We start from the raw sequence: 72089 nt of genomic DNA, 5'->3' as shown, positions 1-72089 counted from the left end.
TTTCTGATCTATATACAAAAAAAATCAAGTTGCTCAGAAAGTTTAAAGTAGTCTTTGAAATTCCTAATCATTTGAAAACCAAAACTTCACGCGTTGTAGAGCTGAGTTATCTGTCTCGTTTTGATTGAGGAATCAAAACCGAGATTCAGAAAAAAAAATAAAGTACCCCTGATTCTCAGTTGTTTTTTCGGAACTATCCCTGTTTGTGTCCCGAACACAGTTTTGGTTTTGCTCTTTGTCTTCTCTCTCATTCTGTTTGGGTCTTTGCCTTGTCTTTGTCTTTTGTTTTCCTGTTTGGCGTTCCGTCTGCCATGATTGGAGGCAAAGATCTTGTTCCTAATGGCGTGGACACCAAGGGAGAGAACTCAAGGAGCAAGGTGCAGTGCCCTCAGCATCGTGATTTTTCTTAGGGTAAGGAACGCCCACAAGAGAAAAAGCAAAAGGAAGGAGAAGAATCTTTGCGCAAGATAGAAGACCAAAACGAAGGAGAAGAAGAGAACGATCGCCATGTCATAATTTCTTAAATAAAAAAAAATCCACGTAATAAAATATTTTGACATCAGCGTATTAATTATACAATACGTGAACATCAACTAACGTCGTTTGTGAAATTTAACGGTTAAGGCAAAATTGACTCAATTTTACAAATATTTGGACCGAATTGAGATATTTTGCAAATATATGAATCCAATTGAGACAGTTGGAAATAAGAGGACCCACTTGAGATTCTCATACAAATAAGAGGATCATCCGAGGGTTTAAACCTAAAGATAAAGAAAAGATTAAAAAATGAAGTAACAAAAGATATAAAGAAAGAAATTTATAAAGAGATTTAAAAAGATAAAAAAAAAACAATGATAAAGAAAATAGGTTGATTTCATTGCTTTTTTAAAGTAGGATTCATCATTGGTTATCTAAAGATTATTGTTCAATGAAAAGCAATAACTTTGAAGATTAATAAATTTAACCAAATTACATTCTCAATTAAATATTATTATGCCTAATCATGTTTATTCTTTTACCTCTTATATAAGTAAAAATCTAATTAAAAAAAAGTACATTCTTGATTAATTCTTGATAAAAAATTTACCACTAATCAAAGTACATTCTCAATTATTGGCAAAAACTCATTCAATCATATGAAAGTTTCTAACTTTAATCAAAGTAAATTCTCAATTAAAATTAAAAACCCTTGGACTCATGATTTATATGTTATGTAGATTTGACACCATGCTAAATTGTTATAATGTAAAAATCATTACTTTTACTTAATTAAGAAACAAAAGACAAAAATAAAAATAAATCACAACGCGGATGAAAAAGAACAAACAAATTTATTCATCTAACCTCAGAATCCAATTAAGAAATTACAGCAGAATCAACCCTAGAGGCTTAATGCTCCATGGAATGTTCTAATAACATGAAAATATAAGAAGAGAAGATGGACAAAATTTGAAACCCCCCCCCCCCCCCCCCCCCCCCCGCAAGGGTTCCTAAGCTCCCCTAATGTGTTTCTCTAAATCTCTTTATATAGAAATTGGATTGGGTTTTGTTTCAAGCTTTTCTATTGTTGTAATATTATTTATTATAATGTAATCTCCTCCAACTATCTTCTAAATAATCTGATATCTTTAAAATATATTTCATTGTTGTGGAGATATAAATATATTTGAGAAGATATATGTTAAATTAAAAAAGATTTAATAAATATTATCTTTTGATATTTATTGATATAATTAAATAAGGTAATTATTTAACAATATCAAATAAAATATCTTAAGACTTATTTTCCCAATATATCTTTAATCATAAACATTTAAGATTATCAAAGCCCTTTTAGTAGAAAAAATAGGGAAAACTACAAGATTCAATTTTTTTTGCCTCTTCCCTCTTCTTGGCTTAGCCAAATTTCCTCACTTTTTTATGCTATGTTTCGATTGACTTCTTATGGTCTTGATTATTTTTCATTCTTGGATTTATCTTTAATGTGTGATGAAACTTTAATCAATTTATTTTCACACCTCAATGAGCTCAACTTAGCTGCAACTGCACTAACACACATCAAAATATCCAAAGAACATTTGTGCAACTAGAAAGCTATTTTTAACATGTGTTTGTATCTCATTCTAAATAAACTCAATTATAACAAATCTTAATTAAAATATTTTATTAGGAGTTATTTGGAGATGTTGGAAAAAATTCATGTCCCTATCGTCATTGCATCTTGGGATGACGTCCCAAAGATGGACAAAAACCTACTATGGCAGGACATTCAGGTCTGTTTACTTAAAAAGAAATTTGATATACTGTTTAATATGAATTTATTATCTCATTAATATGCTTTTTGTTTTGAACAGAAAAATCTTGATATTCCAAATACTGGGCAAATTAGAAAGAAAGTGTTATCCCACATAACGATTAGATTAAGGGACTTCAAGACAAGGATGACACATCTATATGTGTTTGAAGACAGACAACATGAATCTCCTTGCATAAAGTACAAAATAATTGAGGAGGAGTGGATGCAATTTTTTGCATCTATAGAGTTTGAGGAGTGGTAGGTTTATTTCTTAAAATTTTGCTATAGTCAGATAAGGCATTCAATTGTGATTTACACTTATGAAGGTACATGGTTTGACAGGACAAAATGTTAGCACCCCAAGAAAGACAAAGGCTTAATGATGCAACACATGTACTGTCATAAGGTGGTTATGCATTACTCAAGAGAAAGATGAGAAAGAGTAGAGTAGAGGCTTTCGGCCTTCAGTCCCTTGACCTATCACCTGCACCTGCTAAGTACGAGATGTGCAAAGCTACTCGAACTAAGTCTGATGGGAACATAACATCACAATCAACTATTTTGATATCACAAGAATTGTAAGTACAAATTCTAAACAGATAAACAGTCTATTGAATATTATGTGTTGTTAAAAAAGAAGTATTTTGTTTCTCACACCAAGAGGGGGGTGAATTGGTGATGTGTAAAAATGATTGCTTTTAAAAACTTTTTCGCAAAGTAGGAAGTCCTTAAACTTTTCTTGAATCGCAAGTAAATTTATATGCAATGAAACAATAAGCGTATTCGAATGCAATGACAGTATAATCGACTTAATGTAGAGAGAAGGGATAAGAAAAATCAAACACTGCAGTTTATACTAGTTCGGCCAAGCCTACATCCAGTGTCCTTCCACTCAACCCGAGATAGAAGCCAATGCACTATAAAGATTTAAGCTTTTACACCAAGGGATTTACAGCGACCTCAAATCAAAATGAAAATCACCTCTCTAACTCACAAAATGAAAATCACCTCTCTAACTCACTAATCTAAGTATAGGTAGTACACAAAACAAACAAGCAGCAAGAACAATCATGTTCCGTTGTCAACCCCTTTGAGATACCCCTCAAAGTCAAGAATCACGTTCTTCTTCCAGTATACACCACAGGGAACACCAGCAACACTCAGCGTTTGCCAAAGCTTTTCCTGATCACGTAGAAAGCATCTTCCTGTGCATAACGATCAGTCTTTTCTTATCAGTCACTTGCTTCACAAGAAATCCTCAAGACTTTATCACCATGGTAATTCTTGATTCTTGGAGCTTTTTTTTCTTCTGTAAGATCTCAAAGTACACACTGAAAAAGATATGAAAGTGTCAAGATCAATTCTTCTTACAAAAATCAAATCATGCGTCTATATATAGTATAAGACAAATCAGACGCGTTTTAATTGATTACGCTATTAATCTAGTCGAATACAATTCGCAGTTAGAACAGATTAACAGTAGTCAAATGCATTAATTGAAAGCGCAATTAATGTAATTGATTTGTAATAAATGCTTGATCAACATATTTAAAAATATGATCGTTGTGACAGTTATGTCAAGCATTTAAAGAGTTTTAAAAACTTTAACAGACTTAGTCGAATACAAGATGCATGCAATCGATTAAGTAGAAACACTTAGCATATATTTGAAAACTTTTCTTCTTAACATTCATCACAGCACACTTGAAAATATTTGTGCAAACATACGAGTTTTAATTGATTTAACCAATAATGTAATCGACTTAAAACTTATTGTTTTGCCACACTTTAAAGTTCAAATTGCTGAAGCTAGGTGCTTGTGATTTTTCATTTCCGAAAACTCATATTATGCATAACAGAAAAAACACATTTCTAACACAGTAAGCATATAAGCATGTAACATGTAACATAGTACATACACATGTGTTTTCATTAACTATGTGTTGTCATCATCAAAAACACAGATATCACTGAGATTGTGAGTTTAGCTAATTTTGTGCTCCCCTTGTCAACAATCTCAACATGTGTTTTATGTAACAAACTTCATTATCATATGTAGGATGAGTTGGTTGAACAACAAACTCAGGGTTCCTTTGTTGGGCAAGGTAGGGACGACATGAAGAAAAGGTGCACTCCATGACCCAGGCGACCACGGGGTTGCCGACAGGACGTTGTGTGGTTCTTTCTCTGTTGCCGATCCTACTTACTACAATGGTTAATATGAGTTGTTGATTGATGGGGATCCCCACACGTAGTAGCTGTCGGACGAGTACTTATGAGAGGGAATACAATTCATGGTGCTCCCTTATTACCCTACCATACGCGTGTGACGATTGATGAAGTTCGTGATCCCCACGCTCAAGTGCCTGTACCAAGTTCAGAAATTCAATTTGTGGGGGAGGCCATAGGCACATTTATATCATGGCCTAGAATTGATCATGCCACACATTGCCATATCACATGTATTATATTTCTATTATTAGTATTTTTTTGTTAAATTTATAAATATTGATTAAGTACTTTTAAAATATTTATTTCAGTTCTTACGTCTTGAGAAGCAATCCATGTGTCAGCCTATGTCCATGAAGATGATGACATGGCAGAAGCAGAGGATGATCCTCGAACAAAGCTTATATCAAAAGGACCAATAGAATTATACTAGGATTTAAGAGTATTTGGTCTCGAATGTCATGTGCCAGTATATATCAATCTAAATTATGCACTAGAGGTCATTGGGGGAGACAAGATGTTGAATATTTCAATCCTTCAACTATGGTGCATTTAAGATATTTCATTCTCTTCCATACTAGTTATAGTATAGGATGTTGAATATATCAATCCTTCAACTATTGTGCATTTAAGATATTTCATTGTCTTCCATACTAATTATATTTAGATTGTTAGTTTTTAACAACTTAACTTTCTTATTATAGGTACATGGACACAGTCATTTTGGACCAAGGTTGGTCTTCCATGTATGGATTTATTGAACCTCAGACTAGGGATGGCAATGGATCGGGTCAGGTACGGATGGTGTCTACCCGCAACCTGACCCACAAAATGAAACATCTATCCGCAACCCGCCTACTATCCGCGCGGGTACCTGTTTTAAAAAAATTCGCAGATATTTCAAAATTTGTAGATACCCACAAATATTAAAAAAAGAATATGTTATATATTTTTAAAATAAAAATACAAAAAAATATGTAAAATTTAATATAAATAAAATAAAATATAAACTAAAATTTAATAATATATAGACTTAATACTTGTTTTGGTCCCTCGAATGAGGACTTTTGTTCAAAGTGGTCCTACGGTTTAAAAAAGGTTTACTAATGTCCCAATTTTTATAAAAAACGATTCAAGTTAGTCCTTTTTACTTACGGCGTTAAAAATCTAACGGTGCAGCTACCCCCTGGCCAAAACTTAATGAGTTGTCCACTTCTTCTCATTGTGTGGCACTCTGAGGTAAAATGTGTGTCACTTTGAATTTTTTAAGAATGACTTGTGCAACTTCTTTTGTGAGGTGAGGAAAGTGGTTGTGGTGAGATAAAAATGGCTTCTTCCCAGAGGTGAGATAGCATGAACCAAATTTGGGGTAACGAATTGTATATCTATAATCAATTTCTATGGATTGATTATAGTTTAATTAAAAAAAGGAAATTAAAACCCAATAAAGTATTTCCATTTATAATATCTAAAAATCCTGATTACATTTGTTAAAAACCCTAATTTGGGAAAAGCCCCAATTTTGGAACCTTGAGGAAAATCCCCAATTTTTTAGTGTCCTTCTTCTTTTCTGGTGCCGCCGTGGAGGAACCTATATCAAAAACCCTTATTCTAAATTGGAAAAACACTAAATTGGGAAATTCTCAATTTTTTTTCGCATTTCGTTTTTGTTGGTTCTTCTCTCCCGTGGGTCTCGAAACCCCTAGCCATGGCCGTTTGCTTTGTGTGCCACCATTGAGGTGAGAAAAGTGGTTGTACGCGAGATAGGAATCAAAAAATTATACCAAGAAAAGCACTGACCTCAGCTACGCTCTTGAAATTTCACCTTCAACGAACCACCATGACCCCAATTTCAACCGCGACACCGTTAGATTTTTAACACCGTAAGCAAAAAGGACTAACTTAAACTGTTTTTACAAAAATTGGGACATTAGTAAACTTTTTTTTAAAACGTAAGACCACTTTGAACAAACGTCCTCATTCGAGGGACCAAAATAAATATTAAGCCTAAAATATAAATTAAATTATTATTTTTATTTTTTGCGAGTAACGAATATTCGTGGATCGGGTAATATGATACTCGCACCCGACCCGTTTATAAGCGGGTATTAAAATACCTGCTACCCGCAACCCGCGGATAGTAAATACTCGCGAATACTAACTACCTATCACGAATTTTATCCTCAGGTATCTATGGGCACAATTTTTTTTGTCATCCGTACCTTAGACCATTCAACCTTCTGGTAACACACTTGATAGCAAACAAAAGTATTTATAAACATGGATGACTAAGTCAAAAAGAGACATATATCTTGTGTCATACATTGATGGTATGTGTACAATATGTAAAATTTTATTAAAGTTTACTTAACTAGCCCACTAACTATTTATGATTCATGATAGGTCTTATTGGCTACTAATGGTCATCATACCAAGACAATGCATGATTCTATGGTTTTGTTCCCTACATATAAGGATGTAAAATGACTTGAGATCATGCTACAAGCGTAAGCGTTTCCTTTTTTATGTTTCAAATGTTACAAATTCATGTTGTAATGGCTTTTTTACGATTAATATAGTTATATTAATATTACCCTATGTTTTCAATGTAAATAGAGTTATGGGTAAACTCAGAGGTCAACTATGTCAAATCCTGTATCCAAAGATTGTAACTCATTTACAGTTCTTATTCATTTTCTATGTTATTGTATGATTTATATATGTGACTATTTACTTTGTCATTTTAGTGTAACAAGCAGCTAGATTCATGGAAATGTGGCTACTCTGTCATTTCTTATATTAAAACCATCCTTCGAGCCTGAATTACAGATGACTAGATTGAGGTAATAATACTTACCTTCCATACATTACAAACCACATTCAAATTTGAACATTTATATGCAAACATAATGAATTTGAATTAATTTTGCAGTGCTTCAAAAATACATCACCTATATCAGAGGACAAAATTAAGAAGATACAACAAGAGTATGCAACATATCTTCTGCAGAGATGGACTTACGACTTATCGTTCTCCCTTTAGGAACAATATTATTTTTGTTGAATACATTAATTAGTTTACTTTTGATAGTTTAAGTTTTGGAATTCATTTTCCATTGCTTTAGTATTATAATAACTTGAAACACATAATATATATAATTTTTTGATGTATTGGGATGATTTTTTGTATTTCAGGTGTGGTAATGTTGTAAAAACAAATTAATTTATAAAAACTACTACATGGATGTTAGTTAGTGTCTAACCCGGTGTCAATTGTCATATGGTGATACGTTGTCTGACGTCTTATTGGTTCTAGTGGCTCACCCAGGATTTTCTCGCTTAACGAGGAAGAGGCGCACTCAGCGGAAGTCAACGTCGGTCTTGTGGCAGCCGACATCAATACTGATGTTTGTTCACGTGGTAGCCGACGTTAATTTAAGTCCTATATGGAATTTGACGTCAAATTAACGTCTTCCAATTCAAAGTCGAGGCTGGGTTGGACATTGAATGTCCAAAATAACAAACATCAAACGCCATTTTTTGCAATGGTAGAGAGTGTTAGACATATTATATCTTTATTTTATATTTATCTTTTATCTTTAGTTAGTTTATTATTATTTCTTATTTGTATTTTTTACTTAGTCCATTTATTATAAATAGAGATCCTACGAGTATATTCAACATAAAAAGAAATTAATCATATATAATTTTCACTATATTCAATATTTATCAATAAAATAAATATGTTAGTAATTGTTAAGGAATATTTATTGACAAATATTTATAATAATTTTTTTTCCATTGATAATCGAAAAATGATCAATAGACTTTTGACTTAGATTCTTGGTATTTTTATTTATTTACAATTTTTAAACATTACCTATAGATTTTGATTTCCAGTAATATTAGCTTTTCTTTGTAGTGGATGTACTTATCCTGCAAAACAATTATTTTTTATAATTAAATAAATTTCCTTTAAATAATATTACTACCGTTTAAATTTAAATATTTATGACTACGATTGAAAAGTAAGAAAGAAACTAGGTTAACCGAATAAATTTGTCATTTTCCGATCAGTTATAGACATTTGTTTAGGTATAACCTAACTATTTGAAATTTTTTATTTGACTGATGACTCATTTAAATATTTTTATTACATATTGAAGCATTTTAAATAGACTTTATCTATCTCTCATTAACTTCATTGACTAGTTGGAATTTTTTTTTATAAAAATAAAAAATTAAATCATTGCTATTCAAAACTGGAAACAGGAGTGAAAATAAAGGATAAGTTTTATAAAAACCGAGAGATCAACTTATTTACAAGATATAAGTTTATTTTCAACGTCCACTATAACATTCATTATAACTCATTTAAAATAGTAGTTTATATATATATATATATATATATATATATATATATATATATAATCAGTTTCTAAATCATAATTTACAATAACATATTTGAACAATATATACATTTATACTTCAATAAATTTACAAACTTGATTTTGTATATAATGATTAACATGTTTAATATTCAATAAAATATCTAAATATATAATCTTACAATATTATGAAATATTAATATGTCAAAATGTTATTGTTTTGATAGGATTAAAATCTCTCACCCAAAATATTCCAAGTTGTTTGCTCCATCATTTAGGTTGTGTTATTTTCTCTCTTCTCCTTATCCTAGCCGCGGGAGAGGGTGCATGCAGAAGAAACTTCGACGCTCAGTGACTTTGCGTAATCAGACAAATATTTATAAATTATTATAATGAGCTTACCACTTACCATTAAGTCTGACCCATTAATCACAAATAAATGACATTATTTCTATTAATTGTCAATAAATGACTATTATTCTTATTAATTGTCCATTAATGACTATTATTGTTTAAAATAATTTTAGGACCAATCAATCATTTTTTGCTGAGCGATAATCATGCGGTCCTTTGACTAACCGGGTGGTCCTAAAATACACTATTAATATTTACAACAAATGGATGAGATTATTAAGTAAAAAGCTTTTTAAGTAACTTTAACTTAGCTTTTTAATCAAGTTAATCTTTTTATAAAATTCTTAACCTAATTCACATCATACAAAAAAATGTCCGTCTTACTTAACCAGAACAGGCTTGATTGCAAGTCCTATCCAACGACCTGACCAATTAATTAGAGTTTCTAATAAGTGCTAGTAAAAACCAACTTTTATTTTAAAAGCTTTGTATTTTAATTTATTTCAAGAATTACATAGTCTTTATATCTTAAGGACCTGACCAATTATATATTTAGGTAGCTTTGGATGAAGTTAATTTATAATTTGTTCACAAAAAATAACTTTAAATCATAAAAAAAAAAGGAATTTCATTTAAAAATTCTTATATAATAAACACATATAGTTAATGTCACACCTACCAGTACCTTTTACTTAATTAGTGCTTTTCTTCCACAACAATGTAATTTTGGTTTTTAGTGTCATAACAAAATTACTTACAAACTAAGGAAGACAACCTAAATTTCTTAACTTTCACGAGTTGACTAGCTGCATTCTATTTTTATGTAATAATTCTTCGTTTTTTTTTTTCAAACCAACAACCTGCATCTTGTGGATTTCTTATTGTAATTTTTATTTTGAACACTATAATATTCATTTAGTTAACAAAAGATATGATCTGTTTAGCGTATAAATTGCTTGTTCTTGGATGAAAAAACTAATTTATGTGTCGCATAACAAATTATTAGTTTGTTAAAGTTGATCACGATTTTCTTATATAAGCAACAAATGATGATAACTTTCAGACAATATGGATCGGATTCGTGGAATAAATTAAGTCATTTGATAATTGCAATTATTCAGTGGCAGATATGATGTGATTTTGTGATATTAAAGAATGTAATTAACTTCACTAATGAACAATCATGTTACTTTTAATAGTATTTTTGGTACATAGTAAGTAGTCTTATTATTCTTGGTTAATATGTCCAATAATTTTATATTGTTTAAGAGTTTGAGATTTAACATAATTTAATTTTTTTTTATCTATTTTTTAATAAGTTTGTTAATGATAAAATTTGTTTCAAAACAGATAATATTAATAAATCATAAAGATATTACTTAATAAACTTGAGATATATGAATAATAATGAAATTATCAGTTTCTTAATTTCCCTTAAGCCTCGACTGAAAATTTATATTATTACCATACTTAATAGTACTATTTCACAAACATAATTTTTATATTTTATCACAATTTTGTCTTTAAAAAGTATTTAAAAAAATATCCCAAATGATTTTAGTTGAAAAAGATTTCCAGTCATTTAAGCTTATAATATTCGATTCAATATTTTTTTATATGTACAGGATAAAACTGTTTAGATGATTTTACTTGGTTTATCAAATATTATTTTATCTTATAAATTCCACAACAACTAAAAATAAAATATATTTAAAATATATAAATAGATGGAAATTTTACTTTTTAAATTAATTTTGTAACCAATAGTAAAAAATAGGAAATTAACTAAATGAAAAACGTGAGCATTTTAAAATTTAACATATTTAGAAATAGGAAGTAATGAAAGGGAATTCCAAGGCCCAAAGCCCATATTCAAAGTAGTCACGTGGATTGTGGAGTATCAACTTTTAGGAATTATAATTTTTCGTATTGTCTCTTTCTTACTTATAATGGCAAGGAAACATGTGATTTTCCTCTTACATTTCATGTGTTGAATAAACCATAATTCCAATCACATGAAGACACATATACAGCAAGAACTGTGGCCGTCGAAGACTCCACTCATTCCATCATATACTTCAATATACTTACTTTAATATATTGGGTAACACATGGTGTTTCTTAATTTCGTTAGCTTTGTTCACTGTGTAATATGTAGTTCGTAATTTATGTTTAATTTGGTCTTTTTGACTGACGACGTTTAAATTGTTAACGACACAGTGTCAAAATCATCAATCAGTAAATGATGTAACCTATTTTATTTGACGTGGCTGCATCTCGTTATCTTCATCCTGATCATTTCATCATCTTCCATCTTCAACCTCAAGCATAACAGTTCACCGTCGTGAAAACAAATTCATGGTTAGACTATCTTCGTCGCGTCTTCATCTTCCTCGAAACCCCTAAATCGTAGTAATCGTGAATCACAAAACCATCATCCCGAAATCTTCCATCACCACCAATAGACTACCATAAAACCTCTGCCATTATTCGAACCCTAAAATCCCAATACAAATAAAACAACAAATACACATGTAATCTATCTATTACCACTGAAGCTGCAAGGGTTCATCTATTACTCTTACAATACACAAAGAAAAGAATCAAAGAGGCTTTACACCACTATCATTCTCCTGTGCATTATTGACGAATTTGTAATGTGTCTCAAATGCCAAAAGTTCAGTGAAAAGGAACAAAAACCCATGAACAATACCACTTACTCCGTCACATTAGCAGACACACAAACCACCACGAACTGCAAAGTGATTAATTAGGGTTTATATTTGGGTCCTTCGAAATCTCTTGAGATTTAGGACGCACGAAAGGAGGAGAGCCGCAAAGGGCAGCGACACTTTCGGCGTCGGCAATGTCTCCAGCATCGGCAATATCTCCGGTGACACTCTTAGCGTGCCAGGGAAAGTTGTGATGATGTTGTTGGGACCCGAGACAGGGTTGTCGTCAATTTGATAAAAATCCTAATATTAGAAAATTACTTTCAAATGTAAAAAATCCACATCATTGTGTTTAAGTGATCACCTAGCCAATAATTGTCATGTCATTCACTAATTGGTCATCTGAATATTTAATCGTTAACGATTTAAATGTCGTCAGTCAAAAAGATCAAATTAAATCTAAATTACGATATAAAAGACTACATTGAACATTAAAAAAAATAATCACACCTCAAATGACGAAAATAAAAACAAAAAGTGATATTAAGACTAAAACTTAAAATGTCATCAACACCAAAAATAATTGCTAACATTACGTAACCTAACTGCCCAACATCCACAAACCTGCATCCATTTATTTATATATTTCAAACTCCAAATCGTAATTGCAAAAATTGTATACTATGGGGAAAGAATAATGACATAAGAGTAATATCCATCTGCAAAATAAATAACTACGATAATGAAATAATAATCAAGCAATTTACACAGCAAAAGCATTATTACTTATGCATTAAAGAATTGAAGAAAAAAAAATGAGATTATACTTCATATTTTCTACATTATGATTTGATATTTGTCTTTAATAGTCATTTGCCATTATTTATCGTATTTCAAAATATAAAACAGAAACCGTTTAATTTCCATACAAAGAAACACTCTTTTTTTACCTTCAAACACTCTTCACATTCAAATTTCTCGAAGCTTTTTTTTCATTGATTATTACATAACAATGTCCACCTAACTGTTTATTTCTTTCTCTTTTATATGATATCATTTACGTCATCCTATCTTTTCTAATAAAAGAGTTACCTATATCTATCAGCATGCAAATTATATATTAATTAAAATTAATTAAAAAAATTCATTATTTGTTATCTGAGTTATTCATAACCCTTCTATATATATATATATATATATATATATATATATATATATATATATATATATATATATATATATATATATATATATATATATATATATATATATATATATATATATATATATATATATATATATATATCATTATCTTCCTTCTTTTTCTTCACTTCCTTTTACTTCTCTTTCTTCTTTTTCTCCATTCTGTGTAACTTTTCTCTTCGTTTCGTTTAAAGATTTATGGCTAAATTGTTATTGTTTTTTTCGTTTATTCTGATATTTGTAATGAAGATGAAAATCGTGACAGAAGCTCTGAAAATACAAAATAACAACTCTTGCATCAATTTTAATTTCAAGTCCATTAGGGTGTGTATTCTTCTTTTAGGCAAAGTTATATCTGCTTTAAGTCACGATAAAAATATTTTTTTCATAATAAAAACTTTTGTTGCGAGTGTGATTCTAATCACTGAGTTCATCCATGTGTTATCCGGTGCTTTTGAAAATTTGACCTCACCTTGCTTGAAGGAACCTCATTGGGAGATCTACAAGATAAATTAGCATTGACACTAAAAAAAATATTTTTATTTTCCGATAATTTTTTTAAAATTTTATTTAAATAAGAGTCATCTTTTATTTAAATTTTGTATAAGTTCTAGGTTCAAGAAACCAAGAAAAGTGTCAACAAGAAAAATAACTAGTAAATTTAACATTGTTGAACCGTAAAAAGAAAGTTATAGATTGTGAGATCTTATAACATCTAATTATTTTTTTTTATTTTGGGAGTATACAATATTTTTGAATTATTCCATCTAAAGTCTTCATGACCAATGGTATGAAATAATATTTTTATACACGAAGAGTTACTCCCTTCACCACCACATGTTGATGCATGTATTTCTCCAACTTTTCTTATTTCCAAAATTGATTTTATTTAAATATTTATTTTTTACTTTTACCTATTTTAATCTAAAACCCTAATCTAATCTCACTCCCTTTCACTTTTAACTTTCGCAGCCTCACACCCCTACACCCTCACAGAAACTTTATTTTTCTCTTTCACTCTCTTCTTCCTCTCCTCCTATTACTTCCCTTATTTGTGATTTTCGTTTTCTCCTCCATTTTCGATGCTTTCATTGTCACTGAGTTGGCTTCATAGGTGGTTGGTTCGTGAAGAAGAGTTTTGTTTGTGGTTGATTTCGTCCCTAGAAATGTTGGTATTTACGCGCTGTTGTTTGAAAAATGTAAAAGAAGTCAAACACGAAGGTCTGAACGGATATGGGAGATCTGTTTGGCCTTCAATGGATCTTGATTTTCGTCGACGGATGTCAAGATCTGTTGAAGGCCCAACGAATCTCGCATATTCATTCAGGCCTTTGTGTTTGACTTCTTTTATTTTTTTTGGTTTTAGTTTATTAATTTTATTTTTTTGTATAAATTTTTATTTGTAATATATAATTTTATATTTTGGGTTATTTATTAATTTAATTATAATTATTTAATTTGTTCTGTATAAAAGAAAATCATTGAAAGATCAAACAAATATGAGAGATGCGTTAAGCCTTCAACGAATCTCGAATCTTGATTTTCGTCGACAAATGTCAAGATCCGTTGAAGGCCAAACAGATCCCTATATCTGTTGATCTGCAGGACAAAATGGGAATAGAAAGATGCATGGAACATGTGGTGGTGGTGGATGTGGTGGTGGTGGATGTGGTGGTGGTGGATGTGGTGGTGGATGTGGAAGTAACACTCAATCCATGGAAGTGTATAAAGCCAGACATGGACTACATACCATAATCAAATTATAATAACTTCGTTAGAAACTATTAAAAATGTATAACCTAAAAATAAATAAACTTGATGAATGTATACGTATAACCAAAAAGAAATAAATATGTTAATGAATATACTGATGAAATTATTAAACTTAAATATATTCATGCATCATCTAATTTCTTAGTCTCTTATTATTCTTAATAAGGATGAATAAAAGATTGAAATTTAAAAATTCAATATTTTAAAACCAAGAAAAAATGGTTTGGACTTATTAATCATATTAAAATTTAATGACGTTTGATTTTCAAACATCAATTATTTACAACAGGTAAGAGTCACTCAAAACCTCCAAAATGAAAGCATATTCTAACAGATCAAGCATTCTAGTAGTTGAAGAAATGAGAATATTTGATTTTCTACACTTTGGCTTGGAAATATTCATACATAAACACAACCTAAAACCGTCATTCGCATCTTATAGGAATTTAGAAATTTTCATATTAATTTTCATAATCTTGAATTTCTTTTGGTATAAGAAATGAGAATTCAAAATTGAGAGCTTGCTTAATTAGTATGACCAACAAGTTTATCAACAAACTCCTTAGCCCAACAACCCAAATCTGTGTGGAGCCATATCCTTGGGCTAATTTCAACACCACTCCAATTTGTTATCTCTATAGCCTAATCAACTTTTGGAGCTTTCTTTCTGCACCCTCAATTTTTCTTTCTGTATCCCAAAATTTTTCTAAATCCCTCAACTTATCTAAACCTTCTGACTCATCCACTTTTTCTCACAATTCTCCTAACCCTAACACCGCACAAACAAGTCTTTTTCTCTCCCACTCAGTTACGTTTACTACATTTATAAATTTTTAAATGTTTATTGGAATCTCTATTAAAATGTTCACTAGATTTCTAAATTCTATTAAAAAGTTTATTAGATTTCGAAATTTTGTTAGAAACTTTACTAGATTTCAAAAAATCTAGTTAAAAAATTTACTTAATTTTGAAATTCGGTACACTTCTTAATCCAATTTTAAAATTTGATAAATTTTTTAACTAAAACATGATAAACTTCTTTACTAAATTTCAAAATCTTATATTATGTCTAAGTAGTATGTAATTTTTAAATCGAATTTCGAAATCTATCTTATTACTATACCATATTTAGAAATTTGATATATATATATATATATATATATATATAATTATTATTTGAATTGTTATTTTAATTTTCTTTCAATTTATTTTTAATGGCTTTTATTTATTATGTTCTAGTTTAGGTTTTGTTTAATTCCTTTTTAGTAGTTATTTTAATTTATTTTTAATGGATTATGGTTTTGTTATTTTTTTAAAATTTATTTATTTTATATGGTTTTGGTTTGAATTTAGGATTCAGGATTTATATATATATATATATATATATATATATATATATATATATATATATATATATATATATATATATATATAATTTGTATAATTGAGATAATAATTTCTATTACTACCATTATTTTGGTAAAATTAATTATATTTCAAGTAGGCGTGCTCGTAAATTTTATTACATTTTTGTAATATAATAAATAAAAAATTTATAACTTATTGGATACGAAAAAAATCGACAAAATTAATTTAGATTCAAAAATTAAGGGTGCGTAATTATATTGTAAATATAAATATGTAAATGAAAGATATCAGTATGATTCTCATCATCAATTTTATAATAAAGTTTGAGATTGACTTAATTAAATAATTAAATTTACTTTTAAAGTTAAATTTGTTTATTTAATTAAATAAGTGAGTTTGATTGAGTATTCAATAATTCATGTTCGAATGATTTGTTTATTTACACTTGTAATTAGAAATTGCTGATAGTTTCAACATTACTAACTGCAATAATAAGTATTGAACCATTGTGACAATTTTTTTTACAAATACATGAACAACACCATTAAGTCAACTAAAAATCATATGCCTGATTAAAAAAATATAAAGCTTGTTGATTCTATTTTGATATCTAATTCTAGCAAGAAGCATATGGTAAAACATACTTGAGATTGTCGTCATTGTGTTACTGTTTCTGACGAAAATTTCATGAAAACAAATCTTGCAAATAAAAAAACTAATATTATGGATTGATTTTATTTAAGCTTTGAATTTGAATATTCTAAACTTTTAGACATTTACTAAAATCACATCAACACAATATATTAGGTCATCACATTAAATTTATAAAGAAAACTTAAAAGTAGCATGTCTAATTTTTTTTTGTCACTAACTATATAAATTCATTTATTACTTTATAATAAAGTAAAATTTTCAAATACTAAAGTTGTAGTTTTAGATTAAATTGATTTTTGGTTTTAAATACTAATTTAATCTCAATTTTTTTCTTGAGCTTTTTAAATTTGATCCTAATTTTTTTGTTGTTCAATTGAATTTCATTTTTTTTGTTAATTTAGTTCTTTTTTTAACGTCATTTAAATACTATAGTGAATAGGGTGGCTCAATTAATTATATATGGCCCATTTTATATATATGTGACATGTCTCGTTTATTTTATATGTGATATGGATTTTTGGTTTTAAATTAAAATAAAATGAAATAAAGTTTAATGAAACCATGGCAGAAAATATAAACTAAATTAGTATTTAAGTCTTTTTTGTTATTATTAATATTTTATAATAAATAAAATAAAAAAGTTCAAAGACTTTAAAGGATTGCAAAGAAAGAAAAACCACATCATTGTAACAATAAACAAGAGAAATATAAAATTGTAGAAGATAGAAAATAATAAAGCTTTTAAAGTAAATGAACAAAATAAATGCGAATGTAAGAAGAATGCAAACGATAACGAAAATTTAAGATACAAGATAAAGTAAAAGACTAAGACATTAAAGTGCAACATAAACTAAATAACGAATAAATGGTGCGAAAATTATACCGCAATTGAATATATTTAACTTCTTATACAATAACCAAAATCACATCAACTAAACATATTACGTCTATTATTGGACAGTAGCTGCTGATTTTTGGATTAAAAAAATGATTAGGTGAGGATTAGATAGTCCTCTTTATGTGGAATATACAGAAGATTGACTAAGTTTAATGGCGTGATCGATTAAACTTTAAGATTGACTTGGTGGAAGTGTTTTGTCAACTATGTTTAGCAATTAATATTTCAAAAAAATAATATTTTGATGATTTCTCTTCTCTGATAGCTGTTAATTACTCTATTGCAATTGATAATTGACATGTACACTTCTCTTTATCAGTTGCAACCTACTCTGATACCAAATCGAAACATGTTTCGTTTCATAACGAAAGAAGCATGAATGTATACGTAGTACGTAACCAAAAACTAACTGTGATTCATGTTATTATCCTTAAATCTATTACAAGACATTTATTTTTCACGTGAGAGTTAAATAAATTTATGAAAAATAAAAAAATATATATCACAAGCATTGATGCTGGAAACGAACTAAGTGTAGTGGAGCAACACAAGAAAATGAGAATATATAATGTTACCAACGTATTAGAAAATGAGAATATCCATTGCTTACGGGCCGAAGCTAGAATACTGTTACCAACGTATTAGATGCATATTCATCTTAGAAATACTAATAAAGCAAAAGTATATTATGTCATTTTTAAAAGAGAAAAAGAGAAAAAAGTAAAAAAAAAAATATTAGGGAAAATTGTTTACAGAATACAATGTACAATATTAATGACTAAATCAATAAATCGATTAATGAAACTACGTTTCACAAACAGAATTACTTGAAATGTAAATTTTAATGACTCTTTAGTAATTACATAAAAAAAAACTCAAACAAATCTTGAAATCAATATATAACTTCACGGTGAGATTACTCTAAGGACTCATTTCTTTTCGTAAACTAGAAAATATGATAAATAAAAGATTCCATATTCTAAACTCTTACTTTTACTATTTCTACTTTTCTTACGGATAATTTTTTTTAAAAGAAAAACTTCGTTTCACCTCAATAGATAAACATTAGTTAAAACATTTATTTATTTGTGTATCGTATCCTTAACCACTACTTACATATACCTCTCACATCATGCGTAAAACTTCCATTATTTTAATCAATAATAAATAAAAAAGTCACAAACCATTCCCAATTTGACGTTCACGCCAAACCACTTTTTTGTAGTATACACGATTATTTGTAGTATAGCAATTCCACCAATTCATGAATTGGGTTGACATAGTAAAATGCAAGTGATCACTATAAGTGTTAGTCATACATATATATAAGACGGGGCATAGTTAATGTAATTATACTGAACTTTAGTTTATCTATACTTTTTGATAGTATAAAAGCTAAACTATTTGTACTAAAAACTAAATTATACTATTTTCTAGTTCAATTTTAAAAATTTTAGTCTTTGCATTTGTAGTTCAGTTAATTGCTGACAATCCATTATTTATTATTTCATCTCACAAAAGTAACTATTCATTTACCTAAATTATCCATTATTTATTATTTAACCTCATAATTATTATTTTTATTTTATTAAAAAACAAAAATTGACATAGACCATAAATATTTTGAATATCTTGTATTATATGGTATCATAGTTAAAAATAAAAGTGTTATATTTATATACATATATATATATATATATATATATATATATATATATATTCTTTCAAATTATTTAAAAAATAAGTTTTATGATTAAACTAAATTATATATTTAATTTGTCTTTATAATCTGATATATAAAAAAATGAAAGGTTGTGAGACAAATATAATTTAAAGGTAAAAGGTTAAATATATTTTATATTTTGTAAGAATAATTTATGATTAAACTAAATATTTTTTTGGTCTGAAAGCTGAATTGGGCGCAAGTTTTGAAGAAAGAAAATTAGGAAAAAGAATTAAAACATAAAGGAAAAACAAAAATAAATAAAATTTATTAGAATTATATGTTAATTTTAATTATTTGTTTATTGAAAATATTATAAATTTATTTAATAAGATTTGAAATAAATCTAAAGTATTTTCTTGAAATAAGAGTAAACTTTTAAATAAAACAATCCAATAATTAGATTTATTTTTGAAATATATTAACTTCTGATAAATGATTTCTGTTAAATATGATTTTTTTAATAAATAACATGTAAAAATTATATTCTGCACGTAATAGATGATAGAAATAATATTTTATATAATTTATATAAATTCTAAAAATATCTTAAAGACAAAAAAAAAAGAGAATAATATTTAAAACCTAAAATATAATATCTACATTAAAGATAGTGGAAAATTTGCCCTATACTCGTAATCTTGAAAAGATTTAATTATTAATTAATTGATATAAGTTCAGTTTTTCTAAATTGAATTTTTAAAAATATAGTTTATATACAATAGTAAATAGCTAAGTTATTTTAATTTATTAAAAATATAGTTAAAATAACTTAACTATAATTTAATATAGTTTAATTACTTATGTCCAACCATATATATATATATAACACTTATATCAGGAGCTTAATTACTATTGTTTAAGAAAGTGGATCCAAATCAGCATGATGCAGCAAAAATTGAAGTACAAACGTTAGTATAGTATATTTGAATTGCATGTTGAAGGCAACGGCTACTACTGTGTAGGAGCGTCGGAAAGGGTCTAAAGGAAAAGACAGTTGCTTAGGTAACGAAAATGGAAGTTAACTCATGTTGCCTGGTCAATCAGAGGCTACTTCCAACCAGTAACGGCTACTTAACGTCTATGCTATACATACAACATAAACTGTATATAATATTATTATTATTATCTTGCTAATGCTTGATTTGACCCTATCAACTTTATTATTTTATCATACTATGAATAGCCAACTAACACTATATCTCGTATCCATGGTGGCTGCGTTTTCTTTTTCAAATAATAATTGAGAGACCAAATCTCATACCACTTTTTTATTATATGTCACTTGTGACTGACATAGAAACTTTTTAAACTTTACATTAACTAATTTAGTTTGTGAGAAATAATCAGTTTTATTTTCTTCTCATGTGGATTTTGTGAGAACCTTCATTTTTATCAAATTAGAAAAATTCAATTGTCCTTGTTCTTCTTTCCTAAACTACTTTCTTTCAAAATATTTTTCCATTTCTATTCCCAAATTTTAACACTGTTAATATCTTTTGAAGACCTCACATAAAAAGAATGATATCGGGTAAAGATTATATCAAAGCCATTAATCAATCTCTCATTAGGTAATTATATTTTTTGTCATTTTGTATTGTTTATTCCTCTACATGAAACTCTTTTCTTGTTGCATATGGTTCTTCTTCCTTCTCTTTAAAATCTCTTCTCGTGGAGACAAAAAAATGTGTTTGAATAGTTTATCGAGGGTTTTTTTGTTGTAGAAGCTAACAATCACGAACAAAAGACTTTTCGAGGCGTGTAGATCACTGTTCTTAAGGATTTATCCGCGGTGTATTGCCCAAGCCCCCGGATACAACAGGAACTTCTCAGAATTTCTGAGAATCTCAAAACTAGCAAGGATCTCTTAAAAAGAGAATAAAAATAAACCCACAATATTTTAAGAAATAAAAGAAAGAAGAGAAAACAAAAGGATAATAAAAGAATGAGAGAAAGAGAAGAGTGTGAAAGTTTGTATTTGGAATGAGCAAAGCCACTCTATTTATAGAGTTCATGGATTAGACCCATTATCCAAAACATCTAAAATATCTTCTATTAAAAAAATGATTTTTAATAAAATAAAGGAAAGTGCAATATAAAAATGAACGTTGCACACCAAAATAATTAACGTTGGCAACAACATTATCTCCAAATTGAACGTTGTGCACGAAGCTTGCGGGAAAAGATTTGCAATCCCTAGCTTTACGGTTTGACCAAGTAACCTCCAAAAATCATTTTCTCTTATAAGCTTTTGCAATATATATATATATATATATATATATATATATATATATATATATATATATATATATTAAAATAATAACAATCCCCCACATATTGCAAATGATAAGAAACAATGATTGAAAGAAAGAAAAGAAGAAAAATCCTGGGTTTTATAAGATGTAATGCATCAGAGCTGGTATAACAAGCTATATGAACCAGTCCTAGATCAAGAAACTTAACACACAATATAGTTGGTATAGCAAGCTATATGAACCAAAGATACTTGAGTGTGTTAGAGGTTTATCAATCATAGTACACCCCCACAATCCTTGATGTTATCACTGTGATGCGCTTACTAGGCCATGCGCGTGCCCGGTATTCATGAGTACTCTAGAGATCATGCCAAGATCTCATGCAAGCGGCCCCACTTGACACTCATATAGGTGATTTCATCAAGTGTATGCTATAAGTCATATACCACCCGTAAGGGATATGAAGATCATTAAAAATTTTGTTTAATTACAAAGTTTAACCTCTCAATAATGCAGTCTCTAGCACTTTCACACACACCATAGGAATGGACATATTTGATTTAAAATCAAATTAGTGCTATCAGAACTAACAAGTGACTTGTTTTCCCCATATGAACCTTATTCATGGGATCTCCAATCACAAAGGTTGGGTTACCATCACTTGTTTGTTAGCCAGTGGCTTAAGTCCCATTCCTCTCGATGTTTCTAAAATCATATTTCTTCCCAAGGGTTTTGTCAGAGGATCTGCTAGATTCCATTCTGACTTCACATAGTCAATGGAAATAGTTCCACTCTTTAGCAGCTGCTTCACCAAATTATGTCTCAATTGAATATGTCTATTCTTTCCATTGTAATTCTTGTTTTTAACTATAGTTATTGCCGATTGGCAATCACAGTGTATTGACACCGATGGGGTTGGTTTCATTCCTAGTGGAATGTTTGCTAAGAAGTTTTTCAACCACTCAGCCTCATTACCAGCCATCTCAAGAGCGACAAACTCAGATTCCATTGTTGATCTTGCAATAATTATTTGTCTGGCTGATCTCCATGTAATCGCACCACCCTCAAGTGTGAATACATAACCACTAGTGGATTTTGTCTCATCTGAATCAGAGATCCAGTTAGCATCACTGTACCCTTCTAGTACAGCGAAAAATCCACTATATTCAATGGCATAATCCATTGAACCTCTTAAGTATCTCATAAGCCTGGAAAGTGCATCCCAATGTTCTTGATTTGGACATTGAGTGTACCTACTCAGTCTACCTACTGCATAAGCAATATCAGGTATAGAAAAGCTCATCAAGTGCAGTAAGCTCCCAATTATCTGGGCATACTGAGGCTGAGATAACGACTCTCCTCTATTTTTCATTAATTTAGAGTTAGCATCATAAGGGGTACTCACGGGTTTGAAATCATAATACCCGAACTTCTTAAGAAGTTTCTCAATGTATTGTTCTTGGGATAATAATAGACTATCTCCCTTCCTTATGATTCTAACACCTAAAATTACATTGGCTTCACCCATGTCTTTCATTTCAAAGTTCGATCCTAAAAACAATTTAGTTCTAGCAAAAATCTCATTGCATGTACCAAAAATTAACATGTCATCCACATACAAACATATAATGACACAATCACCATTTTCAAATTTAGAATACACACATTTATCAGCATCATTAGGTGAAAAACCATCACATAACAATACATTATCTAGTTTTTCATGCCACTGTTTTGGTGCTTGTTTCAATCCATACAAAGATTTTAAAAGTTTACATACCTTATTCTCTTGACCAGGTACAACACACCCTTCAGGTTGAGTCATATAAATTTCCTCCTCTAAATCATCATTCAAAAAGGCAGTTTTAACATCCATTTGGTGTATCACTAGCTTATGGATTGCTGCTAAGGCTAACAACACTCGAATAGAGGAAATCCTAGTCACAAGGGCAAAAGTATCAAAGTAATCTATGTTGGGTTTTTGAGTAAAACCTTTTGCTACTAATCTTGCCTTATACTTCTCTATAAATCCATCAGGATGATACTTTTTCTTAAAGATCCACTTACAACCAATGGGTTTTGCTCCTTTAGGCAAATCTACTAAGGTCCAAATATTATTTTTCTGAATTGATTCAATTTCAGTCTTAATGGCTTTATCCCACTGTTTTGCATCAGGAGCACTAATGGCTTCTACAAAGCTACTTGGATCATTATCAACTAGATATGTATAGAAATCATTACCAAATGAAGTTTCCTTCCTCTGTCTTTTACTTCTTCTTAATTCCTCACAAAAGGCATTATTATTATTATTATCTATAGGTTGATACGTCTCACTAACCTTTAAAGGAAAAACATATTCAAAAAACTCAGCATTTTTCGTCTCCATTAATAGAATTTCTTTCAAGTATATCACTTTTAAGAACTAGAAACCTATAGGCAGCACTACGTTCAGCATAGCCTAAGAACATACAGTGAGAGGTTTTAGAGCCTATTTTCCTTTTCTTAGGATCGGGTAACATCATCTTAGCTAGACACCCCCCACACTCTTAGATATTTAAGGTTAGGTTGATAACCTCTCTGCAGCTCATAGGAAGTTTTACCAGTTTTCTTATGAGGTATTCTATTTTGTAAAAATCACACAGTAAGCAAGACTTCTCCCCAAAGGTTATCAGGTGCACTAGAACTAATAAGCATAGCATTCATCATATCCTTAAGAGTTCTATTCTATCTCTCAGCTACTCCATTAGACTCAGGTGAATATGGTGGAGTTACCTCATGGATGATACCTTCTTTAACACAAAAGTTATTAAACAACACATACTCACCATCTTTGTCTGATATAATCCTCTTAATTTTCTTATTTAATTGGTTTTCTACTTCTGCTTTATAGGTTAGAAACACATTAAAGGCTTCATCTTTATGTTTTATTAAGTAAACTTTGGTGTATCTAGAATAACCATCTATAAAGGTCACAAAATAATTTTTACCTCATCTAGACATGGTTGTTTCAAATCAACTAGATCAGTATGAATTAGCCTTAACAATTCAGTTTGGTGTTCTATAGAAAAACATGTTTTCTTTGTTATTTTAGATTCTTCACATATATCGCATTTACTACTCTGTTTATCATGCATATTAATTAATCTTAGCTGTTTTAATTTCATAACATAGGAAGAATTCAGATGTCCTAATCTAGCATGTCATATATCATATGAGTCAATAATATAAGCAGAAGAAGATGATTCATTAATATTTTCAGAAATGTTAAGTACAAAGAGACCCTGATCACAATATCCGTTCCCCACAAAAACATTATTTTTTGTCATTACAATCTTGTCAGACTCGAATGACACTTTAACCCCCACTTTTCCCAGTAGTGCTACAGAGATTAAATTAACTCTGATTGATGGCACATGTAGCACATCACTCAAGGCCAGAGTCTTTCCAGATGTGAGTTTCAGAAGAAATTTCCCTTTTCCCAGAACAGGAGTGGTCCTGGAATCACCGAGGTAGACGTGTTCTTCTCCATCCCCTACACTAGTGTAAGAGGTAAAGGCACTTCTGTTTGCACATATATGCTTGGTAGCACTAGAGTCTACCACCCACTTGCTCACATTTGTCATCAGATTTACTTGAGAAACAACCACAACAATAATGTCATCTCCTTCGACTATATTGGCCGTAGGAGGATTGTCGTTTCTTACTCTGCACCTGCACTGCGGTGCATGATGGCCCGAATTCCCACATACAAAGCAATTTCCTTTCTTCTTAAAGGTGGGGTTAGATGCGTTGGGGCGATATTTTCAAAAATTATTTTTCTTATTGTGATCAGATTTGTGTTCGTACCTTTTTGGAGCAGGTTTGTCTTCTACCTTGTTTGCTTTTACAGACAAAGCTTTGGCCCTCACAGCAACACATTCTTTCCTGTTGGTATCTTCAATAATTATGTGAGTGATCAGCTCTGAAAGTGACATTTGCTTGTGCTTGTGATTTAGTTGTTGCGTGTAATCAGTCCAGGAAGGCGACAATTTCTCGATCAGAAGCTCTGAAACAAACTCATCTGGTAGAAGAATGTTCTCCGCTTTGATATCTTCGAGTAGCTTGTGGTACTCATTAATTTGCGACTTTATGTCCTTGTCTTCAACCATTTCCCAGCGATAGTAATTCCCAATGATGAATCTTTGTCTGACTATATCTTCAGCAGTGTATTTGAGAATCAACGAATCTCAAATGTCTTTCGCTTCCTTATAGGAACAGTACACATCGAACAAATCGTTAGAGTGCACTAAGTAAAGTATGACGTCATACCTTGTTTGCATGAACCCAGTCTTCAACTTGTTTTGAATTTGGAGGGAGACTAGAGTCGGGTTTTGAAGATGAAAGAGCAAAAGTGACTCCGTACATGTCTAAGAGGGTTGACACACGTTCTTGCCAATGCCGGAAATTCTGACCAGAGAAGACTTCAATTTTTGATACATCTAGGAAAGGTTTCGCGAAGACCGTTTGAGTTCCGGAAACAATATTCTGATTCTCCTGGATTGAGTTGTTGTTGTTGTCAGCCATAAGTCCTTAAGATTGTTGTAGAAGCTAAAAATCACAAACAAAAGACTTCCTTAGGTGTGTAGATCACTGTCCTTAAGGACTTATCCGCGGTGTATTGCGTAAGCCCCCCAAGATACAACAGGAACTTCTCAGAATTTCTGAGGATATTAGAACTAGCAAGAATCTGTTAAAAAGAGAATAAAAATAAACCCAGAATATTTTAGGAAATAAAAGAAAGGAGAGAAAACAAAAGGATAATAAGAGAATAAGAGAAAGAGAAGAGTGTGAAAGTCTGTATTTGGAATGAGCAAAGCCACTCTATTTATAGAGTTCATAGATTAGGCCCATTATCCAAAACATCTAAAATATCTTCTATTAAAAAGGTGATTTTTAATAAAATAAAGGAACGTGGAATATAAAAATGAACATTGCACACCAAAATAATTAATGTTGGCAACAACATTATCTCCAAATTGAACGTTGTGCACAGAGCTTGTGGCATAAGATTTGCAATCCCTAGCTTTACGGTCTGACCAAGTAACCTCCAGAAATCGTTTTCTCTTATAAGCTTTTGCAATATATATATATATATATATATATATATATATATATATATATATATATATATATATATATATATATATATATATATATATATATATATATATATATATTAAAATAATAATAAAAATTTATAGATAAGGGATTTTGAGTATGAAGTTGTCTTAGAGGGAATATGGTGTTAAGGAAAACTTGTATAATGAAGGTAAGTTATTTTCCTTTATATTTTAACTTAATATTGTTGAAATTAAATTGTTGTGGTGTGTATGCTATAGTTGCATGCTCATTTAAATATGAAAAAGTTAAGACATTGTAACAAAAAAAAAGTAATTAAATTGGGTTAGAAAGGTCAAGTTGAATGAATGTTTATTATTATAAAATATGGAAGTTTCTAAGTATTAATTGTTAAATATGTGACTTGAAAACTTGTTGGATTGATGAGTTGTTCGAAAACATGGTTAAGGTGTTAATTCTTAAGGCTAACATAACAGAGAAGGAAGAATAAAAAATGTAACATATTTGGTTCTTGAGTCGAATGTTATATGTATGCAAATATTGTAAATTATAAATAATATAAAGTGATAAAGAAGCATTAATTTTAAAAGAAACTTATTTGTTTGCGGTGGGTAATGGTTCTTTGACACTCGGTACCTGTATGATATATTTTTATACTATGAATGACTTATATCTTGTTAAATGATTTTATTTGTATAATACCTTTTATATTTTTTATCATATATGTGTAAAAATGCATGTGTATGTATAAGGTTTTAGTTTCAAGGTTGTTAAATTAGTTATTTTCAAAGAAAAATGCTAATTTAGAATTAGTTTGTGTATTAGAGGGGACTTGGGATATGAGACTATCCTAACTCTAGTAATATCTAACTTACATAGAGAAAAACAATTAGGTGGTAAGAGTCAAATGAGGTTTCACATGACAAATTGTATGATATAGAAAAAGAATCATGCTCAAAAAGCTAATAAAGTTAACTCTGTCAGTACTATATGATATATATTATGTTTCACTTGATTATTATTATTCAGGAAGAGAGAAGAAGTAAGTGCATAATCTCACCACTTCCACTACAAAAATAATATATTTTAAGAGGGGTTCTTTTTCGGCGGCTGCATGAACCGCCCGTAACAACTGAATATTTTTCGAGTTCATTCCCCTTCCTCGCGAGACTTCATTCACTTTTCTCTCCCACAGTCATTGAACTCATTTTCCCCCAACCCCACCCCTTCCCCACGCCATTTATTCACGAACCTTCATTCACGTTTCTCTCCCTCAACCTCTATGTACTCATTGTTTTTCCAATCATACTCCTTCCCCGCACCTTTTATTCACGTTTTTTGGACTTCAAATAGAGTTTGGAGTATTCGCGCTAGGAGCATGGCAAGGAGGAGGTTTTTGTCTCCTCCGTTTTGGGTTCAGATCATGGGATCTTCCGTAATCCTTATAATTTCATCTAATTTCTTCAACGTTCGTAATTCCTTCTCAAATTCTTCTCATTTCTTCATCATCACTCTCTCTCTCAGGTAGGGTTTTCACTCTTCGCTTTCTCTTCTTCGCACTAATGGTCGCCACGCCTCCTTCCTTTTCCCCTCTCGCACCACCTGCGCCTCTCTTCTCCGGGAATTGCAGGTTCTCCACTAACTTCAACTACACTGTTTTTTAATCATTTTGTTATTAGTTATTAAAAATGTGACATTTTGTTTTTTACCTTTATTTTAGCTTTTTCATAAACATAGTCGTCTCTGACTATTAGGTTTTGAGAGAGAAAGAAATAAAAGCATCAGAGGTAGAGAAAAGGGGAAAACACTCTTCACACTCAGATCTGAGAGAACAAGCACCAGGGAACGATGGAGGTGGGAAACTAGAGAAAGAGGAAGTCACACACACTCTAAAAGGTACTGAATGAATTTCTGTTGATTATTTATGTAGATTTATAGTTTTTATATGAAACAATGGTAACTGATTTTTGGTTTTTGTTTACAATTTAACACTGACTAATCTGATTTGGTTAAAAGGTAAATAAAATTTGATTAAAGATTGTTTCACTGATGATTCTTTACCACCGCTTTGCCCTGGACTAATCTGTTTCCATTTTCAATTTGTACCTTTCTTTCCCTCTTTCATGATGAAAGTGTCTTCTTTTCCCACACACCAACCGTTCATTTCTTTGTAATTTTATGATTTGACCTCACCCCAAACTTATCTCCTAATAATTAAATGAAACAAAACATGTACAGGATTTTGATTGGAGACAGCAAAGCATTAGGCTAGAATTAAGGAAAATTAGTTCCTTCTTTTGTGAGAAACATCGAAACACAGGGCTGCTATCTTCAAGGATAAAACCTTAATTTCCTCTTTATAAAAGCTTAACGAGAATAGTAAGGAAGAAGGGAGGAGAGAAGGTTGGTCAGAGATAGGAAGAAGTAAGTAAAGAGGTTGGACAAAACTCTATAGATCTAGCCAAGTAAGACTTACCTTAGATCATGTAGAAGAATTGGAGCTGCTAATTTTCGCGAAAAATAACAAAGGAATCCAGGTAAGGGAGCTAATCTTTGATTGAAATGTATGATTATCTGGTGATGTTTGGTTGAATATATGTTTCTGCTCATGTTGTTATTGCTATACGGTAGTTTCACTTCCAGATCTACACTTCATCATATCTTATATATCCTCTCTTACCATATGGGGGAAAGTTTGCCATGAGTGGTTGCCGTGAGTTATACCTGTTGTCAATCTTGGAGTATATAGAACAAGCTTGAATTTGGATGCCAATATTAATTAAGCTTTACGGCCTTTATGGTATAACGAATTATGTTTTTTTAGCCGAGAGTCTTGTTCATGAATATAAATTCTTAGTGGATTCAATTATTTATTAAACTACTTCCTTTTATGTATATGCTTTTGTGGAATCATTCCATTCATTGCAAGTTGTGTTCGATTAGTAAAGGATATATTTTTTTTATTAAACCATGCTTCACCTTTTAGGAAAAACATAGTGAATTGTGTGGAGTGACTGGATTAAATCACTTATTCCATTCCTTTTAATTATTTTAAAAACTGCAAGACACACTTTGCAGATAATTTTCAGTGCATGTTCCTTGCCAAAAACCACCTCTTCATCAATGAATTTTATTTAAGATGAGATGAAATTTCTTTTTTTTTAAACGTGAATGAATATATCATCTAATATAAAAAATAATTTTAATCTATCTGCAACTTTACTTTATTTTAGTGGGAAAACAGTTTTCTTAGGATCATGCTGCAATTAGACCTGGTTAGGATGTTTCATGAAGTCAAAACCTTTGATCCATTCCATCTTAGGAAGACTATGACGTTGTAAAATGCTATAAGCAATTTAATCCTTTTATTTTATCTTATTTTCTTTGGATGCAATTTGAGTTGTTTTATTGGAAAGTTTAAGTTTTGGGGCAGTTCGCATTAAGAGCTATTACCCTTGATTACCATTGAAACATGACAGTACATAAACACAATAAAACTCAGGTTGAAAAGTAGATGGAGCAAGTGCAGATTAAACCAAATGTAGAAATCTGTCTCAATGATTTGAAGCTTGTTCTTGGACCAGAGTTAAAGATAGTTTATCCTTTGATTCCTAATTTCAGTGTAAGTGGATAATATTAGTTTGATGCAACACTTGGATTTTGAACCAGTTCAAACTGAACGACCATGAGAGTTAATTGCTTACTACAAAATTGCACGTAAGAGTATTTTTCTGTTTTCCTGTTATGTGTTCTCTTTTTGAAAGGAATATTCAATTGATACATTTATCAGGTCATTACAAGTGGGCTTTAGATCAGCTGTTCTACAAGCATAACACGTAATTATTTTATAGGCCTATTCTTACCATATTAACGTCCATATGAACGAGAAAATGAAGTATATGTACTTTTATGCCTATATTTGTGCTTTCTAAAATCCAATATTGTTTGTTTTCTAAGGAAGAATAGAGATACTGATTATCATTCTCTACATATTTGTTAATTTTTCTATTTTTTCTTTATTTTCATTTCATTCTAATTTCTATATGTTAGTGTAAGGTTTTCTTAGTTTGTATTCTATTATTTTTTTTCTTTCTCGCTCTGGTGAACTATCAAGGTTTGAAGTCCCTTTCTGTTGTGTAAAGATTGTTGATTGCTGTAGTACATTTTCTAATTTTTTTGTCGACATATTATAATTAAACTTTTTGATTCTTCATTCTTGTTATCAGTTATGGATGCTCTCCCTGATGCCATTCTCCAATGCATCTTGTCCCGAATCACCAATGCTCGTGACATACTATACTAAAGGATGTCTTAACTGGTATGCAATCAATCATCCAGTGTTAAATAATGCTAAACTTAAAGAGCATCTTCCTCCATATTTAACTAATGTCATTCAATCAACCTTGACTCTCTGATACATCTTCAATTCATTAAAAGAGATGAAAGAAAAAGGCTACAAAACTATTTCCATAGTGGTGAATTAATATGATGGAAGAACGAATTGGCTGATTCGGGTGGAGGAACAAATCAACCAAGCTCACCTCTGACTTGGACCATAGAAGCACTCAGCAATGGAAGAGGTGCTTCGGCAATGCAGCGGAATGGGTTGAAGATGACTGGAGGAAACAGAAAAGTGTGGAAGCCACTCTGAAGAGGTGTTCGGTGGTTGGATTGGAGAAGATGTAATGACTCGGTGATGAAGATAAGGTTGGAATGAAACAGTGGTTCGGTGAAGGAGAAACTAAAGCAAAATTTCAAACGGTGGTGTTCTGTGAATTGGGAAGTGAAATGGAGGCAGAGATTTTGTTGCTGAAATGTGATGCGGATGGGTGGAGATATGATAGTAATGGAGCCTAGCTAGGGAGAGAGGCTAGAGGAAACTCTCAAGCTCTCTCTCGGTGACCTTCAATAAGAAGAAAGTTCTGGACAGCATCAACAGAAAACAATTCTTCATTCAAATCAAAGGTCCCGTTATAAGCAATGGAGCAAGGTATTTAAAGGAGAAACAAAGCTTCTGGTTCACGCCTACACTTAGCTACGTTAGCTATGATGCAAGGGCCAGCTGTGCAAGTGGAAAGAAAACGTGAGTAGCTACGTGGCCTATCAAACAAGAAGCTGGTGAAGAAACGTGAGTGGCAACTGATGCATTTGTTGATGCTGGCACAAACCCTCATCTGCTGAGAACTAGGCTTTCTTCAACTTCAACCAAGTTGCTGGTTGGAATGTGACTCATGTGGGCTTCCAAAGCAGCTTACTATGCATCCAAGTGAAGATTCCAACATTCCTCTAAATGAAGATTTGGCTTGCTTCTTCATTCTTAATGTTTCCTTGCTTCTTGATTTATCAAGTTTCTTGGCTAGTTGATCCGTGATCTCCTAGCTTTATTAGACCCTACAAAACACATATAAACATATTAAAGAGAATCCTACTAAGACTTAGAGAAAGAAAATTAAGAAAGAGTCTTTAACAGTCCTTCTTCACTTCCCTTTCTTAGCCTTAACTTAAGTTGATACTCCTTTGAATGGACTACCCTAAATGGGTTTCCATCATACCCTCCCTCTTGAAAAACGATTTGTCCTCAAATCGAGAAGATATAAAGAAGCACAACTTTGGTTTGTTACTTTCCTCCTGGATCAAAAATATATCTACAATAAGCATCAAATATATCTCCAATTAGTATCAATCCAAGAAAGAATTTTTTTATGGAAGTAACTTTAGAATAAGGACTTTGTTTTATAGTTTTAAAGAAATCTGAAAGTCCTATTTCACAAGTCACTTTTCTTTTATCTTGAGTTTCTTGTATCCCTAAGGGTAACAATAACTCAAGATTTAAATTGCCATATTTTGAAGAGGGTAGTGTAATGATAATTTGTGTGGCAATTGGTTTAAAAGAGAAGTTATCATGCAAAGACTTAAAGGAAATTGAAGAAGAATTAAAGGATTGGAAACCTTCCCTTTTTGGTTCCCTTTGAATTGTAGGAGTAGAATTTGCCATCAGTAGCAAATGCTCCTTTTCTCTCTTTTCTTTTTCTCTTCTCTCATCTTCTGCTCTCTTCTCTTCTTCTCTCTTTCTCTTTTCTTCTTCTATCTTTTCTCTCAATTCCTCTTCTCTTCTTCTAGTCTCTCTCTTTCTTCTCTTATCCAAGAGTTTCTCAAGTTTTTCTTTAAATTCAATTTCCTTCTAGAGAAACCATCTAGACCTTTCATAAATGTTTTTCCCTCTTGAATGAGGTGTCCCATTAATTCTAGGTCTCTCTTGGCTGAAGGAGGAACAAAGTTTCTTCTCATGCAAGCTCTTAGCTCATACCAATCATGAATGGAGGATTTTCTACCTTTCTTGACACTATATTGCCTATGACTCCACCACTCACTTGCATGTTCTTCTAATCTAGAAAGATATATGTTAAGAGCAAAGGATTCACTATCTCTAGCAAGAAAAGGATGTATTTTATCAATTTTTCTTTCCCAAGCTAAGTATGTTAAAGCACTAATGTCTTTACCAAAAAATGGAATATCTTTCCTAGCTTGACTGTACCTTTCATCCTTCCTTCTTTCTTTTTGTTCACACTCATTTTGATTGTTCATGTATTGGGCAAACAAGTTCCTAATCTCACTCATTTCTATTCCTCTCTTGGTGATCATGATTTCCTCATACATCTTTTTAATTTCAAAAGTGGATTCTTAGTTTGAAAAGGTTTAAGATTTTACCTAGAGACAATTCCCAGGTAAGAGAGGTGAGCCAAAGGCCGCTTAAATACCAAGTCTTACCTAGCCAGAATGTCTAAGGTTACTTACTTGACCATTTTCAAAGTAAGATTCACTATTGAATTTAAAAATGGACTCAAACAATCAAAATGAAAGAGTTAAAACACCTTGACTTCTAATGTAACAAAAGCCTAGAGCGTGGAAATAAGGAAATAAAGCAAAGGAAAATCCTAGGTGAGGCTTGTCGCTTTAGCTAACAAGACACACTCACCATCTACTATCAATGCAAGCAAATAAAAAATTGCCAAGATTGGATAGAGCACCAAGGACCCTTCCAAGTACTTGGTCTTAATTGGCCTTTTACAATGAAAGTTGAAAGAGATCTAAAACAAGAACATTACAAATCAAATGACTCAAAGTAACTACAAAAGAAATAAAAGTGTTGCTGCCACAATGCTAATTTGGTCCACTTCTGCAGAAAATGATTAACGTGATCACATTGAGGCTTCTGGACAACTGCATTCTGCATCTGAACAACTGTATTATGCTACTGGAAGGCACCCAAAGGGAGGCTTGATGACCTGTAGATTGCCTAGTTCAATGGTCATATGAAACTGCACTTTAAGCAGACGCTGTTCAACTGTTCCAGGTGCTGAAGGTTCAATCTATTCTGCTTTCTCCTTCCAGTTCAAAGAAACCTGCACTGTTACACACCATAACCAGCAAATATACTACAGCTTTCCAAAATCAAGTTTACTCAAGCAGCAAAAGACTTAGTGCATTAGTGTCAATCAACTTGAAATGAGAAAATTGTTTGTTCTAATTGATCACCAATAATGAACCAAGCTGGTCAAAATATATAGCAGCACCAGTAAAACCAGAAAACCCAATTGGTCAAGTGTGATGAAATCTGTTTTGAGCAGTTTGGATAGACTGAAATTTGCACCTTTAATTGGAAAAACCAGTTCAAAAAGGTGTTTCAAAAATCTTTTTGATCATTGGCATTGCCTTTCCAAAACAAAAACTGTGTAGACATATTGAATAGAACAAATCAGATTTAAGAAATTGGACTTTTCAGCATTGGAAGCTAAAACAGGATTTTCCTCTCGGCCAAGTATTTTGGCTTCATGTGCATCCACTCAAATCTCACATTCTAAACTGTTTCAGGGTAGTTTCACTCCACTGACAAATTTCTTTTGGATGATATACACTCAATCTCACCATCAATCAACTGTTTGGCTTGTGTCTTAAAATTTGGCTAGTGGAGTTGCCAAATTTTCACTCTTTTTCTCACTGTAGAATGGTGTTTCAGGAAGCTATTTTTCCTTGCTGTGGAGGCACTTGGATCAAGAGCTATATGAGTTTCCACCCCTCAAGATGCTACCACTGGCATGAGCAATCACCCTAGCACAAAATCTGCACCAATAAGCATCTAAACAGCACCAGAAATTAGAAAGTAAGGCTGGAACAGAACTGACTTATTATGGACAAAACCAGATTTTCAATTTAAAGACAAACAAGCAATTAAGGCTATTAATAAAGGAGGCACTGCAAATAGATCCTAACAAAGCTCTAGAGTAGATTAATAAAGCAAGAAAAGCCAAAATGCAGGTTGAAATCAAGGTGAAACCAAACTGTTTGATATTTTCCAAAACTGTATGATGAAATGCCCCAAAGAGAATCATATTTTGTGTTTTGGGGTTTTAACTGCTTGAAACTGGATTGCACAGTTCTGCAAGCTTTTTAACACTTGATATGGCTTATTTTGATCATTTACTTTCAATATAAAACACTGAACCAGCTCTTGCTACAATCCAAATTGAAATTTGAAGATCAAATCATCAAAACAGATTCAGTTTTCAACACTGCACCAGAAAAATTTGGCTTGATTTTGGTGGTTTGAAACTCAACTTTCCACAGAAGTGGCTTAAACTCGAAATGAATCACTTCAGCAACTTTAATTAGTGATTTGAAACATGTTCAAACTCTGAAATGAGTTAAAAACATATTGCTACTCAGATTGACCTTGCCACTTCCTAATTTAACTCAAAATATGATGGTTTAAGAAACAACTCTGCACTTTGGCCAAGATATTACTAATTGAAATCTGCTAGCAACTTTTAAACACCATTTTAAACTTGTTCAAGCTATCAAATAGCTCAGGATTAGCAGAAATCAAAAACAGACCTTGTTATGGCCAATTTATGCAGAAAAATACCCCATCAATCCACCAAAATCAAGTTTGATTGATTCAAAAGCTATAGCAACAATGAAAATGACTCAAGGAAGTCTTAATACACTAGATCAAGTTGGAAATTATCAGCTAGAATGAATTAAATTCATATTAGACATCCAAGGATTTTTAAGCACGGTGAAAAGCTTGAAATAAGACCAAAACAGTAGGTTCTTCTGGTTTATGAGGCAACCAAGCTATGCTAGATGCATTTCATTGGTTGTTATGGTTTGCCATACCATTTGCAACCTTAGACAACACTAAACAGTGGTGGACAATGCATTAGAACAGACTTAAAAGACTTAAAACAGATTCAAAGAAAACTTAAACCAGAAATGAATTTTCAATCAGATTTGAAACTTGAACCAGAGTTTTAGTGATTCTGCTCATATCACCATGGCTAGATTAAGCTCTCATTGCCTTATTTGGTTGATATATGAATTCACTTTCATCTGAACTCAAGCACATCCAAAAACCAAAGCAGGAAAACCAGATTTAATGACAAATTAAAACACTGCATCAGAATTTTGAGCACATGACTTTAACATACTGGAATTGAATTCTAAAGCTGGAAGAGACATAAGCAAGAATGATTCACCGTTTAAAATGAGTAACAAACATGTATGAACACTGGAAACACAACACAACAACAGGAAACACGAAATTAATGACTGGAAAAAGTAAAACAGAAACAAGAAAAATACTCAAAACAGAAACTGGAAACTGAAACAGAAAGCACAACAGAATGCAGAAATGGAGTGCAAAGATGGAGGAATAGCTTAGCTCTTGGTGCGTGGACGACCTAAGCTCATGATACCACTTGATGGAAGAACGAATTGGCTGATTCGGGTGGAGGAACAAATCAACCAAGCTCACCTCTGACTTGGACCATAGAAGCACCCAGCAATGGAAGAAGTGCTTCGGCAATGCAGCGGAATGGGTTGAAGATGACTGGAGGAAACAGAAAAGTGTGGAAGCCACTCTGAAGAGGTGTTCGGTGGTTGGATTGGAGAAGATGTAATGACTCGGTGATGAAGATAAGTTTGGAATGAAACAGTGGTTCGGTGAAGGAGAAACTGAAGCACAATTTCAAACGGTGGTGTTCTGTGAATTGGGAAGTGAAATGGAGGCAGAGATTTGGTTGCTGAAATGTGATGCGGATGGGTGGAGATATGCTAGTAATGGAGCCTAGCTAGGGAGAGAGGCTAGAGGAAACTCTCAAGCTCTCTCTCGGTGACCTTTGATTTGAATGAAGAATTGTTTTCTGTTGATGCTGTCCAGAACTTTCTTCTTATTGAAGGTCACCGAGAGAGAGCTTGAGAGTTTCCTCTAGCCTCTCTCCCTAGCTAGGCTCCATTACTAGCATATCTTAACCCATCCGCATCACATTTCAGCAACCAAATCTCTGCCTCCATTTCACTTCCCAATTCACAGAACACCACCGTTTGAAATTGTGCTTCAGTTTCTCCTTCACCGAACCACTGTTTCATTCCAACCTTGTCTTCATCACCGAGTCATTACATCTTCTCCAATCCAACCACCGAACACCTCTTCAGAGTGGCTTCCACACTTTTCTGTTTCCTCCAGTCATCTTCAACCCATTCCACTGCATTGTCGAAGCACCTCTTCCATTGCTGGGTGCTTCTATGGTCCAAGTCAGAGGTGAGCTTGGTTGATTTGTTCCTCCACCCGAATCAGCCAATTCGTTCTTCCATCATAATAGCTCACACATTATATATTAATTGGATGTACTCTTTATTTTGCACAAACTTTTGAACCATTTGATACAATTTGAAGCAGTTGCTTTGACTTTGCTGAAACCACCCTTAGAACCTGAATTCTTGTTCTTGTCTATTTCCTTTTGAGATCTTGTCACATCATCTTCCATGGTACCAATACCTCCAGCACCCCATTGATCTGTCCAACTTGGAGCTTTGCTTGCCATCTTTCCTTGATGCCATCACCATAAAACAACCTTAAACCTTTCTGATACGAAGATACAAAATCTCAACAAATCATTACTACAGTGCCTATGGTGAAAACTTGAGAAAGAAAAGCTTAAAGACAGGAGCAATACCTCAAATGGAATGACCGAGATTTTGACGCAGAAGAATGGTTGATGAAAGACTTGAAATTTAAAAGGTATAGAAGAAAGGACTGAAGGAAATGTTATATATATTGAAATGTGATGTTACATTGCTTTTCCTTTTCCTAATTTATCTTTATCTTTTCATAACAGGACTTGACAACTCACCTATCTGTTTGAGTACATGTTAAGAATTGTGAACGCCTTACAAGTGTGTCCCCACCAACACCGAAAGATCTTGTGGAATTTGAAGATCCAGTAGTGGAAGATGTTCTGCTACGATTGCTTCCTTTCTTAACTAATTTAGTAACGTTGAAAGTTGAAAACTGAGATTCCATCAAAGCCATTTTTGATGTCAAATGTACAACAGAAAGCAAAGATGTGATATCTAGAGGATCAACCCTTTTTCCTTTGAAGAATTTGACTTTACCCAATCTACCATATTTGAAGAATGTTTGGAATGAAGATCGTCATGGAATTCTTTCTAAGGATGCACCATCCTTAGTCATATTTTTAGTATTTTAATTTAATATTGAACATCTTTCTTTTTAATATATGAACCATTAATTGTATAAACATATTAACATGTAGAACAATGTTATTTATTTTATATATAATATTTAGTTTTAATTCATATTATTTCATTGTTTGTTTGGTTAATAAAACAAATTTTATTATAATTCCATTTTATTACAATTAAAAACTAAAAAATAAATCTGGACAAATTTCCGGCGGTTTCAGAAAACCCATGTTAATACCGGCGGTTTTTACAAAACCCCCGCTGATACCGGCGGTTTTCACAAAATCCTGTTAATACCGGCGGTTTTCACAAAACCCCCGCTAATACTGGCGGTTTTTCAAAACTCCTGCTAATACCGGCGGTTTTTCAAAAAACCGCTGGTAATTATTTAGCGACGCAACTTTTCCCCACGGTTTTCCTAACCGCGAGTAACATACTTTCCGGGGGTTAAAACTGCCGGAAACGAAAAAAATAACCCCGGCTAAAATTATAGTTTTTTGTAGTGTTCATTGAATACACTAATTTTATGAAAAAAAGTCTATATTTATTACGGTAGTTCTATAATATATTTTTAATTCAAATATTTATTTATACAAACCTCTTAAAATATATATATATATATATATATATATATATATATTTAGATTGAGTTTATTTTTGTAAAAAATATTTTATTCTTTTGTTTGTGTTTATTTGTTTTTGTCTCTCCTGGTAATATAATTTGTATACGTGAACAAAAAAGTAGGAGCTAAGGTGACATTGGAGCAAGAAGATAAAATTGAAGAATTACGGTAGCAATGTTTTAAATCTTAGATTGATACTTTTAAAAAATTCTATTAAGACTATAGTTATATTTTAAGGTACTTATTAATTTATTTTAAATGTATTTTGAAAATGAATTTGATCTAGCTATGAATTGTAACGTGAAGTCTTTTCCCACATAATCACTAATGCTACAAGGATCATATGATAATTAAACTCTATTAGTTATTTATCTTTAATTTTCTAAGTTGTTACATACTTTTATTTAAAAAAAATATAGGAATGTAGTAGATAGAATTTTCGTATTTTTACTTATGAAGCTTGGTTTTTCTTTTGATATCAATGTTCAACAAACATATATGATTATTTGTGTAACATCTATCTCACCCCCTTGATAATTCATAGTTAATATATTGTATCATTATATAGTCATTCATAAGGAATATAAAGGTTTTCACACATGATACATGTTTTTAAACTCAGATTTCAACTACAACAACACTCATAAATATAACTTGAACTCTTCTACTTGAACTCTTCTCATTTATTCTTTTGTCTCTCTCTTCACTTGCACTGGATCGGACGACATTCCCTCTTCTACTCCCGTATCACACAACGTTATACGGTCATCGTAAAAATAAAAACACAAAACACAAACAAGTAGGGTGAGCTAACATGTAATAGATAATTCCTCCAACATGCATAAAGATATTACTACACATAACAATAATCATATTATTATGCAATAATTATACTAGACTTTATCATCACGCCATACAATAATCATACGAGCCTAAATCATCAAATCTTACAATAATCATACTTAACACACTAATCTGGATGATACGTCAATGTTCGATCGCGGGAGGTTGTTCACTTGTGATGACCTTCACTTTTCTTTACAAATACACTTCCAATACAACACTTCATGTCATCCAAAAGGTAAATCCGTTAACACCTATGCCCAAAACTAAAACATAAACTAGGATCTCCTACCCCTCTCACCACATAACTCATCCTTCTCTACTTTAGACTGGATGATTATTAAGTAGCAGGATAGCCTCCAACAACAGGACCCTCAACATTAATGTGTACACTAATTAATTACAACCACAAAGTCTCTCCACGAGACCCTTGACAATCTCACATCATATTCATATTCATCAACCCATTCATCATAGAATACATATTTGATTCAGAATCATGTTCATAGCTTAACATAGAATAATGTTCAAGTCAACGATACAATCAGACATACAAATCAGTAATTAAAATTACTCAAAATTCTACTCAATATAATCAAATATTATTATGAATTTTACTAGTTATAGTATTTCGTAGGATGATTATTCTCATTATAGCCTCTAATTAAAGACCTCATCAATCAAAATAAATAATAACATGTTTAGAACCTACTGTAAAAATTTTAGTTTGATCCAACGGTTAATGAAGTGGGAATATTAATTTTACCCAGTTGACTCAAAAATAGAATTTAAGGTGGGACTAAATTATCTAATAAATCCAAAATTATTTTCTCTACATATATTCATCCAATTACAAAACCGAGCGGTCAAGGTGAATAAAATGTTTTTGTACTAATGTGTAAAATCGGTGACTCGACAGTGATGCCAATAGTATTTCCAATCGAAAGCATCTCTCAAAGACATGGTCCTAATATCTATTAAATAACATTATAATGGAAACAAATGAGTTAGCCTAGTGATTAAGGCCGCGTGTGTGGCTTTGTGGGTGTTGGGTTAGAACCCGTGGGGAATGGAAAGGGGGTTTTATTTTTTCTCTTGTTGGATCGAGAAGAAACCTTATTTTTTTTTACTCTATTCGCTTTTTTTGTAGGAGACATCTTCCTTCCACTTTTTTTTTCATTTATCATTCATGATATTAGGGTTTGAGGAAGGAGAGTGAGTGAGTGCGGCGTGAAAAAAAGAAGAAGAGAACCTTTGATGGGCGCAAGAGGAAGAAGAAGGGAGCCTTCGATGCCAAATCTCGCGTGCGCGATTTGGGAGGGGGAACAACAATTTGCCAAGTAGGGTAGAGCGGAGGAGAAGAGAAGCAAAACAAAGTTTTGAGAAAGAGAGAGTGCGAAGATGAGAGTTCAGTGCAAGAGTAGTAGGAAACTAGGGAACCTTTGGTATTGGGTTTTTAAGTACGAGAAGGTTTGAAACCAGGTAAGGGGAGCTAACTTGTTTGTTTTGTTATAAATTGCTTGATTGTGTGATGGATGATGGAATATTGTATTGTTGAATAACCTCTGTTGATAGGGGGAGCCATGTAGCTAAACCCATATCTCACATATGAGTTTTTGATGATGACAATAGAATTGTGTTATAGTTTCTTGCACAACATTGGCAAAATTGTAGCTTAATTATATGTGTGCTTAAATTCATCTAACGGTTAACTAGGTTGAAAGTTTTATCGTAGTAATTTAAAAACAAAGTTTGAGTAGTTTTCAGATCTATTCAAAATGTGAAATTAATTACTCTAAGCACAATCATCCTATTAAGAATCTGAGTTATACGTCTTATGGACCATATATCAAATTATCAAGCCAATCTAATGGTAAATAAAGTGGGAATTAAAGTTTTTACTGAGGTAACTTAAGGATAAAATTACATTGTTAATCAGGTTACTCAAAGATGTGAAACTTATTTCTCTAAGTACATATCTTTAATTTAAAATCTGAACGGTCAAAATGGAGTAAGATCTTTCAAAAATCATATATAACAATTTCAGTTTAATCTAACAGTAAACTAAGTAAATTAAAATTTTATTGAAGTAACTTTGAGGTAGAAATAAAGCGATGATCAATTTACTCAAGATTTCAAAATTCATTTCTTTAATTACAGACCTTGATTTAAAATTTTGAACGGTCAAAGTGTATTAATATATCTCAGGAATCATATATTAAATTTTTAGCTTAATCTAACTGTAAACAAAAAGTGGAGATTAAGATTTTACTATGATAACTCAAAATGGAAAACATGAAAAAAAAACATAGTCAAGCACAACCAAAACTTATGGCAGTAGACAAGTAGCTAACAGTACAAAATCCAACATGATCATTTCAAAATTATAAATCTAAAATATACATCTATCATGCACCCGATCACTTTTTTTTTATTATTATTATGGCACCACCAAAAGTTAGTTTGCCTTTAGTTTTGATTTTATTTTATTTATTTAATTAAAATATATTTTTAAGAAATGTATTTCTCTAGGTTTGAACCCATGTTCTAAGTGTTACAAGATAGTTACCATTTGAACTAGTGTAAATTTTTGTTTAAATGACCACATAACTTATTAATCACATTTGTTTTATCCATACAAATTACTACTACTAATAATAATATTAGTAGAAAATTACTACTATTTATTAAGATGAATATTTTCATGGGTTTTACATTATTTCCAACAATAAAAATTTTCGACCTCAATCAAGAAAATAGATGGGGTATGATTGCTTCATATCTTATTCTAATTTCCATGTAGAGTCACATGTCCTCTTATCCCAAACCACTTTGACTAAGTTGATAGTCTTTCCTCTAAGTTGTTTCGTTTGATGGTCTTCTATACCAACTGGTTGCACTTCTACTGAGATATTCTCTCAGATTTGAATCTCCTCCACTTCTAAAATATGAGAAGGATCAGGTACATACTCTCTTAGTTGGAAAACATAAAAAACTGAATGGAGATTGGTCAATTGAGGGGGTAACGCAATATCGCAGGCGACTGGTCCAATTCGTCTAAAAATTTGCTATGGACCAATGAACTTAGGAAAAAGTTTCCTCGAGCGAATAGCTCTTCCCACACCCGTGGTTGAAGTCACCCGCAAGAAAACATGATCCCCAACTGCAAACTCTAATGGTCTTCTCCTTTGATCAGCATATGACTTTTGTCTACTCTAAGAAGCTTTCATTCTTTCCCGTATCAACTTTACTTTATATGTGGTTTGTTGTAGTAATTCAGGTCTTACTAGAACTGTTTCACCATCTTGATACCAACACAACAGAGTTCAACATCGTCTCCCACATAAAGCCTCATAAGGTGTCATACCTATACTTGCTTGAAAACTATTATTATAGGTAAATTCCGCAAGTGGAAGTATTTCATCCCAACTACCTAGATGATCCAACACATAGGTTCTCAATAGGTCTTCTAACGACTAAATATTTCTTTCAGATTTTTCATCGGTTTGAGGATGATAGGCAGAACTCATTCGTAACTTGCTACCCATAGCTTACTGCAGAGTTTGCCAGAATCTAGAAGTGAACCTTGGGTCTCTATCTGATACAATGCTTGAAGGCACATCGTGAAATCTTATTATCTTTTTTATGTACAATTGTGCCAACTTAACCATTGACATCCTCAAGTTTATTGCTAAGAAGTGAGCACTTTTAGTCAATCGATCTATGAGAACTAAGGTAGCATCTTGGCCTCTCACCATTCGTGGTAAATGAGTAACAAAATCCACAACAATGCTATCCCATTTCCACTCTGGTATGTCCAATTGCTGCAACATTCCTCCAGGTTGTTGACGTTCCACTTTTGCTTTCTGGCGCATCAAAAAGGCTACTACAAACTGTGCTACTTCCTTCTTCATTCCAGGCCACCAAAAGGACTCCTTAAGATCTCGATACATTTTAGTCATGCCAGGATACATACTAAAATGACTTTTGTGTCCTTCTTCAAGGATTAACCTTTTTATCTCCACATTGCCTGGTACACACACTCTATTTCTAAATCTTAATACCCCATCAGATCCTAGTCTAAATTCCTTAGCATGTTCTATTCCAATTCATTTTGTTGTCTTTTTCAATCTAGGGTCCAACAACTTCTCCTCCTTGATTAAGCTTAGAAACTCATTAAATATAGTTAGATTACTACATCAAATGAAATATGCTTCAAACTCCATCTATAGCTTCAGATCTCTGAATTTCTCCACCAATTCTAGTTCTTTGATCATCATGTGCGAGAAATGCATTGTCTTCCTACTTAAGGCATCAGCTACCACATTTGCCTTTTCCAGAAGATACAGCAGGTCGAAATCATAATCCCTTAAAAATTTCATCCATCGCCTTTGCCTCATATTTAACTCCTTCTGGTCAAATAAGTACTTCAAACTTTTGTGATCACTAAATACTTGAAATTGAGCACCATAAAGATAGTGTCGCCAAATCTTCAAAGAAAACATCACTGTTGCCAACTCTAGATCATGAGTAGGATAATTCTTCTCATGAACCTTTAGCTGTCTTGAAGCATACGCCACTACCTTTCTTTCTTGCATGAGTACACAACCTAACCCCTGGTGAGAAGCATCACAATAAACCTTAAAAGATTTACTTGGATCTGGCATAACCAATATTGGTGCACTCTTCAACCTTTGCTTCAGCTCTAGGAAGCTTTTCTCACACTTGTTCGTCCAAACAAATGATTGATCTTTGCAAGTTAGTTGTGTTAAAGGCGCTACTATTCTAGAGAAACCTTCTATAAACCTTCTACAGTATAGTCGCCAGCTAAACCCATAAAGCTCCTTATTTCCGTTATAGTCTTTAGCATCTCTCACTATAGCATTGCTTCAACTTTGGTTGGATCCACTGTTATGCCTTGAGTTGATATAACATGACCCAAGAATTGCACCTTTTGTATCAAAAATTCACCCTTTGACAACTTTGCATATAATTTCTTTTCTCTCAAGATCCCAAGCACAGTCCTTAAGTGTTTAGCACGTTCTTCTTGAGTTTTGGAGTAGATAAGTATGTCATCTATAAAGACTACGACAAACTTATCTAAGAAAGGTCGGAAGATTCTGTTCATGTAATCCATGAACAAAGCTGGAGCATTAGTTATCCCGAAGGGCATAACTACATACTCGTAATGCCCGTATCTCGATCTAAAAGTAGTCTTTTGTACATCTTCAGCCTTAAACAAAATTTGATGATATCTAGACCTTAGATTTATCTTTGAAAATACTTGAGCTCCATCCAATTGGTCCATCAAGTCGTCAATCCTAGGTAGAGGGTACTTGTTCTTGAAGGTTAGCTTGTTCAACTATTTGTAGTCGACACACAATCTAGAACTACCATCCTTCTTCTTCACCAGTAGTACAAGTTCTCCTCATGGTGATACTCTTGGTCGGATGAATTGTTTCTCCAATAAATCTTCAATCTGCTTTTTCAGCTCAGCCAACACTGCTGGGGCCATTCGACATGGAGCTATTGATACTGGTCCAACTTCAGGTACTAAGTCGATGGAGAATTCAACTTCTCGGTCAAGAGGCAACCATGACACTTCCTTTAAAAACACATCACCAAACTCATTTACTATGGGAATATCGAGGTTTTGCTCATTTCTCTCGACTTTCATATGAGTTAAGATGATGAAACACATAGATCATCCTTTGACTTCTTGTAACACTTGTTGTGATGACAATAACTCTGATTCTACCAGGTCGGGAAAGATTAATTTCTTCTCACTATAATCTATAAGGATACGATTGGCAGTTAACCAATCCATTCCTAAGATTACATCTAGCCCTTGTAAGGGTAAGGATATGAGATGTACTTTAAATTTATGTCCTTCTACAACTATCAGACATTGAGGACACATCCTCGACGTTTTGATTAAACTTGAGGTTGGAGTCGATACCATAAGATCATACTGCAACTCTCTTATTGGTAGATTTAACTCTTGAATAAGAGATTCAAACAAAAAGGAGTGTGTCGCTCCAAATTCAAATAGCACATTCAAATTTCTAGCAATTATCATACAACATCCAATGATGAGATTACCTGATGTAGCAGCTTTAACACCTGTCAAGGCTTAAACTGTCCCAGTGGCTTATGGCCGACCCCTAATTCTTCTTTGCTGAGATGGTTGTTGAGGTTGAGTCGCTTCGCTTCTACTAGAGGGACAATCTCTAGCCAAATGTCCTTTTGTTCCGCAAAGGAAACATCTATTGTATGCAGTAACTTGTGGACATGCGTTCTTCAAATGGGGTCCTCCACAAACATAACATTGGATTCTTTTCTATTGAGGTTGTTGTTGATGAGGACTCCCTTGAAATCTCTGAGGCTATGGTCTTTCGTAAGGTCGGTTCCTTGCGTTTTGTCCAGCTCTCGATCCAATAGGTCCTCCTACTCTTTGAAGCTTACGCTGAGTTTCCACTTCTCCTCTCAATCTTTCCACGATTCTAGCATGTTCGACTAGAGCAGGGAATTCCTTAATAACTAACAGAGTCATAGCCAACTTGATCTTCGCTCTCAATCCATTTGTGAATTTTCTACAACTTCATTCTTCGTTCACAGGTTGTGTGTAGAAGCGTCCTAAGTGCTTAAACTTTTAAACATACTTAGCAACCTATTTGTTACCTTGCACTAGCTGCATGAACTCGACTTCTTTGGCATGTCTTACGCTGTCCAGAAAGTACTGAGCGTAAAACTTATTCTTAAAAAGCTCCCAAAGTAATAACTTTGCCTCCTTCTTCTAACTATTGTAGAGCCATCTCATGTTGTTGCATTAAAGCAGCTCCCTGTTGTTGAAGAGTCTATACGATAGATTCTATAGCCCTTGCCATGCTAGGGATGTCAGAGGTTGGAGGGGTAGGTGGTCTAGGTGTCATTACTCTATTCACACAAAGAATTATCGTTAGTACGCTCTATTATAAGGGTTTGTAGAACAAACCCACAACCTTCAGATCGTCATAAGGACGAACTGCTCTAATATCATTTACGTAATATTCCATTATCTCACACTTGATAATTCATAATTGATATATTTTATCATTATACAGCCATTCATAAGGAATATAAAGGTTTTCACAAATGATACGTGTTTTTAAACTCAGATTTCAACTACAACACTCATTAATATAACTCGAACTCTTCTCGTTTATTCTCTCTTCCTTCACTTACACTGGATCGGACGACATTCCCTCATCTACTCCCGTATAACACACACGTTATATGATCATCGTAAAAATAAAAACACAAATACAAACAAGTAGGGTGAGCTAACATGTAACAGATAATTCCTCCAACATGCATAAAGATATTACTATACATAACAATAATCATATTATTATGCACTAATTATAATAAACTTTATCATCACGTCATACAATAATCATACTAGCCTAAATCATCACATCATACAATAATCATACTCAACACACTCATCTGAATGATACATTGATGTGCGATCACGGGAGGTTGTGCACTTGTGATGACCTCCACTTCTCTTTACAAATACACTTCTAATACAACACTTCATGTCATCCACAAGGTAAATCCATTAACACCTATGCCCAAAACTAACACATAGACTAGGATCTCCTGCCCATCTCACCACATAACTCATCATTCTCTACTTTAGACTGGATGATTATTAAGTAGCAGGATAGCCTCCAACAACAGGACCCTCAACATCAACGTGTACACTAATTAATTACAACCACAGAGTCTCTCCACGAGACCCTTAACAATCTCACATCATGTTCATATTCATCAACCCATTCATCATACAATACATATTTGATTCAGAATCATGTTCATAGCTTAACATAGAATAATGTTCAAGTCAACGATACAATCAGAGATACAAATTAGTAATTAAAATTACTCAAAATTCTACTCAATATAATCAAATATTATTAGCAATTTAGTTATATTATTTCGTAGGATGATTATTCTCATTACAGCCTCTAATTAAAGATCTCACCAATCAAAATAAATAATAACATGTTTAGAACCTACTGTAAAAATTTTATTTTGATCCAAAAGTTAATGAAGTGGGAATCTTGATTTTACCCAGTTGACTCAAAAAAAAAATTTAAGGTGGGACTAAATTATCTAATAAATCCGAAATTATTTTCTCTAAATATATATACATCCAATTACAAATCCAAGCAGTCAAGGTGAATAAATATGTCTTAGGAATTATATTTTAAAATTTTAGATTAATCTAACGGTTAACTAGGTTGAATTTAAAGTTTTATCGTAGTAATTTAAAAACAAAGTTTGAGTAGTTTTCAGATCTATCCAAAATGCGAAATTAATTCCTCTAAGCATACTGATCCAATTAAGAATCTGAGCGGTCAAGATGATGTTATACGTGTTATGGAGCATATATCAAATTATCAGGTCAATCTAATGGTAAACAAAGTGGGGATTAAAGTTTTTACTGATGTAACTTAAGGGTAGAATTATAGTGTTTATCAGGTTACTCAAAGATGCAAAATTTATTCCTCTAAGTATGGATCTCTAATTTAAAATCCGAACGGTCAAAATGAAGTAAAATCTTTCGGGAATCATATATAACAATTTCAGTTTAATCTAACAGAAAACTAAGTAAAAATTAAAATTTTTCTGAAGTAACTTTGAGGTAGAAATAAAGTGATGATAAATTTACTCAAGATTGTAAAATTCATTTATTTAATTACAAACCTTAAATTAAAATTTTGAATCGACAAAGTATATTAATATATCAGGAATCATATATTAAGTTTTGAGCTTAATCTACCTAAAATTGGAAAACATGAAAAAAAACATAGTGAAGCACAACCAAGACTTATGCAAGTAGAGAGGTAGCTAACAATACCTATTCTCCAGTTATTTCCTCTCTGTTGAGCATTTTCTGAATAACAACTCTTTCCTATTTTTTATTATTTAGTTTTGATTTTTTTTAATTAATTAATTTAATTAAAATTATATTTTGAAGTAATATATTCTTTTAGGTTTGGACCCTTGTCCCAAGTGTTACAAGATAGTTACCATAGTGTAAATTGTTTTTTAAATTACCACATAACTTATTAATCATACGTAAAAATTATTAGTACTAATAATAAATATTAAATAAAAATTACTATGAATATTTTCATGGGCTTTACAATTTGTGCAACGGTAGTTACATATATGATCATTTATGCAACCGTAATTAATTTGATTGAATTTATTATAGACTAATTAAGTTCTACAACAACAAGATCCTAGGTCTGATGATAAAATAACACAATAGATGATGTCTTCAAATCATATTAACTACGACCTTTAAATAATTCAAATCTAATTTTAAAATTTTTACTCCATCATTTAATTTTTTAATAAATTATTATATTAATTTAAATTGTTGAAATTGTTTTTAGGTTTCAAAATTATTTTATTTTTTATAATAAACTACAAAAAATATTAATAATTACTTAAGTTAAATTCTTTTCTGCAATACTTTTTCATGTGCAATAGTTTAAAATTAATTAATGTTTTCCTGTTAGTAAAAAGTATTTCATGTATTTACACTATTTTTAAATTAAATAAAATACACATTTCGTAAAACACTATATATTTAAAACTAAAAATATATTTGAAGAAAATCCGGACATTGAGAAAACAGTCTAAAATTAGATATAATATGACATGATTTTGTTAGGTTCTAAAGCATAATTAAAATAAAACTTAAGATAAAATTTAAGTCTCCCACATTGTGCAGGAAATGCTAAATTTTGTTTATCATACATAATTATATTAATTAATAATTATAAATTAAATATAACACTACTTTTATAAAATAAGATAAGATAAATTGACATAAGATATAATTTTTATAAGATAAGTTTTTTTTTTCTAATTATTAAATTAAAAATTATTATAAATAATATCAATTACAAAATATTTTATAACATTACAATATCTTACTTAATTTAAAACTTGATATATTATTTGTAAAATAAATGAAGATTTAGGTAACTTGTGTAAAAATGTGAAACCAAAGAATATAGAAAATAAATAGTCATTACAAGTTTAAATAATTTGTAAACTGTAGTAAAAATTTTATTCTATAGAATTGATATTGAATTTCACTTATTTGCAAAGTTAAAGAAAAGAATTCGCTGTTTAATTTTTTTTAAACAAAACTATTGATGATAAAATAAAATATTATTTTTTAAAATAAATTTCAAATTATCAAATTACATTTTTTAATCATATATTATACTTCGTAATTTTTGTTAATACCTTAATTATAATTGTTATGCAATCTTAATATTTCAATGTTTTGACATTTCAAATAATATCGTATTTACTGACATATTATTACAAAAAATTAATTATTAATAATTTTTTTACTAAATTTATCAAAAAATTTGATCAAGAAATGGCTAAAGTTCAAAACAAATTATAAAAATTTTGATGTTTATTTTACCGATTAAATTTATTGATAAAATTTACTAATAAATTATTATAAAAATTCAGTTATGACAAATCAATTATGAACATAATGTTATACTCATGTACATTAAAAATGTGAATTATTAACTTCATATTTGGAATTAAGATTATTAACAGAAATATTTATCTATAATAAAAATTATCAAATTTATTAGAATTCTTTATTAATAAATATTTATTTTATGACATGTTACTATTAATTAATAAATTCTACAAGTAAATATTAAATTTCTTGAGAGAACATCATAATTATTTTCTACATATTAAAATATTAAAAATTTTCTTTCTATTGAACTTCTTCATCTTAAAAGTAATATCTTAGAATATTTTATACCACCAATAAATAAAAGAACATTGAATAATTTTTTATATCAATTTGTTGTGGATTTGAAACTAAGTTATGCCTAAAAACAATAAAAGAATTATAATGAATTGTAAATCATCCTGAATGAATAACAATGAGTAAACACAATGCCAAATAAATAAATCATCTTACGTATTATATAAGATAATGTTTGTGTGTTTGAATAATTTGGATTATATTAAAGAGAGCAAAAGGTAATTATAAGTTAGTTAGAATGAAAAGCAAAATTTGTAATAACTAAAATGTATATAATATTTTTTTAACTATAAAGTTTATCATCTTCATTAATCCTTCTACTCTTATATGCTTTTGATGAAATGATCTAGAAAAAATAATATAGGAAAGAAAATATATAAACATACGACATTGGTTCCAAATAATTACAATTATAACATTTCAATTATATAGTATTAAAATTATAAAGGAGGTATCACGTAATTAATAAAGTAAATTAATTAACCTTTTTAAAAACTACAAAGTTAATTTACAATCATCTAATATAATCATAAAAACAAATTTTATATACAAAGTATTAAGATCAAAACTATACACAAGAATGGTTATCTAAAATACCAAAGTAAAACATAACTAAGTATAAAAACACTAAATTTGTTATGTCTTTGGTTCAACTCCACCTAACACTTGCTCCACCTTGCACTTGCTCCACCATCACGTCATCACCATCTGCTCACATCCACCAGATGATCATAACTGATGTACGAACAAGAGAAAACAAAACAGGATAAGTTAGTGATACAAAACCAATCATAGCATATTAAAACTTCATGCTTATATCATTGTTTTCATACAAAATAATTCAAACATCCTAATCATGCCTTTGACCTAAACTTGACTATCCGAATTTAGTATAAATGTCGAGCTATGGCGGGTCGTGCATTTGTTGTGGCCTCTACTGCTCTGCAAAGTCATTGCCAATGGATTTCACTAGGGATGGCAAAAAAATTCGTACCCGCGGGTATCTGCAGGTAAAATCCGCTTCGGATATTTAATACCCGCGGGTAAGAGGTACCTGCGGGTAGCGGGTATTTTAATACCCGCTTATTAACGGGTCGGGTTCGGGTATCAAACTATCCATACCCGCGGGTTCCCGTTACCCGTTTGAAAAATAAAATTACAATTTTGTCCCGATTTTCTTACTTATTCTCTCTCTGCCGTCAAAGAAAAACAAACCCAAAATTTCACTATTTTTCTCATTCACTTCCCGTACCGTCACAGAACTAGGGTTTTCTCATTCACATCTCATACACACACTCACATACATAAACTTTGAAAAAAAGAAGAGAAAATAGAAGAGACATCTGATATGCACACCCCAACACTCTGACGCAGAGATCCGAAACGAACCGTCAACAGCAAAACGCCTTCTCCACTTCCCAAAAAACCACCCTCGCCGTCATCTTCTCGCTCATCAAAGAAGAAAACTCCCGAAACTCCTCCCGACCTGGTTCTCTCCAATGCCTCTCTCGACATCAAGGACTAGCCGAAGAACCGACTTCGCCGGCTTGGCGATCTGGAACAGCTGGTGAATCGGGAGATGCAAATCGCTTTTGTAAGAATCGAAGTCGAGGTTAGGGTTTTGCCTGTTGAGACAATCAAATGATTGACAAATGTAGTGGTCCCAAGAGTTGTCGGGGAGGAAGGAGGGGAAGGGGTTTTGGGGGAGGAAAAGAATGGGGGAGCGGGAAGGGTGTTTGGTGGGAAGGAAAAGACTGAGAGATAAAGAAACAAAAGAGGAAAAAGAAAGAGGGAATTTATTATTTTTTCAAAAACCCTAGATATTTTAATTGGGGCTTTTGGGATTTGTTTTATATGGGTTATATGATTTTTTTGTATGAGGGAAACTGTGGCTGATTGATCTCAGAGAGAAAGAAAGAGATAAAGAAAGAAAAGTTGTAAATCATAAAAAAAAAATTTAAATATTTGGGGGTTGAAAACGAGTATCCGCGGGTTGAAAAAAATCTGCAGATTTTTTTTATGTGGGTATCTGGCGGGTAGCGAGGCGGGTAACGGGTACGTTTTTTACAGTCGGGTCGGGTTCGGGTATCACACTATCCGTGCCCGACCCGACCCGTTGCCATCCCTAGGTTTCACCCTACCACACTCACAAGGTTAGTCTGTACCGTGTCTTAGGTCATATTGGAAGCACCTAGACTAAAACATCCTACTACTCTCACCACATGTATCAATCCTTTCTAATTAAGAATGAATGATCATTAGAATGTGAGGATAACCCCCAAGACTGAGCTCCCTACATTCATATCAATAATACTTTGATACAACCATTAAGAAGTCTCCTTAAAAATCTTACACACCTCATCCATTCAAACATATGTTCCAAACCTTTCCACATATCATACAATAAACCATTATAACTTTTAAAACCATGCACATAAAAGAAAGGATTTAAAAACACCCAAGAACTCAGACCCACTCACCTAGTGAACAATCTCTACTCGCCTAGCGAAAGGCAAAATAACAAGCCCACAGCTTAGTGAGATGGCTCGCTTAGCCTCTGCAACTCTCTACCAAAAACCCCATAGACTCGCCCAACAAGTAGATTTTACTCGCCTAGCGAGAGCCAAAATAATAAGCTCCCCAAGCCTTGTGAGCTAGCTTGCCTACCTATTGGAACTTACTACCAAGACTCCTCTAAACTCGTCTAGCGAGCTCTCCTCTTACTTGCCTAACCTCTCTACATAATTTTGTAGCATCAAAACTGCATAATTTTCACCCTTAACCACCCAATAACCTATCCTAAACACTTTTCCCATTGAAATTGAATTCTAACACTTCTATATTAGATTCTACATTATTATAGACCTAAACAAAAGTGTTCAAGCCAACTTAAACTAGTTATCAACTATTTTACCACAAGATTTCACTTAAAAACCAATAAAATCTTCCATTTGAGACTAAAATTGAATTCTACATGTTCTATCTCATTTTTAAGTAACTTAGAGACTCTAATAGTTAGAAATGACTTACCAACTTCCTCTAAAATGACACTTTTGACACAAAATCTATAATTCAAAGTCTTACTAGTCCAAACCTCCAAAATGAACTTAAAAGCTAACCAAAATATTATTACCTCTTTCTAAAATAGATTTCAACTAATTCACAACTCTAACAAGTTATAATTCACATCTAAACAGACTTTAAACCTGAATTTACTTTATTTAATCCATAACTCAAAAACTCACATACCAAAACCTTCTATATTGACCAAAAACACCTATTACTCCACGTAGTTTCATTCTCTTACACTTTTAACTACATTCAACACAACCAAAACATCACAACAATATCATTCATCATACAATTGGAGTTTAACATAGAATCATCCAGCATCAACAATCATCATGAGATCTAATATTACTCACTTAATAACAATTCACAATAACTAACACTTCAAACGTAAACATTCATGGTCAACAAACTATACACCCTAAAAACTATCAACTCATACTTTATAAATTAACATAAAATAATAACTAGTTTCCATTACCTTAAAAACAACTATCACAGTTCTAAGAATGCACCACAGTTGCTTAAATCACAAGAAACTCTAGGAACGTCTATAAATCACTGAATTGTGATCAAAGTGAGTCCTTACGATCTCAAATATACAAAGAAATAGGAATAGAAGACCAATGACACATGCAAAGGGATTCCTAAGCATCATCATGGATAGAAAACTAAAAGGAAAAAGGGGTAGAAACTTACTTGCTTTAAACCAGAAATCGATCGGATATGAATGGAGATTACTCGACTGTAATCTCCTAGGCACTTATTGAGATGATTCAAGAGTCCGATATCTTAGAGAGAAGGTAGAGAAACTCAAAGAACAAATTTTAGAAAAATGATTTGTATTTTAAGTAATAAACGAGTTTAAAAAAATTTATTTATATTATTAAATTATTTTAAAACTAACATATTTAGTTTCATTATTTTAAAACACCTATCAACTCTAATACTCAAATTTTTAAATTTTTACAACAACCACATATCAGAAATAATAATCCAAAATTTTTAGCATTTACGTATTTACTACATTCCTTAAAACTATAAACTAAAAAGTAAATAGCAAATAAAAAATCAAACTAACTAAAGGATTCTAAATATCAAGCATTACTACACAAACATCATATATGAATGTTAAGCTTAGGTAGACTACCAAAAATGAAATGAAATAAAATTTTCAAAACATTCAACAACAAATGTAATTTCGCTTAAAACTATTTTCCCAACCTTAAAGAATATTTAACTTTTGTTCTCTCTACAACCCGGACCATCACGAAAACTTTTGCTTATAATATACCAAAAAAAAAATACTAAAAATTTTATTTTATTATCTATTTTTATTTTATTGATCGGTGTTTTAAAAGTTAATAGTTTAATACTTTATTAAATTAATTTTTATTTATATTTATTTTTGTATTACATGTGTATAAAAATTATTTACTCTTTTTTTATCCATTTGTTTTAATTTTAAATTAATTTATCATACAAATAAAAATATATTTTTATATTATTTTTTTATTATTAATATTTTTATACTATTTTTTCATTTTTAATTTTATATTTTATAATTTCTAATTATTTGATCATTTAATAACTTATTAAAAAATATTGATTATATGAGTTTAACAACAAATAATACAAAAATATGAGATAAAAAGGTTTAATACGTATTTTGGTCCCTCTTTTCGTAGGGTCTGTTCAAATTGGTCCTACTTTTTTTCAAAAGTTCACTAAGATCCCACTTTTCGCAAAAACGATGCACGTTAGTCCTTTTTTAGGTTTAATACGTATTTTGGTCCCTCTTTTCGTAGGGTCTGTTCAAATTGGTCCTACTTTTTTTCAAAAGTTCCCTATTTTGATCCCTATTTTGATCCCTCTTAGTGAACTTTTCGTATTTTGGTGAGCTGTACATTTTTCGTTGAGGTGAACTTTTGAGGGATCAAAATGTACAGCTCACCAAAATACGAAAAGTTCACTAAGAGGGATCAAAATAGGGATCAAAATAGGGAACTTTTGAAAAAAAGTAGGACCAATTTGAACAGACCCTACGAAAAGAGGGACCAAAATACGTATTAAACCTAAAAAAGGACTAACGTGCATCGTTTTTGCGAAAAGTGGGATCTTAGTGAACTTTTGAAAAAAAGTAGGACCAATTTGAACAGACCCTACGAAAAGAGGGACCAAAATACGTATTAAACCGAGATAAAAATAATCTATTATAATCTATTATAATATAAGAAAAGAATATACTAGAAATTTTATCTTATTATTCATTTTCATTCTGTTGATAAGTCTAAAAATACATTAATTAGATGAATAAAGCAAAAACTTTTGACAAGTTTGTCGATGTATTTATTAAACAAGTTGGTTTAATACATCATTTGGTCCCTACTTTTAGGGGTTTGGTTCAAAGTAATCCTACCTTTTAAAAAATTTTAGTAAGACCTCATATTTCGTTAAAAAATGTTCAATCCGGTCCTTTCCGCTCACGCCATTAAAAACATAATGGTGCAAATGCCACCGTGGCATCTCATAAGCACATGGTACACGTTAATAGGTGGACTTAAATGATTTTTTAATTTAAAAAAGTTTGAAAAAGTCCTTGCCACGTCATCATCACCATCTCTAGACAAACCCTAATTTCTCTCCAAGAAACCCTAGCCGCCGCACCATTCAGCGGCGTCACCGCCATCCTTTCCGGCAGCCGTCCTCTCCAACACATCACGCGCCACCACCAAAGCGTCTTCTCCCTTCTGTTCCACCTCCATCACCTTCGCATCTCACCTTCGTTCTCGCGCCACCACCCAACGCGATCCCTTGCTATGCCGCGACCACCAATCTTCACCATTTTCACCCTCGAACAAGCCAAATCGTTGTCGCGCCAGTGGTACTGTCGTCCAATCTCCACCACAGAATCGTTCACCACTAACCACCAGCCAAATCGCCAGCTGCTGCAGATCGCGAATCGCCACTCTTCTCCACCACTAACGCGCCGCTTCTTAGCTCCACCTGCAACCACAATCAGACCTGTAAGCAAACCGTGGAGACCTAGGGTTTCTCGCGTTCTCGTCGCATAGCTTTGGTGGTGGCGTGTGATGCGTTGGAGAGGATGGCTGCCGGCGAGGACGGCGGTGACGGCGCTGGATGGTGCGACGGCTAGGGTTTCTTGGAGAAAAATTAGGGTTTGTCTGGAGATGGTGATGATGACGTGGCAGAGACTTTTTTTTTAAATTAAAAAATCATTTAAGTCTACCTATTAACGTGTACCACGTGCTTATGAGATGCCACGGTGGCATTTGCAACGTTATATTTTTAACGACGTGAGCGAAAAGGACCGGATTGAACATTTTTTAACAAAATATGGGAGCTTACTGAACTTTTTTAAAAGGTAGGATTACTTTGAACCAAACCCCTAATCGTAGGGACCAAATGATGTATTAAACCAAAAAAATTTAACAATACACATTAGACGAGTCATTTATTGATTACACAAGTCTTTCTACACACAAATTACACTGGTATATTAATACACACTGAACAAATTTGTTCATTTACTGATTGGATGAATCTTGCAATATATATTATACAATTTTGTTCATATATATATATATATACATATATATATATATATGTATATGTATATATATATATATATATATACACACACACTAGTAAAAAAGAGGTTTTTAACTCGCACATTACACTTCGGTTTCAAAAAAATTGAAATGTATCAAATCGCGGTGACAATTTCGTAATTCTTGTGAAATTATATGTCTCAGTTCAATTGGAACCGATGCCTTAGTCCGTTAAAATCTATATGCCTGATCAATGACCATAGACTAGGACCTCCTACTACTCTCCACCACATAATGATCCATCTCTACTTGAGATTGTGGTTATTGAGAGCGTCAGGATAAACCTTCGTATTAACTCCATCCATTCGTACAAATAACACTACAAGGCACCACCATGTAACCTCTCCACGAGTCATGGAATTACGTCCATCAATACCATTCACATAATCAACCACATATTCATCATCATCATCATATCCCTCTCATAATGATATATATATATATATATATATATATATATATATATATATATATATAATCTTGTTTCCAATTCATATTACAAATCAATTCATACTCCACAACAAGTAATAGAAACCAATCATTCAAACACTTACATACATTGCACACACTTTAAGAAAATATATAAAAACTTAGTTGAAAATTTGATATTTTCGCTCAGCCACCAATTATGCTCGCTCAGCTAAAAGTGTTTGCCATCCCATTTGCTCAACCGCCAAGATTCGTTGTGCGAAAACAGAAACAGTGGGCCTCACTCACCTCTTGCTCAACGACCACTCTTGCTCAACTAGAAGTGTTCTGATCGCTCAGCGGACATACACTCGATCAACAAGATTGCATAATTCTGTTGTGCCAAAACTGTCTAATTTGCACTCCTCAACCACTCATGACCTATCATATGCATCTTTTCCAACTTCTAGCACCTCTAGATTGTATTCTAAACTGAAAATTGACCTAACCAAACATATCTAAACCAACCTAAACTCCTTTTAAACTAATTAACCACAAGATTTCAATCTAAAATTAACCAAAACCTCACTTTATAGACCCAAATTGAATTCTACCAGTTATAGCTTATTTTTAAACAACTTAGGGACTCCAACAAGTCCCAAATGACTTACTAACACCCTCCAAAATGATCATTTATACATAGGACCTAAAATTCAAAATCTCACCAGTTCAAACCCCTAAAATATACTTAAACAACTTTGTAAAAATACTCCAAAATGACTACTACTCCAAACTAACACACCTATCAACTAATTCTCATCTCCATCAAGTTACAAATGATCAAATTAACTTCCTTGAATCACAAATTCTCACTTTAGACTAGTATTTTAGAAAATCACCTCTCAAACCTCCATTTTAGACCAAATTGACCAATAACTCTACTCCCACCTTTACTCTTAACATTTTAACCGAATTTAACACCAACAGAATCATACTAACTGCAATCACAAAGTTACTCTAATTTCACACAGAATTCATACAAAGTATAAAGCATCATACCATTCCTTATTCTTAGTCAAACACAATTAACATTAAAACAATCATTTTAGACATAGCCAACATTATACAATAACATACATACCAACAGTTACAATTTCACACATTATTATCAAATTTAAAGACACACACTAGCTTCCCTTACCTCTCAAAGAAACTTTCCAACTCTAAGAACGCTCCATCGATTACTTGAATCGCAAGGAAATACCTAGACGAATCTACGAAACACCAAATTGAAAACGGACAGAGTCCTTAGAACTCTAGATGAACTAAGAACAAGTAGGAGAGGCATGATTACACATGCATCAATACTAGATATAATTCTAAGATAGATTTGGGAACATAAGGGAAAAAAAGAGTCGAAACTTACTTACTTTATCGAAGAAACTGATCGGATAAAAACGTAGACATCATTGCTCTGATCGATTAGGTACCTTCTGATCGTCAAAGAGATGACTCAAAAGCTAGAACTCTTAAAGAGAAGATAGAAAACTCTAAAAAGTGATTATTTAAAAAATAGTACATTTTAAAATAATAAAACTCGTTTATAACATAATTATTTATAAATAAATTTAATATTAAAATAACCGAGTTTTATTATTTTTAAAATACCACTATTTCTAAAATATTATTTTTTGGGGTTTTACACGAATAAATATACAAATAAATATCAAATTTTACGTACATATGAATTTAAAAGTAGCTGTGTATGAAATGAAAAACAAAATCAAAGGTAAAGAACATATTTGGACAGCACAACAAATTTTCAATGTAGTGGCATACCACCCTCGTATGTACATGAGATGAGACATGTTTGGCGCCAAAACTGTGCAGGTTTTGGGATATGTTGTACGTTTTAAATAATAATTGATGATATTTATTACAGAAGGGAATACGTGCCGTACGTTACTAGGCAAGGAAGCAAAAGCTAGATTCTCTGAGGATAGGAGTGTGAAGCACATGGTTTCACATCACATTAATAGACAGAAGTGGATGCCAACCTGTAACTTGTTGCACAGGTGAGGCACAAATTATTAAAGACTGAATTTTAAATTTCTCACTCTTTTTCTAAAAAAAATACTTTCAGGTAATTAATTGTAATTTTAACTTTTTAGAGTAACTTAAAAAAACAATTAAGGAAAGGGAAATTCAAATAAATTAATTGAAGAATTCTTGTTAATTATTTATTTTTAAATAGAATTATCAATATTCTCCTTAAAATAATTGAAATTTTAAAGTAATCTCTAAAATTAAAAATCAATTAGTCTAACTATTACCTTCGGTTAATCAGTTATATAAAAATAGATTTAGGGTTGAATTTGAAATTGAAGTAGAATACACTTATATGACTAGTTGTTTATAAAAAGAAATCTCGGTTTAAATCTTAAAATTATAAATATTTTCAACTGAGAGGTCAAAAATTGATGATTATGAAAATACAATTTTAATAAAATTAAATTCTTGGATAAATAATTATTTTTGAAGCGATGTAGTACTAATTTATTTTCATTAAAATAAATATAAAGATTGAGCTGTTATAAGCGAGAACATTTTAAAGATATGTAATCATTTAAGTAACTTTTGGAATTGTGATCCATTACATATTTTTTATTATATGAATTGATTAGTAATTCAATTATGGGATAAATTAAAATTACTGTTTGTGTATTTAAAATTTAAAATTTGATATATTTTAAAAATGATATTCAACTTTTTAAATGATTTTATGTTAGAACTTTTAGATATTATGGTGTTGATCTTGTCTAGCATTGAGTTTTAGGTTGATTTTGCATAAAACAAATTACAAGGAATGTGACTAATTCTTAACCTTTATAAGAGGTTCTCTTCCCCATATATATATATATATATATATATATATATATATATATATATATATATATATATATATATATATATATATACATATTTGTTTATTTGTTCAAATAAGTTATCTAACTAAAACTTGGAGAAAACTTTAAATTGAGTTAATTTGTTTCAAATATGATACATAATTTGTCTAGTCTAATTTGAGAGAAAGTGTTAAAATAAGTATTAAATTAATGTGGAAAGTAGTTGTATTGAAAACTATTAGTTATATCCAAATTTGTACCTATGTTTTTAGTTCAAACTTTTGATCTTGAATTTTCCCTCTTCTCATTATATTATAATTTTATTATATATGATCATAAAAAGGTGTTTTCAAGCCCTAGAATACATTGTCAATTTCATTTCCTCTTTATTATCTTAGTAAAATAACGACAAAAGGTGTTGGGATTAAAGTTTAAGAACACATTTAATAAAATTTAATAAGAAAGATTTAACGAAAGTAAGAATAATAAAATGTAAGAATTTAGGATTAATAAAGTATAAAATATTTGATAAATTTTGTTATTTTTAATTAAGTTTTTATTAAATTTCATTAGTTTATTAAAGATTTAAAATGTTCAAATTTTTCAATTAAGTTTCTGTCATTTAATTTTTCTATTAACTGGGTGAGGTGATTGTTACTGTGTTCCGTCATTTTATTTGTCTCTATATATTAAAAAAATTGAAGTTTTGTAATTAATATAAAATGATATTAAAATTAATGTAAAACTACTTGTAACTTGTATTGTTTTCGTTAAAAACATGTTGGATAACTAACTATGACACTTTCATCAAAATATGACAACTTTGTTATCAAATGCAGTTTAACGAAAACAATAAAAATTATTTATTGTTTTACATTAATCAAAATATTATTTTATATTATTCACATAATTTTACATTTTTTAAATACATAAGTACAAGTAAATAGTATAATGAGACAATATAATAACCATATCACATAAGAAAAAAAAATTGTAAGAACTTAATGGAAAAATATAAACAAAAAATAGTTAGTGAAAATAATTTTTTTAATTAGATTAATACTTAAAAATTATGATGTTTTAGAAAAAAAATATTCTTTTTAAAATTTTAGTCCAATTAACCCAACCTAATTAAACCTTCTTAACAATGAGTTGGTTAGATTACTATCATAAAAAAGAAACAAAAATCCAATCTAACCCAACCCAATATTTTTAAATAGATTGAATAATACGTTTGTCCAAATCTTATAAAACCCAATCCGTTAATACTCCTAATCTTTAATAAACTGAATTTTCTGATAAATGTAAGACTCATGAAAAATATTACCTTAATAGTAACAATTTTATTACTAGTAGTAATAAATTTTTTTGTGAATGAAAAATATAATTAATAAGTTTATGTAAAAATAAAATGTAGAAAGCTAAATAATAAATTTTGGTAGCTTAAATGGTAGAAAATTGTGGTGATTTCAAGAACATGGGTTCAAACTCTTTTCTACCTTTTTGTTTTAAAAAAAAAACTAAAATAATGATAGTGGATAAGCACTCCACGTATTGAGGGATCGGATATGTCAAGTGGTGATTAAAATATTAATATAATAAAATAATATTAAAATACTAAATAATATTAAAAAATTGTTAAATAGTAAAATTTTTGAACTATAAATAGCCATGAGAGGGGAGATTATTCTGCGCAAAGAGAGGAAGAATCAAGTGAGAAATCTTGAGAAATAGAGAAGAAAGAGTTAGGAAGAAACTTTTAGTTGCAAGAAGAGTAGAAGTTTTGGAGGGTTTTCGGGAAAACAAATTCTGAGCAAGAGATTAAGTCTGGAATAGAGGTAGGGGAGCTAACATTTCTAAGCTTTTATATTATGATTTAGTATTGTTTTATTACTATTCATGTCTTGAAATTCTGTGTGAATACTGTTAATGAAAAACATAGGTGCTTGTTATATATCTATCTATATTGAATTTCTGTGTTAATATTATATGTTGTTGTTTTGAATCTGTAAATAAGAAATTTGTTAAAACTAGTTGTGGAACACTTTGGCTAAGGAAAGACTTGGTACTTAAGTTGTCCATTGTGACACACCTCTCTTTCCTGGAAGTCTACTCGACAAGTTTTTAACTTAAATCTTGTTGAACAGATTATGTACTGTTAAATTATTGTGCAATATATCTTGTTGGAATGAAAATTTCTGATGAACTCATGTTATTGTGGTAGATATGGAATTATGAATTATAATTGTGATGGTAGGATAGAGGAATCTTAAAAACCGGAGTTGGTACATCCCTGATCATAGAGCATCCCTGGTCAAATCCAGTAAGTTGTGACTAGTCATATGTACTGGCGTTTATGGTGAGTTTGATTCGTCAAACATTTGATTCTTCTCCGGTGACCATTTATGGTGATATTTTAGTATTGTTAATTTATTTTGTGATATATTCATTTTGTATGATTTTTGTGATGATTGTATTTTATTATATTGGATTTGAATTTATGCATCTGAACATGATATGAGTATTATGGGGAGATTTTGTAATGGTATAATATGAGTTGAAGAATATGAGCATGGTATGAGTCTCGTGGAGAGATTCTGTAATGATATGATATTTGTGTATATGTTGATGTTGAGGGTCCTGTTGTTGGAGGTTATCCTGATACTCTAATAATCATTTAGTCTCAAGTAGAGAAGGATGAATTATGTGGTGAGAGGGGCAGGAGGTCCTGGTCTATGTGCCGATTTTGGACATAGTGTTGAGGACTAACCTTGTGGATGGTATGGAGTATTTTGGAAGTGTATTTGTAAGAAGAAGTAGAAGTCATCACAGGTGCATAACCTCCCGTGACCGCTCATCAACGTATCATCCAAATGAGTGTCTATTGGGTATTATGGAATGAGTGTCTATTGAGTATTGTGGGATAAGTGTCTATTGGGTATTGTGGGATGAGTGTCTATTGGGTATTGTGGAATGAGTGTTTATTGAGTATTGTGGGATAAGTGTCTATTGGGTATTGTGGGATGAGTGTCTATTGGGTATTGTGGGATGAGTGTCTATTAGGGATTGTAGTATGATGGGATGAGTATCTATGGTGCGATTGTTGTATGATGGTATGAGGGTGTCTGACATAATTATTATATGAGGTTTGTTGAGTGTATCAAAGTAATTATGCATGTTTTATAAATGATTTGTTGCATGTTAGCTCACCCTACTTGTTTGTGTTTGTGTATGTGCGATGATCGTATAATTCGTTATACGGGAGCAGATGAAGGAATGTCGTCTGATTCAGTGCCAATGAAGAAAGAGATAAAAGAATAAATTAGAAGAATTCGAGTTATATTTATGAGTTTGTAGTTGAAATCTAAGTTTAAAACATATATATATATATATATATATATATATATATATATATATATCAACTATGAATTATCAAGTGTGAGATTATGGGATGTTACCTTAAATGTAATGCTACAATATATAAATTATGAATTATCAAGTTTGAGATTATGGAATGTTACAATAAACAACTCTTCTCTTAGTATTTGATAATTTATCAAAAACAGAAATCTCATTTATTTTCCTTTTAATAAAGTTTACTTTATATTTCTACACTTTTTTGCAAACTTTTTCAAGAAACATAAATCATCCTTCTTCAGGACGCGCATTATTTTTAATTAATTAATCACAAAATACTAATAAATTTTGTTGTGTTTGGGTATGAGGTTGACATCTCTTACTCAAAACACTTCAAATTATCTTGACGACCAAACAGACTCTCTAGTGGTTCTTCATCATCCAAGTTATGTTGTTCGCTTTCCCTCTTTCTTGTCTAAGTCCTGTAGATGGATACTTGTCAAAGACACTCTAATGTTCAAGTCAGTAATATAACTGAACGGTTAGCACAACGAGTGATGCATATATTGTGCATAATGATCCTAAAGTCATACTTGAGACCTTTATTTATACTAGTTGTGATGGGCTTTTACCTTTCGCAGACCTAATGACAGCTCAATAACACCTTAATCTACATTAGGGGCTTAATGATTCATTAATGTTGATAATCTGACCATATTGTTAGGTCATATTGGGCATGGCCTAGGCTTGGGTGGATGACCCGGGAGGACGACCTTAGAGGATGGCTTGGGAGGACAGCTTGGGTGGATGGATGACTTGGGAAGACGGCCTAGGTGGACGGCATGAGAGGACCATTTTGGTGGACAGCCTGGGTGGACGACCTATGGGGGCGGTCTGGGTGGTTGGCCTAGGTGTTGGGCCAAAGTGCTACTTGGCCCCTCGGTCATACTGTATGATACACACCAGACCGTACGGTACACAAGCCCCCCAAGCCCGTGCATGATGTTATTCTACGAAGGGGTTCTACACATTCTTGATAAGGACGAGTTCTCTGGTTGGCCTTTGTCTTTGTGCCCTCTTTGTTCGTTGATTAAGGTGAGTGGTTGAAAGACTAAAATGGGTCGTGCCTTTGACGGTCGAGCCGGATAGGCTATTGATCCTACTTAAGTGACATGTCGTGGAGATCGACGGTAATCAAATTTCAGTGAGCCCAATTAAGACTCCTTTGGTGAAGATCCACAGTCACCGATCTTCGGTGAAGCCGATCGAGATTCCTTTGGTGAAGATCCACGGTCGCCGATCTTTAGTGAGGCCAGTCGATATTCCTTTGGTGAAGATCCATGGTTGTTGACCTTCGGTGAGATTGGTCGTGATTCCTTTGGTGAAGATCCACGGTTGCCGACCTTCGATGAGGTCGGCCGAGATTTCTTTAGTGACAATCCACTATCACCGACCTTTGGTGAGGCCGACCGAGATTCTTTTGAGACCTTGGGTGGCTAAACAATTGAGGCCAAGGTAAGGTAGAACGGTTGAGGCCGAACAGTTGAGGCCAAGGTATGGCTGAACAATTGAGGTCGAATGGTTGAGGCCAAGGTATGGTCGAACGGTTGAGGCCATGTTGGCTGAGTACTTGTGAGGCCATGGTTGACCGAGTAGTTGAGGCCAAGGTATGGTCGAACAGTTGAGGCCATGGTTGGCTGAGTAGTTGAGGCCAAGGTATGACCGAACGATTGAGGTCGAACAGTTAAGGCCAATCTTGGCCAAGTACGTGTGAGGCCATAGTTGGCCGAGCAGTTGAGGCCATTGTATGGCCGAATGGTTCAGACCATGGTTGACCGAGTACTTGTGAGACCATGATTGGGCGAGTAGTTGAGGCTAAGGTATGATCGAAAGGTTGAGGCCATAATTGACCGAGTACTTGTGAGGTTAGGGATGACCGAATAATTGAGGCCAAGGTATGGTCAAATGGTTGAGGCCAAACAATTGAGGCCAAGTTTGGCCAAGTACCTGAGGCCATGGTTGACCGAGCAGTTGAGGCCAAGGTATCACTGAACGGTTTAGACCATTGTTGGCCGAGTACTTGTGAAGCCATGGTTGGTCGAGTACTTGTGACGTAATGGTTGGCAGAGCAGTTGAGATTAAGGCATGACCGAACGATTAAGGCTAAATGGTTGAGGCCGAATAGTTGAAGCCAAGTTTGGCCAAGTACTTGTGAGGCCATGGTTGACCGAGCAGTTGAGGCCAAGGTATGGCCCAACAATTGAGGCCATGGTTGGCCAAGTACCTCTGAGGCCATGGTTGGTCGAACAGTTGAGGCCAAGTTTGGCCAAGTACTTGTGAGACCGTGGTTGGCCAAGTAGTTGAGGCCAAGGTATGGCCGAACGATTGAGGCTGAATGGTTAAGGCCAAACAGTTAGGCTAAGCTTGGCCAAGTACCCGTGAGGCCGTGGTTGGTCGAGCAATTGAGGCCAATGTATGGCCGAACAGTTAAGGCCAAACAGTTGGAGCAAAGTTTGACCAAGTACTTGTGAGGCAATGGTTGACTGAGTAGTTGAGGCCAAGGTACGGCCGAACGATTGAGGCCATGATTGGTTGAGCAGTTGAGGCCATGTTTGGCCGAGTGGTTCGAGCAAGTTGATACTGAGCATAAATGTTGAGGTCGAATGGTTGGGCAATTAAGGTCCTTTAAAGCACCACTCACTGGTTCCTTATGGCTACAATAGGGATACTTGCTAGGCCTCATTGTGGGTGCCAAAATATTTCAGGTATGAGGTTAAAGTCTCTTACTCAAAACACTCTACGTTATCTTGAAGACCGGATGGGCTCCCTAGTAGTTCTCTATCATCCAAGTTACGTGGTTCGCTCTCCATCCTTCTTGTCCAAGTCGTGTGGATGGGTACCTATCAAAGGCATTCCAACGCTCAAGTAAGTAATATAACTGAACGGTTAGCACAACAAGTGATGCATATATTGTGCATAACGATTCTAAAGTCATACCTGAGACCTTTATTTATAGGTTTAATGTTTCGGTATGTCCTTTTTTTTATCCAGAATCTCAAATAGATCCCCTAGTTATTTGTTGTCTCAATTTGGTCTTTATTTTTGAAAAATTGAAACAAATAGAGGCTTGTCGTCAAATTGTCCAAACCCCGTTTAAGAGGCCCTGATGTGACATGCTGACAGTATTTTTGCTTAAGCTAAACCTTCTCGCCTGGGTGAGATATGCAGAAAACTGAAACACAAGTTTTGCTGATATATTCATTTTGTTAAGATGCAATAGATGATGTTAAAGTGAGTTTGTGAATGAAAACTCAAATAACAATGTATTTGACTATCTTGAATGAATGAAGTTGTGTTATATTCAATCTACTGTTTGACTCTCTTGGTAGCTGTTTTAGAGTCGAATTTCATCAAAGTACATTCTATTATCTAATCCATGAAAATGAGCTACCGTACCTCAATACCAGCAATGATGTTAATGGTATATCAAAAAGTAGGAATCCTAATCAAGAAGGGATCATATTCCTATGGAAGCAAAACCACTTTTCTTTCTGTGGTAAAGTACTAGTGTTTTATCTCTTCATACCTCGCCTCCTATAATTTGAGGAAAGAAAGCACTGTGTTGGAAAGAAAGTAGTTATGAATCACTCCTTCCTTTTATGAGTTTTAACACAGGGTCGCGTGGTCTCGCTTAAGCTAAAATTTTTCGCTTAAGCTAGATTGACGAGGCAACAACTTTAAAAGGATTCGCCTAGGCGACCCAAGTTTCGCCTAAGCGAAAAAGCTCTAGTGGCTCAACCTCAGTTGCAGGACATTGTCGCCCAAGCGAGCAAAGTTTCGTGTAAGCGAAAATGTTCCAGTGGGCACCCCAAGTTTTAGCCTAAATCTCGTCAAGGCAACTTAGTTTAGCTTAAGCGAAAATGTTAGTGCATATCTCGCCTAAGCGAGAAGGTTTAGCTTAGGCGAAAATACTGTCACCATGCCATGTAAGAGCCTCTTAAACGACATTTGTCCAATTTGACAGCAAACCTCTTTCTTTCAATTTTACAAAAATAAGAACTCAATTGAGACACCGAATAAGTAGGGGACCTATTTGAGATTCTTGACGAAAAATGGGACCTACCAAAACATTAAACCTTATTTATATTAGTTGTGATGGACTTTTACCTTTCATGAGCCTAATGACAACTCAATAATACTTTAATCTACATTAAAAGCCTAATGAGTAATTACCACTAATAATCTAATTAAGTTATATTGGGCATGGCCTGATGGATGACTTGGGAGGACGACCTAGAAGGAGGGCTTGAGATGACAACCTAGGTGGGTGGACGACATGGGTGAATAGCCTAGAAAGACTATCTAGGTGGACGTCCTGGGTGGACTGCCGGAATGGACAACCTAAATGAATGACCTGAGAAAACGATCTGAGTGGTCGACCCTTTGACCAGACCACTTGGTACATACCAAACCATACAGTAGATTGATATCTGTTTTAAACAGTTAACTTGTTCTCCCCTTCTAAATCAGTTAACTTGTTCTCCCCTTCTAAACCACCACTAATACCAAAAGAAAAAAAATCGTAAATTATTATATATCTCATTACATTGATATGAGTAGGAAGTATTATAACTTGCAGTACAATATTGCGTCCCGAAGCAAAAGACATACCAATTTTAGAAACAGAGAAGCTGCTATACGATTTGCATTTGTTCTTGTCATACTTATCTATGTTTCAATTTTTTTGGCCTCATTTGCTTTCAACACCCCGTTTTACCGATTCGATACGAGTATTACGCAAATAGTCAAAGTTGAGAGATCTTGGTTTTTCGGCTTTTGTTATCTTCTCTGAGTGTAAATATGTGTACTAGAATCCACATCCTTGTGATATTTTTCATGGCCACCGACTCAGCGTTGGATTGGCTGAGTTTCGTTTTAAATGTGTTGTAAATAACACCTAAACGACACTGCTTGCGACAACACCGTTTAGATTCTGAGGACCCTCTTCTCCACCAACCACCGATTTTGTTTATTCGTAAATTATTCTATTTACACCCTTTTTTTTTTCAAAAATATTTTTCTTTCTCAATGCCTCACATTTTACTTTTACTCTATTTATCTTGAATAAAATATTTTTCTAATCCTCCTATAAGTATTAGGCTGAGATGAAAGTTGAGATTGTGACTCCGGAAAAATGGGATCTTTTTTTGGAATAAATAAACAAATATTGTACTGCAAGGCCAGCCAACACTTACAACTTTTCTGGTTTTCTACTCAACCTCCATGAAACTTGCAGCTATGAAAATGGGAGAGATTGGAAAAAGCTTCTTGAATATACAAACGCGTGTGATAGGATGGGCATTACAATACCAATACTGCTTTCACTAAAATGTGTCCATAATCACGGTTAAAAGATTCAAAATGTAAATTTACTTTGATAAATGAGAAAATTGAGATAATTTTTTTTTTATAAACTTATTGTCTTAGTATAACAAGATTTATAAATTTATAGTCTTACATTCTTTTTCGTTGAAGGTACTATCATAATCCTCGTATAATTTGATTGATGACTTAAGTAATGTCTCACATGTGAATCCTCCATTCAATACCCTTTAATTACACATTTAAGACCATTTCAATAAATAAATATTTATCATAGTCATTTAGAAAGACTTTTCCAAGTATCATCTTTCATAATTTCTTATTAAATTTATGTATTTTTATGATTTCTAATAATATTATTCATTTGAGTTACCAAGACAATAAGAATATGTATATTTTTTTTTCTTTTCTTACAATACTTTCTTTTTCTAGTCATCCTTCTCTTCCACTTTTTTAAGTTTTTTTTATCTTAATTCTCATTTCTTTTTAAAATCACATGATTTTTTAGTAGTTGATGAGTCAATATTCAATCCTATTTGAACAAACTTCAATTTTGAGTAAGTATTTTTTTAAAATATTTTAAGTATTATTATTTAAAATCATTATCATTTTAGTTGGTTGAGGAAAGTGTTTTTTTTCAAACAATTTAGTTCTTGACTGAAATTTGATTGTAGTTGATTATGTTACAATTTGGGTATTTCTCCATCTCTTAATTTTTGTTTGAAATACAACGCACTTTGAGATAAGTGAAGTTATTATTAATGGACTTTTCTGTTGGATATAAGAATTGTGTGGATTTGAAATTAAATGTCTAGGTTTGCACATGTAGCAAATTAGGAAGTTGATTTTTTTTTTTTTTATGATTTGAGAATGTTGAATACCACCGTAGGTCTATTGTGAATGTTAGGATAAAAGTCACTTATTATTGTAGTTTTAACTTATTATTGTAGTTTTAAAGTTGGTAGAATATGTTATCATGTGAATAAGAATATTTAATTAGTTACTTTTTTTATGATGTATAAGTGGCAGGAGAGAAAACGATGATATTTTTCAAAAATATTAAAAGATTGAAGAATTTCTTTATTATTATAGGTTTTGAGTGTAATATATATATATATATATATATATATATATATATATATATATATATATATATAATATCTTTCTTATATTTTTATTTTGTAATTTTATTTTTTATGTTGTAATTTATCTTTGTGTAAGAGGTTGGGGTGATTGTGTAAAACATTATCTATTTTTTTTTGTAAGGTTATGTAATCGTGTGAAACTTAATGTTTTACTTAGATCTTGGTTTTAGGATTATGTAGAGGTACTTATAATTTGAAACTTAATGGAATTTCTAGCTAAGGTTGTTAGAAAAAGTGATGTAAATTTGTTATAATCGAATCAATATAAATATATTTCTTGTCTTTCTTTGTGATTGTTTTGGATCTTAATAATGCATCTCATACAAATCTTGTTAATTGATTAAAACAAAGTTTTCAAAATTGCTTTAAAACATCAATAGAAATTAGTTTTGGAAAAAGAATCAATTCACCCCTTCTTGGTTGAGAATATTAGTTGTACATATTTTAACAATTGGCATTAGAGCTAGTTATTCAAAAATTAATCGATTAAAAGATCTTGTTATGACTAATATCTCTCAATCATTTGTTGAAAGGGCATCCATAGATAGACCACACTTATTTGCTGAAGAAAGTTATTCATTTTGAAAAATTAGAATAAAAACCTTTCTTGAATCAATTGATAGAGGTGTGTGGGATGCTGTGATAAATAGACCATATATTCTTATGCATATAATTGACAATGTGCATGTTGAAAAAGACTTCAACTTTTGGACTAAGGATGAAAGCAAGAAAGGGTAGTATAATGCTAGAGCTAGATACATAATCTCATCAACACTCACCATAGAGGAATTCTACCAAGTTTATACATGTAGGAATGCAAAAGAAATATGTTAAATATTGGTGAAAGCTCATGAAAGCATTGAAGAATCTAATCATAACAAATCAGAAAGTAGCAACAACAATATAAATATCAACACATGCTTCATGGTTGATATTAAGTTCCAAGAAAGCAAGATAAGTACTTTTAACTATAGCATACAAGAAAAATATGATGAGTTTTTTTTATGCATTGAATAATTATAAGAAGAAGAAGGAGGAGGAGATAGAAGATAAAAGGTAGTTTTGAAGACTTCTACAAAAACTGATGTGGGACATTCATGATCAAAGCTAAATCTATGAATGATGAAGATGATGAGAATTCTAACAGCGAAGCATTAAATCTAATGGTAAAACGATTCTTAAAATTTCTTAAACATAAAAATAAGTCTAACAACAAATTTGTAGGAAATAGAAGATCACTTAAAAATTCTTGAAATTAACGACGAAATTTTATGGACAAAATAAATTCGTGAGTAAATTTGAACAACTAACTAATTGTATATAATGTCCCAATTTTCAAGGTGTCACAAGTTATTCAAAAACCGTAATTTTCAACT

General features: G+C 31.9%; 1 long non-coding RNA gene across 2 annotated transcripts; it reads left to right on the top strand.

Annotated features, from left to right (window-relative positions):
- Window positions 1-31164: 31164 nt before the first annotated feature.
- On the top strand, window positions 31165-38592 carry LOC128195964 (uncharacterized). Of its 2 annotated transcripts, XR_008247935.1 has the most exons (3): window positions 31165-31252; window positions 37925-38014; window positions 38112-38592. It is a non-coding gene; the product is annotated as an uncharacterized LOC128195964 (long non-coding RNA). The 2 variants fall into 2 exon arrangements; XR_008247934.1 differs by lacking the exon at window positions 31165-31252 and having other exon boundaries at window positions 37861-38014.
- The last annotated feature ends 33497 nt before the right edge of the window (window positions 38593-72089 follow it).

Source organism: Vigna angularis, chromosome 3 (genome assembly GCF_016808095.1).
Source record: "Vigna angularis cultivar LongXiaoDou No.4 chromosome 3, ASM1680809v1, whole genome shotgun sequence".
NCBI classification, from domain to species: Eukaryota; Viridiplantae; Streptophyta; class Magnoliopsida; order Fabales; family Fabaceae; genus Vigna; species Vigna angularis.
This window is presented reverse-complemented; position numbering and strand designations above follow the sequence as displayed.